The following is a 72089-nucleotide window of genomic DNA, read 5'->3' as shown; positions in this document are numbered from 1 at the left end:
CATACCTTAGCCCAATCTGACCCATTTAATTGTAATCTGGTCCGTTGAGACCGCCCCAACCCGACCTGACCCATCATCATACACTTGGGTTTAAGACCATGATCTTTAATCCCGAGTTTTGTGGCCCACCATGTGGATGGACCCTGCTTAAAGATGATTATCACCAACTGCCTATACGGTTGCGTGGCCAATTTAGAATCAATAGTTCAACTTATCTTGGCTGTCCATCTGTAAGCCCCGATTTGAACGGCTATGATTATCTGTTGCAGCCTATCCATGTGGCATCCCACCTGATTAGTGGTTGTGATTGTTGTAAATGGAAGGAAATTTGGTAATTTACTCGTTCCTTCACTCCTATGTCATAAACAACCGTCTGCAACCTGTATCTGGAGTAGGGTGGCCCACCTGGCTGGCCTTGGACCTAGTAGCTGGGCCGTGAGATGGGCTTGGGCTGGCACATCTACCCAATTAAATTTTGGGCTGGGCTAGGGCCCAAGTCATTTTAACCCGACCAAATCCAGCCGTGCATGTGCACAAGTTCGATCCTAACCATTCCAATAATAGGTAAGACAACACTTGCATCTTTCACGCTTTATTTCTTTATGCATCTACGGACCACTTGATGAACGGATGGATTAGGAACATTCACAAGGAAAATTACAATTTGATCAGTTTTTTGTGGAGCCCAGGCCCAACTATTTTCTGCGGGCTTTGGGCCTGTTATGCAAGGCCCACAAGCTCAGGCCTTGGGTGGACGGCCTGGCCGGGCCTACGCTGGCCCAGACGAAAACTAGCCCATGATCACCCATACAATCAAAATTAGAAAGATGGTCCTATCATGTTCCGATTGTAGGGTTTAGGGTTTAAGGTTTGGGCTTTAGGGTTTAGGGTGAACTGATCTGAGCCACCCGTTTTGTTAAAATTTTCATGGATGGGCTGTGTTTAAAAGTCACACATAACAGATGACCTATCCATCACTGCTATTCACTTTCCCACACTAACTTGACTACCGTCAATTTGAAGGCCACTTATCAGATGGCCAGGATAATTTGATGGAAATGTATTTCCAACCATTTGCAATCTCTAGTACGGAAAACTAGATGGACGGTCTGGATTGATGCTCCATCATACTACGTCCTGGGAAGAGGGCAGTGCCACATTCCATTTCCTCCGGTTCTATAATAAATACGTGGATTTTAGTTTATTTACATGAGAAAAAATTTTGATACTCCGGGAGAGTGTGTTGGATAATACGCAGGCAATTAGAATTTGCACACGTGGCATACAACTAAATCAAAACAAACTGTTCAATCCATGGATCCTAGAATAGATATATCATAACCCAAAATTTACCCTTATACGATTATCTGACTATCAGATTGGTGGATAAAATTGGACGGTTAACACGAAAAAATTCCAACGGTCGTGTCCAAGAATCAGAGGCCAGGAACCTTTAAACAACCTGATTTTAGGGCCACTACTTGGAAAAAGTGGTTTCCACAATTTAGTCGACTAAATTTGAGCTAACGTGTGTACGTCTGAGTGCCTGTGTATTAAGCATCATCCACAGCCAGAGTACCAAATAGCTCCCTATTTACGTACGTTTAAGGATGCGTTTGGTTGCAACAAATATCATTGGTGAATCTAATTTGTTGCAAAATTTTAAGATATTTTACAAAATTTGGTGCAACCAAACGCACCCATATAAAAAATCCCCAATTTAAGGGTGACACCCAAAACTTTTGTGGAGTCCTATGAATGATTGGCCCAGGGTATATGAATGATTGGGCTGGAAGGTTAGGTTGGTCCTATTCAAAACTTTCAATTTTCTAGCCCAGTCTCTAACCATTTACAATGTTTTAAAATAATGAGGAAATTGTTTGGTGGTTTGAAGGACAGCATACTACAATACACACTCCTCGCTCTAACCCTTTCATGTGTGTTGACATCCAAACTATCCAACAGGTTGGCCCCATCATGAGAACCCTTTCGCAAAACTCAACAACATATACTCATTGAGTGGACTACACTTGTCTTTTCTTTTTTATCAATGGTTGGATATTGTTTTATATTGTGTGGCCCACTAGATGAGTTGATATGGCTGACTTTTGTGCTAGGTGATTCTCATGGTGGGGATAACCTTTTGGAAAGGTTGGATGTCATATGCACTTAATAGGTCAGAATTTAAGATACCAAGTCAAGTCAAATAAAGATCTGGTTGAGTCTACAAGTTGTTTTTTTTTTTTTTTAAATTAAATTTTTTATTTTTTTTAAATTTTTTACAAACACGCACACACTCACACCGTATTGGGATTTCACCACCTATGGATGCTCGAACCCTTGACTGGGTGTTGGAACTCTGGAGAGTCTACCACCTGAGCAAGAGTAATGATCTAATTGTTCTGACAACCTCTAAGACACCATGTGAATTTTGAGTCTACAAGTTGCATGACCTGGTTAGGCATCGAGTGGGACATGCGCTTTCGCGTTTTTGAATTATGGTTTGATCTAGTTTAATCAAAGAAAATTTATTGAGCGTCTTCCATCTATTATGTCGCATCACATCTTATATATGGTTTGTTCCCTTAGAGAGGAACGATGTCACCATCTATGCCCAAAATGTCTTTTATTCTCGAGGGGAGAATTTTGCTAGGAGGAGAGAATTTAATAGAAGTGATATAAAAAAAATAAAAAAATAAGTCGAGCACACCGTTATGTGCTTATAAAATCCATAAATAATTCAAGATACTAGGTTGAAAAATGGCTTTTCCTTCTCACTCCACAAGGAGGGGATGAGTATCTCCTCAATCCCAGGATTGAGCCAGTTTTGGTAGGGGTTACGTGGGGCCCACCCTGAAGCATGTCCATCCATTTTCCCATATCATTTTAGGGGATGAGCCCAAAAACAAGGTAGATCCATGTCTCACGTGGACCACACTATAAGAAGCAACAGTGATAATGATGTCTATGTTGACACTTTCCCGGGGCCCACTATAATGTTTATTTGACCATAAGGTCAAATAGGCATGAACGAAGGGAAAACACAAATAACAAGTTTTTTTTTTTTTTTTTCACTTCATACCCTAAAATGAAAATGATGTAGAAAAATGGATGGATGGTATGGATAAAACACATACATCGTGGTTAGCACATGCAGAGTATTTGACGTCACCAAATTCTAAAGTGGTGAGTGACCGGCCTTTTTGTTGTATTGAAAAAAAAAAATGTTAAAATAACTTTGTTTCAAATTTTAAAGTTTTTTCTATTATATATATATATATATATATATATATATATATATATATATATATATATATATATAAGTGTATTGTTTTTAATGTATTTTTCTTATCACACATAGAAAATGATCATAGAAAAACTCAAATATATAAGAGGAGAGTTTTGCATGGGGCTTCACTCCCTTCTTAATGGCCATGTGAATTTGGTCCAATAGAGGATTATACCATTAGCTCGAACATATGTTATTGACTACACATGTGCACGTGTGTCAAGTCAGGTCTAAGTCTATGTGATGTCCAAGAGTACACTTGTATTGACAATTTTGTTTTGTACTTCGCAAGTATACTTGCACTTGTCAATTTTGTATGAATTTTCAAACTAGGGGTGCGTCTGTTCGGGCGGTCGCACCAATTTAGTTCAAATCCAACAGACCCAACCCATTTGAAATAGTGCTTGAAGCACATAATCATGGTCTATATATAGATCTACACCTTTTTCTGAATTTATTCATTTAAACTAATATTTTTTTTTTTTTAATTTTTTCAAAATTCATACCTGGTTCAGTGTTATTTTTCCAATTGAAGTTGTTGCCGAGTCAACTTAATTCGATTAAGTTCTACACGTGGGTTCGAGCCTTGTACAACAAGTGCATCGTTAGGACCAACTAATAGTCGTGGTCCAATTATCCAAGATTCTTGTTATACTTGAGATGTGGTCAAAGGAGAGCATATTTGGTTTCAAGCCAAGTGACCCAATTAAACATTAATTCAAATAAATAAGTTATCTTTTCTTATTTTATTTTATTGCTTAATTTTCTATCTTTCTGAATATTATATATTATTTTCAATGCATTATTTCCAACACTCTTCCCTTCCTTTCCCTATCTAAAAGGAGCGTAGCCAAGTCAGTTATTAATGACTTTTCCTTTCTGACTATCTAGCAAGTAGATAAAGTGGATGTGACCTTGATTGGGAGGATCCTTCCCCTTACTACTGACATGTCCATGTGAAATCCATTCGGCACCTGTCATTTTAAGTCTTGGGCCAAAAAATTAAACGAAAGATTAAACCGCCCGTGTGGAAGAAAAAAGTGGGATGAGATGCTCATCATAAAAGTCTTCTGTTGCCTACTTCAGTCTTTTCAAGGATGATATGATTCCCTTTATGAATGTGTTCGATGGAATCTTTCTTGGTGGGCCCTATGAAGACTTTTATGGTGGGGCCTTCCCCTTCCCATGGGCTCCTTTCATGTGACCACTTTTATTTTAAATTTGCCAGATTTTTAGGCTCAGGTTATAACATAACATGGTGTAAGTGAGTGTCTGGATGTGATATTATGTAATGCCCCGGATTTCATAGCATGAGTTTGGCACTCATGTACAAAAATTGGGATGTTAACTATGAAGAAAGAATTTCATCCAAGCGAATAGGAAAACATTTAAGAGTGGCATCACATTCAAAAATATGAAAACCATGCATATGAAAAATATGGAGTCCACATCCAAACACAATCAAGTAAAGGCCCATAGGGCTTATACAATGCAAATGAAAAACTAATAGGGAAATTATATCAGTTATATTCGTGAGTCTCCACCAAAGTAAAAGGTCCATCACGCCTGATCTTGGCTTATGCTTCATCAAGCAACTCTTGGGACTAATATGGCCATTTCTCTCTGATATCAGCTGTCGGTTCCTCATTCATGGGTGCTGCTTCTTCATCTACTATGACACCTACAGTTGGTGCAATCGCACAATAGTATACATGAGTGGCCATCTCAATGAGAAACACCCCCCAAGATTACAATCAAACATAGTAATTAGGATATTTCAAAGTAAACATTCAAGCAAAGCAACATTTTATAAGATGATCTTTTTAAAATGAATGGATGCATAAAATGCACCTCAGCCTGGGGATGCACATCCAGCTAACCATCGGATGAGCCTTTCAAACAGTTGGCTCATCCATGCAAAGAATGAGTTTTTCAAACAGTCGACCCATTCAAATGATAGTAGGGTCATTCGAACAGTACACTGGTCTTTCCAAACAGTTGACCAGGCACCCGATAACCCCCGTATGCAATGTATGCATGATTGCTTGTCCTTTATTAATCCGTTTCACAATCAAGCATTTATGTACATCCTTACAACTAGTGGCCACATTAATACTATAATTCTCAAGTAATCAATATATTCAAATCATTTCCATTAACCGCTAACATTAGTCCATATTCTCTTAAGAACACTAAGTCTACTCTTAGACACCATCTTCAAATCTAATTCAAATGTTCCTAAGATGGTAGATGTAATAATTCCAATTGATTCATAATGAGGCCAACAATTTAAGGAATATTCTTCATACATGTAATTTCATGATTCAAATATAATTCCTTTCATATTTTGATGTAATCAAACAATATTTTATAAATTGACTCACGAGACAAGTATTCTTGTATTTTTACACATCTTACAATCACGCCATAATACATGCATGCTATGCCACGCATTCATTCACATTCATACATTATAACACACACTAACACTCACTTGCATATACCAACTACAATCACACCACAATACATGCATGCTATGCCACACAATGGCATCCTCTTTTCTATTTACAACTCATATAAATGAACTATGCAAATGCCACATGATACTAAATTATCTCCAATTACAATTATAATTTATGTGTCTTCCACATTAATTTTCATTCCAAAAATCCCCACATTATAACATAATTGTAACAAAAACTACCTATAAGCATGAATACATTAGTTGTAGGAAATCATTCTACACTATAAGAATTAGACAAGAGAGTTCATGATACAAGGATAAGAGTACATGTATGTTCTATACAAACAGTTATTATTATCATTTTCAAGTACTAGATAAGGGATTATGTAATGATATTATTAAAATGAATATTCTAATAATATTATCATATTTGAAATAAACCTGAGCTACTATTGTGAAAGAAGCTTGAAGGGTAGATCTCACCTCAAGCTTGGATCTCCCTTACTAAGAGGTAAAAAAGAAGAAGAAATTGGTAAGGGCCCAAACTCCTACAACAAAGTAGACATACTAATTAACAAATTATTAAGTAAAGATCAACATTCTAGCTGAAATCTAAAAGGATAATAATGGCTCACCACAATCCAAGTTGATTTGGATCAAAATCAACTCAAGACCTACAAAGTCCCAAGATCTAGTTGAGGCTTGGTCCAACTCGGTGTTGTCACCAAAGCAAGAACCAAGAAGTACTCAGTTCACCAGGTGAAGTTTTCCTGAGATTTGGTTTTAGGAAGACATGCATTGATTAGTTTCAACACTACTATAATACAAATCACTGAGTCACCGAGTCAGTGACTCGGTGGAGTGCGTGGAACATCACTAGGTAACTCAGATCTTAACTGAGTTAGCTAACATATTAAAAATGAATCAGTGAGTTGAACTAAGATTTCTAAACCAAGCTAACTGCAACTGCAATTCAGCAGATCTAAACATGATAACTCAGTCATCAAGTGGGTTAACTCAGTTTAGGATAAATTGAGTCGAACCGCTGAGTCAGCCCTTATTTCACATGAGTTGAACCCAGTTTATGACTGAATTAGCACTAATTACCAAGGCAAACAATGGACTAGCACGAGTTGAAAACTCGGCAACAACCCCATTGGAACAACTTAAGTCGGTTGATTTTTGAGTTGAGGAAGAATGCTAAGATATACCTACCTCGAAAAGAGAATCTCACAGATAGACTTGCTTTCCACGACCAGCTGTACTAACGACACTTGAGCGAGTCGTGCGACACACCAACACTCCAGATTGAGTGCAATACCATCGAGTTAGTGTGACTCGTCAACACCACTCGCCTCCACAAGAACTTTCAGCTCTCATTCCCCTTCCATTGCTCCTCTTTCTTCAGACAACATTTCGACCATGGATAGACTCAGATTGATAATGAGAGTCGCCCGGGCTGAGTCGACTCGGTATAGTTCGACTCAGACTCACTAACTCGCCCCACTCTCACTCCCTCTCTTTCTGATTTTTCTTTGGATTGAAAAGGACTAGAGAAGAATAAAAATGGGGTATTTATAACCGCAGTCTGACTCTAGATGCTTCTGTAACTAATCCTATAATTAGTTGAGTTTTAAACTAAAACTCACTTAGACTCAGTTAACAAATAACATATTAGCATGGTCAGACATATTGTAGAAACATAATCAGAGTTTAGTGGTGTTTATCAAATGGTAAGACCCTTCAAATAGACGCACCTGATCAACAAATGGACCCCACATACGGATGGTGGGTTTTTCAACCCAACGGAGAAGATGACTTGGACGTTAATGGCAAACTTGTGGTTGATGGATCATCACACGATCTGACTCGACTGGACGGCTTAGATGGATGCTGGGATGCATGTGGGACCCACATTTTGGATGGAAACCCTCAACACGTTGATGGCTTTGAGTTTTTTTTCTTAAAGCGGCTAATGAAACTCAATGGCAACGGAAAAACCCTAATCCCTTCAAAGCGAAGTTTCTAGACTCGTAATAAATTTGAAATGCACGCTTGAGATTGCTCAGATGACAGACCTATGTCTCAGATCTTTTCTAGGGCATCTGTATTGCTAAATCTAGAAATATTCTTTCCACCTTTTGTTTGTTACGACTCCTTAACTGCAAGGATTTCTACGGTTTAGATGAACTGGGAATGGAGGGCTAGGAATAGATATTCATCTCACAAACGGATTGCCAACGTGGCAAAACAGAATTTCATTCCGTTCTCAGAATGTAGCACATACGTCTTTCTAACGCCATTGATTGTGCACTCACACACGTGTTCTAAGGTGTGAAAGTGGCTAGGGTTTGGTCGAAGGCGCCATCTGAACAATATCAACGGTTCAGATCTACCAACATCATAATGATGGGTGGGCCACCATCATTCAGCGGACGTCCGTCCGTTTGAATTTTCGTTTGAGCGGGAGAATGAAAGTGAGAGAAATTCTCTCCTGTTTTTTGTAAAGACGCGGGTCAACATCCCCTTTTACTGGGTGTTGGGTCCGGTGTACTTCATTTGCATGCACAACTATGTACATACACAAGAGAAACTGGGGCCCACAAAGACAGTAAGGGAAATCCATCCTGTTCATACTTTTCTAAATGCCCAATTACGAATCTGACAATAGTTGAGACAGGTCCAAAGATTTGGTGGGCCACGTCGTGTCAAAATATATATATATATATATATATATATATATATATATATATATATATAAATAATGGGTTGTTACATATTATGTAGGCATTGGAATAGTTTGGTTGAAATCAAATGAATTATGAAAATAGACAAGGAAAAAAGAAAATAAAGAAAATGAGATATGAGACTTGTAGATTCGAGTTAATTAACTTGAAATTGAATTTACTTCCTTAGCAACGAACTGAGTAAACAAGAGAGTTTTTTAAGAGGGGAGAAGAAGATATTGATTTTTACATCATGTAAAATGAAAGGAGAGGGAGAGTTCTTATATGGACTCCGAAGCTTAGTGCTTGCACCCACAGCCACACTCATAAATCCACAGCCACACTCATAACCTATTCTGTCATCGCATCGTGTGCGCATGCATTGTCTACGATAGATTAGAGCAGATGGACCGAATTCACGTGCCTGCAAGATTTTTTTTTTTTAATAAATCATTCTTATATACATAAATATTTATTTGGACAAATCCAACATGGGTCTAAACGTACGGTACAAAATCAACTCAAAATTTCGAATTTAAAAAGAAAACCAAATATTTCAAAAAAAAAAAAAAAAAAAACTCTTATTTTAAAACAAAAATACAGCAAGCATAGTGGTGTACCTCCCCCAACAACTTTACAGGTAAATCGCCCATACTGTGGGGCCGACCAGTTGTACATGTGAAATCCACTCCGTCCATCTAGTTCTAGGTCCTATGGATAAAAGTCAGCCAAATCTGCAACTCCGATGGGCCACACCATTGGAAACAATGGGGATATGATGCCTACCATAGGCTTGCATGTATATCTTTAATCAAAGTCATCGTGATGAAGCCGAAGATACAAAAAATCAACCTGATCTAAAATTCAGATGGACCACACGGATGAGGTTCAGGAGCTTTTTTTCATCGTTTTGATTGGTGTGCCCATGGAAATTGTTTATTTGGTAGATCTTTTGTACGAACAGCTCAGAACAGTTCTATTAAGGGTTTCCACGTGATGGATACATATACAACGTGGTGGGCCCCACAGAGCTTGGGTGTTTGATGCATCTACATAAAACGGTTGTTTCATACGGTTCTTGTCGATGCGGATTAGGTACTGAGTGCAGGCGGCGGTCAGAGATGGGGATTGCATTCTGACCCTGCCCTACGGACGCTAATACACGGTGCTCTGTGGGCCCCACCATGATGTATGTTTTTTTTTTTTTTCTATCAATGCCGTCCATTAATATTTCCAGCTTATTTTAGGGAATGAGCCCAAATTTGAGGCGGATTCAAATCTAAGGTGGATCACACCACAGAAAACAGTGGTGATTGAACGTCCACCATTAAAAACTTCATAGGTCCAGAAGAATTTTGGATCAAGCAGATATTTGTGTTTTCCCTTAATCCAGGTCTGTTTGACTAAATCAACGGGTTCGATGGAAAATAAACATAACAGTAGACCCTACAAAGTTTTTAATGGTGAGCTTTCATTCACCAGTGTTTTTCTGTGGTGTGGTCCACCTAATATTTGGATCTGCCTCATTTTTGGGCTCATGCCATTAAATAATGATCCAAAATGGATGAACAGCTGTGATAAAACTCATAAATCATTGTGGGGCCCACAGAGCAGAGTCCAGAAGCGACGTGGCTACTGGCAGTGTCAGCATGCAATCCTGCTTCGACTCCGGTTCGGCTCTGCCCGATGTTAGGCATAGCTTGTTGGTTGGCTGCAGCAGGATCCCCAGGAAGGGGTTGTTTGATACTCCGGCTGTATATGACTCTTACTCAAGCACTCAGAAAGATACACGTGGCACAAATTAGCTGGGCGCGGATTGGCTACGGACGACAAGGTCAGTAGCCAAATCACTACTGAAGTGACGTCACCAAGCTCTGTGGACCCCACCATGATACATGTGTTGTATCCATACCGTCTAACCATTTGTGGAGATCATTTTATGGCTTTACAAAGAGAATGAGATAGATCTAAATTTCAAGTGGACCCCCCACAGAGAACCGTGGGAGCCGTCACACCCACCGTTGAAACATTTACAGGGCCCATAGGGATGTAGTTTTGAGATCCATCATATTCATAAGTTAACATAGAGATAGATGAAGTGAAAATAAAAATATCAGCTTCATCGGAAACTACTGTGGCCCCTAAGAAGTTTTGAACGGTGGATGTCACTGTCCACACTATTTACTATGGTAGGGTCCACTTGAAATTTAATTTATCTCCTTCTTTTTGTAATGCTATAAAACTATCTCTAAAAATGGTTGAACGGTATGGATACAACACATGCATCATGGTGGGGTCCACAAAGCTTGGTGACGTCACTTCAGTAGCGATTGGGCTACTGACGTTGTCAGTATCCAATCCGCGCCCAAATTAACTCATATCAAACCGGCTAAATCGTGAAACTCACTGCATTCAATATACGATATAAAAATCAGATTCGTTTCACAGTCCTAACCTCTGATTCGTGGACACTTGTTTGTTAAAATAAGACCATTGGTAATTTCCATTATTAACCGTCCAATAAATGTTTATAAATCTAGTAGAAAAATAATCAAATAACTTAGTTTTTTTGTTTATATTACACCTAAACTTGTATAGATAAAATTTACGGTTTTGTTTTGAGTTTATTTCATGCCACGTATGCAATTTCAAAGTATTTTACAAGTGCCAGCGTATCATGTATCACACTCAGCCAGAGTATCAAACTCTTTCTTAACCAGAAAAGGTCACGGGCCGTCCGTGCTGCACAGCACAAGGCCTGATTGACTTTTAACGTTTTCTTTTTCCATGCGAACGGTGCGTTTGGTTGCACCAAAAATTCTGAAACCCGCATTAAAATAAAAGTTTCAGAATTTTTAGTGCAACCAAACACACCCAAAAGCAAAGCCATAGGATTGGACGGAACCTTTTTCACATTCACACATTTCTCTTCGGATTCGTAGTTTTGATTCTTCCGTACTCTGAACAGAGCTGAAAGCATCAAGAGCATTGGCACCTCAATCCAAACAGTTCAAATTGTGGGTCCCACTGCCAACGCCGCATAGACATCTCATTGAATGGGTGATGCTGACCGCTGGTAACATTTATTTGTCAATTTGGACCGTTGAGAAACTTTGAATTGAAACCGTCCGTTTCAATCGACACCAATCCAACGGCTAATAGCATTCCTCCAGTGTCACGATCGGGCTATTTACTGATCTACAGTGGAGCCCTGTTATACGCAGCTGGTTAAACATCCAACCTCTGTGGGGCCCATCCAAGCTCCAACCATCAAGTGCATCCTCCATGCGAGCAAAAACTCAGGTGGGCCATGACACAGGAAACAATGTAAACTCTCATCTAAATGATGCGCACTTGATGAATGTGTACAAATCATGATAGGTGCCCAGGCAATAAATCGGCTCAACGCTTATAGTTAATGTGGCGCACCGGATTAATTTGTATAAATAATGATGGATTCAATTATCGTTTCTTGTGTTGATTTTTCTTTCTTCCCATTTTGGCACTTTTACGGTTAGTTATAATACTTAAAAAGAAAAATGAACTTTAATTAAGTTACAATAGCATTATATGCAAGAGGAAGAGATACTTAGGCAAGAGTAACTAAAGAATACTCATCTTGCACGACAACACCCCACCAAAAAAAAAAAACAAAAGAGAGAAGATAAGTTCTAGGAGGACATACTGCTAACGATGGTGTAGAGTCAATGATTAAAATAAAGTAGTTTGACCCTATTACTTTTATGATTAGAAAAGTCACTTAAAGAAACAATGTCATGAATATAAAACTTACTCCAAGAAGAATATGAACAAAAATAAAGGTAAATATTTTTATATAATAATTTATCAGATTTTTAATGAATACACGTGTATCATAATGTGTATTAATTTTAGGCCGAGCAATCACATCTTGAATCATGTGCAGAGACACCTAAGGAGTAAGAGACCCAGTAACGTGGAGCGTTACATAATCAATGGGTGACTTTTTAGTAGGAGAATCGAGGCTGATGATTTTATATTTTTTTAAATGCATAAATTAATTTGCGTTTGAATTTTTTGAAAACTTTTCATTTATTTTATATTGATATGAAATACAAATAGTTTATTTGATTTTCTTTTAAATTTGAATATTGAATTAAAGCATCGATACTTTATTTGTGCATGGAATGTAGATGTAAATGAAGTCAACCTTGTTTATAGATAAGAATATTCATAAATGTCAATGCACTTATTTATGCACCTATTTATCAATCACGTTAATCCATATGTCAATGAGTCAGTTGAGCCCTTAGAAGCTGAAGATCGAAGATATAAAAGGACATGAAGCATGAATGATTGAAGAACATATAAATTGAGGTCCCGTGGTGACTCTAACTTTAGATCCAGAATAACCTTAACCTCTAGATGATCATTCTCAAAACAGGTAAACATTTATTTAATCATCCATTGGCCTTAAGATCCTTATTAAAATATGATTAGATAGGCTATATATGCTTAAAATTGTTGTAAACTAAACAGTCCAGAACAACAGTGTTCGAGTGAATCTTGATCCTATTGACAAGTCATTGATGAAACTTAATAAAATCGAAGACTAGATCAATGTGATCGAAGAAACATTTGAGCAACCAAATTATAAATTTCTAAATTTTCTCAGTAGAATCGTAGACTAATTCTATCTTATTGAAAGTTCGTTCGATCCTCTCAACAGAACCGTTAAATTGGGCATTCGGTTCTTGGGCATTTAGATGTATTTTGGTGTAATTAAAGCTTAAGTGATTCTCCACTCATATCCCTTATCATAAGCCTCTAAATATATAAAATTCAAGTAATCTTCTAGAGCTTTACCACTCTAATAAGGATTCCAACATCCATTAGGAAGATGAACTTGATTTCTACTATTTTCTAGATATTAGACATTAAACCTACAAGTATATTCTTGTTTAAATCATTTAGAACACTCATCTACCTGTTGAGGGTCTAATATTACAAATTAGACCTCAGTTATTACTTGTTTTTATGAACATGATACTGTTTAATGCCCTATTTTAATCGTGTTTGTGTTGCAAGGTAAATTAATGAGCGTGGACTGAAAAAGGGTACTAAAAGCGTGGATTTGACGCTTTGAAGTCACCAAGGTAAGGGACGGACCTCAGGGGACTGATATTGAAGAAATTACACTCCAGATATTCGAGAAAATTAAGCCACTCACGTTAAACGGGCCCGAAAATCGTTCAGAATGCAAGATCACAAAGTTCCCACCATCCGTTCGGCTTAAAACTTCATATATGGCCTGAGGACCATAAATTAACCATACAAATTAAATTTCAGTCATTGGATCCTTATAAAAGTGGCCCAATGGACAGATCAGCCCCTAAAATCCTGATTTGAGGCTCACCTGGTATCTGGATATACTTCAATTTTGGTTTCAAACCCTTATACTAGGTGAAAAAATGGATAGACAGAGCAGATTTCTCATAAACTTCACAGTGGACCCCACATAGGGGTGTGAGAGTGCACATTCGGTGCCACCCCACGCTGCACCGAACCTGAGGGAACGGTCAGCGGTCGCTAACCCAACCGAATACAGATATTTTCGTTTTCTTCACCAGCGTCCGCATGTCTAGACACTGGGACGAGTGGTGGGGCCACATCGTCCATCAAACCAACGATCAGGACCGTCCATTCGGTCCAACAGGTGTCCATGACCAAGGTTTCATTTAGGCCTCATACACATGTACACTCGTATATCGATGGAAAACGTAGGATGAACGATGAGGTGAGTTGATAAGTGGGCTGCACCAAAACTCGACTAAAGCCACTTTCTTCCAACTTAAATTGCATCAGGAATCCAATTAACAGGGTGGATTTGTCTAAAAACATCTCTGTGGGGCCCACCAAGCATCTCAGTGAACCCACATGCGCACGCCTGCGCGTCCGGATATCTGGCTTCCGTGGGCCATTGTACGATCAAGGGTAGGGTCGGATGCAAGATTTGAACCATCTTAAAGATAGAGAAGGTGGCCACGACCACAACCATGAAGTCAAAATAACGGTCAGGCCGTCCACTGTCCCATAAATACGTTCCAAACGCGGCTGTTTCCGCACTTTCGTTGCACAACGTGCAAAAGAGAGTGCGTAAACTCTCCACTGACTCCAGCTGTTCTAGTCGACCAACACACCTATAAAAAGAGATAGAACGGACGTGAGAGATATAGTGGGACATTTGGAAAGAGAGAGAGAGAGAAAGAAAGAGATAGAGAAAGAGACAGAGAGAGTTTAGAATTTTTCTTATTTTATTGTTTTTCTTATGAATTTTTAGAGAGTTAGGCTAATAATGTCAGGCTAAGGCTAAAAGGTGAAGCTTGTGGTATGATGGAAAAGACTTTACGACTTTAATTCATGTTTAGACTGAACTGATGTTGATTCTGATTTAATTATAAGGAATGCCTCTAGTTTTTAATGATTTGTTGTGACTGAAATTACAATAGATTTGTGATGTCTTTGAGTATTTCTTTTTCATTATTTTGATTGTGAAGTTAAGAAGCCCTGTTGTTCACCATTATCCTTTGGACATGGTTGGATGATGAAATCCTTCATAACATTCATACATCTTTCTGATTGGTTGTGGATTGGTTTAATTCTGCTGTTTACTTTGTCTCATAGGCATGATTTTGTGATGGAATCAACTCTAATTCTCATACCTCTCATCTCTTGAAAATTAGATCAAAGGAAGTTCCGATTGAATTTTAGTGATATATCTTCCAGATGGATGAAGATGGGACTCAAAGTCCAGTTGAGTTCATAAATCAAGCGTAGATCTCCCTAATCTTTACAAGTGAATCCTTAGCACCCTAGTTTACCACCTTTAAATTTTACAAGTTCTAATTTAATAAATTCACCATTATTCTCTTAATTTTACCTGATTTAGATTACATCTTTGTCTAGTTCTAATTCAAGTTACTTTCAGATTATGTACAAGGTTCAGTCTCTGTGGATTCGACCTCGGTCTTACCAAGATTATTACTGCATTGCAACTCTATACTTAGAGTGTGAACACTACATGAATCCTCATTGGAAATCAAATATCCATTGGTGTTAGGAGATTCTACCATCCTTTCATTACTTTGGTCACCTCATCAGATCATCAAATGCAAAGCAAAAGATCGTAAGAGCTGAAGCATTAGCATCAACGATCATCGGAGCAATTGAGAAGCTGATTAAAGCGTGTGAGAGCATCGATCAAGCATATCAAGTAAGGTGTAACAACGAGGCTCAATCTGACAAGTAAGTTGTCAATTGTAAAGTCCATTCACATTATTTTCTTGTGTAAGATTAAGTGTAGAGTTTATAACCCAAACTCGAATAGGTTTTTGTGTAAGACCTAGGTACTTGTGGAGGGTCAAATTTACCGAGCACGGATGCATACATGTTAGTTTTCATAAGGAGCATCTTTTTGAAGTGTATGTAGGGCCTTGGATTATGACCACATTCACCAAACACAGGTGTGTAAGTGTTAGTTTCTATAGGGAGCCTCTGGTGGGAGTGTATGTAGGGCCTTGGATTATGACCACTAATGGTTATTGGTTAGCCGATAGAAAACTAAGTCTCTACAAAATCCATCGACACTGATGGAAACGCGTTCCTCTGACATGAGAATGTACGTGTACGTTAAGGCTTAGCATAAGAGAAACCATTGTAAACATTAAAGGTAAACTTGATTTAAAACATTTGATAGTGAAATTCTGGTACATTTGAGGAGAGTGCGTCCGTCGGGGGTAGAGTAGGCAAGTAGTCAAACCACTATACATCCTTGTATTTGCGATTGATGATGTTTACAATATATTCATGCTTATCTTTTATTAGTTGAATTATATAAATGCTAAATTGGTTTGCATACTAGGCACGTAATGTATATACACATACAAGATCACTATCTCATATATAAATAAGTTGCTTATAACGTTGCATCTTTTGTAGTCTATGTGATTGGATCCACTTTGGCTTAGAAGCCTAAGTGATATTTGTCTTATTAATTTAAATTGGTAAAATAGTTAATTATGCAATATATATATATATATATATATATATATATATATATAAGTGGACCCCATCTAAGACTTATTTATAATTCTAAGCTCCGTCAAGCTTCCATGTATTACGGTAGATAATGCACACAATTTTAATAAATATGTTCGATTCTTAAGAGTGATGTACACAAAGATTTCTAGTCTAGACAGATAGTATTATCACTTTGAGATGGATGTACCTATAATGACATTCAAGACATTAAGTTAGAAATATATGATAAGAGTTTTGACTTGAGAACGATAAGAGACATCTGTCTTTAATTTAAGAAAATCATGATATATGTGACCTGAGATTCTCTCCCAAAATACATATGCCCTTTAATAATTTGATCAGTGAGGGAACAGTGGAAGTTAATCTCAAGTGATATGATAGTTTAAAGACTTGCTTTCAGCTTAAAAGACACCTTAGTAATCCTTATTATGGGAAAAAATATGAGTATACAAGATCCATAAATTAAGTGAATAAAGAAAGGTATAAAGGTGTTCATCTCATATATAGTAACACTAGTCGTATAAAACTAATAAAATGAATAAGTTTGGATTGCATGAGTGTCTCATCAATGGGAGGTATAGTTTCAGGTTTTGTTTTATGCTGTAAATATTGTTGTTGCGACACGATGCATTGGAAACGAATTTTAACGTCTATTAGAAAGTGAAATGTTAAAAGTTGCGGTATTATAGTTATCTGAATTAAGACAGGTAAGGTGATTTATAATCGTCAAGCGTTTGCAAACCTCAACTTATAATTGCATTATTGGGTGCTTATGGGGAGTGGGAGTACAAACATCAAAGAAGCGTATGCATTCCAAACAATTAAGACTAATTGACAATTCAAGTTTTGATTTATGTTCATTAAAGTATACTCATTGTGCATATATAAGGTGAAATGAATAGTTATGGATTATTATAATTGAGGCTAAGGTATCTCTTGATAGAGACGGTTGGACCACTTGGAAGTTTGCACGCGGCATACATTTAATATGAGATTTTTGTATTTTGAATTCATATTTTCAATATCCACATTGTTGGGAATGCTAGCATTGTGATTACGCCTAGTCCTACTTCAATAAATGAGGTGATGACTATTATGGTTCAATGTTGGTAGTTCTAATGAACTGGATAATTAAATGTACTTTGTAAGGTCCATTACAATATCTAGTAAAGTTATAAGCTCATTAAGGAAGTACTAAATGATACATTACATATTAAATACTTCCATAAATGTCTTAAATGAGAGAATGTTGGAATTGTGGGACGTATGGCATTACTCCATTTGATAATGCAATGATATTCAATGCCTATGGGTCTTGTTGGATCAGATGGGTTCAGCCAGAGTCAAAACCGTTTACTAAACAGGCTAAGAATTCTATCCCAAGCCCGATTCACTTCCCCATGGCCCAACCCAACCTGGTTAGGTTATCAAGACCAAGAATGACTTGACCCAACAGGCTCGACTGAACAGACCCGACCCTCCCCAACCTCCTCAGGTATAAGAATGGAAAATTATATTAAGGATAATTCCTCACTCAACCCAATTAGGAAATGGAAACATACATCTGAATTTTCAGGTCAGGTTGAATGGGGTCATCGAGCCTAACCTCCTGCAATCTTGACTGTTGATTTTAGCATAAGAGCCAATGAAAATTTCTCTTCAGAGGTTGACATTTCACTATACATATTGATGGTCAGATCATCCATTTAGTCTATAGGTTTCTTACTGTAGCACCATATACAATAGCAAGCATCCAATCAATGGGCCATCTCAACATGTGGGCTAGAATGGGCGAGACATGTTGGTGATCCTGAGTAGCACTCTCTATAGGAAATGTTAATAGAGGTATGACAAAATGCCCGCACAGAGAGAATGTACAGCATCGGGCTTTTAATTAGTTGCTACAAGTGGGGCCCATGGTCCAGTAATCCTAAATCCGTCCGTTGAAGAGATCCTATCTCTACCGTATTTCACTTACAAAGATTTGTCGATTAAGCTTAACCTACAACACGATGTGCGAGGCCCACCATAATGTATCTATAAAATTTCATCCACCATTCACATGTGGCCCCTTATGTTTTCGTTGGCATCCAAAACTTAGGTGAGCAACATGTAAAACCATGCATAAAACCTTAATATAAGGTGGTACGGCCAACACGAATTTAAAATGACCTAACTTTTTAAGTGTCCATACATCCTAGTAAAGAGCATCTTGTAATGGTTTGGAAGACAAATTAGCATAAAACCTTAAAATAAGGCGGTACGGCCAACATGAATTTAAAATGACCTAACGTTTTAGGTATCCATACATCCTATTAAAGAGCATCTTGTAATGGATTGGAAGACAAATTAGCATAAAACCTTAAAATAAGGTGGTACGGCCAACATGAATTTAAAATGACCTAACGTTTTAGGTATCCATACATCCTATTAAAGAGCATCTTGTAATGGATTGGAAGACAAATTAAAAATATCTTAGATCCCACACACAATTTAGAATTTTCTCAAGGACAGATGTCCCCGTTCCAACTATTCCCCTATAGTGTAGTTAACTTGAGTTTTGAATTTTCTTGATTTTTGTGGCCGAAGGAGAATTCGGGGAGCGCACTTGTGAAGCTAGAGGATGAGAAGTAGAGCTGGGCATGGGACAACTCAACTTGGCAAACTCGGAGTCGATCATAATCGAGTTGACTTTGTCCAATTCGAATTGAGTTGAGTTTGAGTCACCTACTAACTCGACTCGACTAGACCCGAAATCTAATTTGAAAACAAAAAAGATCCAATATATATATATATATATATATATATATATATATATATATATATATATATATATATATATATATATATATATATAGGGAAAAGGTACTATGTGCTCAAGCTGATGGGACCGTCCCATGAGGTCGAGTTGTGTGGGCCCCACCATGATGCGTTTCGAACATCGACCCCATCAGTCAGATGCACCATTCCATCGTGTGCCTAGGTCTCAAAAATCAAGTCAATCCGTGACTTGTGTGGGGCCACACCACATACAGAAGTGGGGAGGGGCCGTGCACCATTAAAACATTCATAATCATTTTTTGGGCCCACCGAGATGTGGTTTGCAAATTCAGTCCATCCATTATGTGTGTCCCACTTGGATGAGGGTTCAGACCAAGTTTCAGCAGCATTCAAAACTCAGGTGGGCCCCACCAAGTGCTTTTATGTGTTTTTGGCATGTCTTCACATGATTTTAGATGGTATGGGCCACCTGAGTTCCGTATATGGCTGATTTTTGGGATATCCCATAATTTAGAGGGGACTCATCAAATGCACGGTGTTGATGGTCGACACGCATCACGGTGGGGCCCACACAGCTCGACCTCACGGGAGCTTATTGTGAGGTCGAGCGCTTAGTACCTTTTCCTGTATGTATATATATATATATATATATATATATATATATATTAAAAAGGCTCAAATATGACGTTTCATATTTGAGATGCCATGTAGTTAATAGAGAGGATGCAATTTTGGCAAGTGAATCTAGGCTTTGAGTGGTGATTTCATCCTTTGAATACCTGCTGCACTTGACTCGACTCAGTGTCAACTCGATCTGACTCGGTATTTGTAACCGGGTCGAACTTGGATCGGGTCAGGCACGCTAGAGATACTGAGTCAGTTTGAGTTCAGGTCAGAGCCTATTTCAAAACTAGATTAGTCAAACCTAACTTGGTCTGACTCGACTAGATGACTAACTTTAATGAGAGGTTAATGAGAAGTGACAAAGGAGTGCAGAGGATTTTCATGCGGAAGCTATGGTATGTCTATTTGGATACATTAGTCTATGAAGTGTGTGTGTGCGTGAGTAAATGCTTTACCAGATGATGTTGTATTTTTGGTTTAAAAATTGCCTTTTATGTTGTCTTGTAGTGCATTTATGACTTGTCTACTTTTACTAAAAGAATAGTTCACGTTGAAAAGATAGGAAGACAAGAATAAACTTATATAAGATCTTTTTTCATATTGCACTTTGTGTAATATGCTAAGATATGCCCAAGTCCATATATGCACACGAGCCCGATCTGGTGAGAAAAACTGGTCCGAAAACCTTAAACAAGCTAAGAATTTTAACCCAAGTCTAATTCACCACCCTATGGCCCAACCCAACCCAACCCAACCCAACCCAATTAGGTTATCAAGCCTAAACATGACCTCACCTGATAGGCTCGACTAAACAAACACGGCCCTCCACAACCCACTCAAAGTAAAAGATTAATGAATAATTCCCAACTCAGCCCTCTTGAGAAAGAAAAACATACATATGAATTTTCAGGTTACCCCAACCCATTGAGATCCTATATGGGTGTGATTTGCCACATTTACTTAAATGTGCCACATCTTAGCTTGAGTCCCACCTACTACAAATTTACCTTGGCCCTATGGTTGATTGCTATGGAGAAAATAAATAAATAAATAAAATTAGCCATCATAACTTGTGACGTATTTTAGCAAGCCACAATAATAAATATTTTATAGATGTTGGCCATCAGCCGTGTAGTCCTGACCATTGTCACTCCTGCAATCTTCACTGTAGATTTTAGTATAAGAGCCCATGAAAATTTCTTTTCAGAGGTTGACATTTCGCTGTATATGTTGATGGTCAGGTCATCCATTTCATCTAAGCACCATTTAGGATAGCAAGTAGTATATGTATGGTTCCAATCAGTAGACCTTGTAGAACCTCTATAGGTAATGTTAATAGGGGCAAGACAAAATGCCCGCGTAGAGAGATTGTACAGTGTCAGGCTTTTAGTTTCAACCAGTGGGCCCCATGGTTTTAGTGGTCTTAAATCTCTCTGACTAAGAGATCATAGCTCTAACATATTTCGCTTTGAGGCCGGTTTATTAAGCTTAATGCGCAACGCAATGTGTTGGACCCACCATGATGTGTGCATAAAATTCAATCCAAGCCCCTCATATTCTCCTTGGCACCCAAAAATTTTAAAAAAAATCAGGCCAATAAAAAATTTAGGTGGGCAACAATATTTAAATTCATGCCTAAAATCTTTAAAATCAGGTGATGTGGACAACATGAGTACATGAATTTTGAATGACCTAGTTTTTTAGGTGTCCATTTATCCCAGTGGACAGCATTTCTAGAATGGATTAGACGGAAAATTTAAAATACCTTGGGCCCCACTCACAATTTGGAATTTTCTCAATGACAGGTGTCCACATTCGAACTGTGACAAGTGACTTCTTTGTGAGGGTAGAGGATTTGCATGTGGAAATAAGGGTATGTATATTTAGCTACATTATTGTTATTACTATTATTATTTTCTGTTAGCTTGTTAGTACACCCCACTGTCAGTTCACATATCACTGTCAGCCACCCCCACTAGGGATAGGGATCGATGCCAAGACGTCAGTGTTGAAAAGAGTTATCTTTCACTCAGCCTACCACTTGAGCTATGGATCAGGGTTTATTTGTTATGAGATGGGTTCCAACAGATGGCTTGATGGTAGACATGGTGTGATTCAATAATGAGGTCGTGGGTTTATGTGGGCATGTGATGTGTATAATGCAAACCTTAAATGTAGAATTGAAATGATTTGATTCGTGCATTGAATATAGAGATTTGAATAACTGAATTTAGATTATACCTATTTGAGAAGCCATTGCTGAATGGAGTTTATCGAAGTCTTTTGCACCTTACATCCCTTGGGAAACTATTAGATGGGAGGGAGTTTCAAACGTGTGTAGAGACCTAATATTTAAGTATTTGCTTGGATTCTAAGTACAATGGAACATTATGCGTGAATTACAATCGAAGCATACTACCTTTTACATAAATTTTAGACCGATCACAACTTTAGTGGGCCCCACTGATATGCCTGATTACATTATCCAATTGTTAGGTAGTTCTAGACCATTGACCAATTAAACCCACTCTTATATGTAAAATAAATAAATAAATAAATAAATAAAAGTTCTGTTTTACAAGATGATGTGTTCCACTAAAGGCCGGTTTGGGGGCATGGAATTGGAACCCTCTCGATTTGAAACCCCATAGATTTGAAATCCTTCAGTTGTATTTGGCACCTTGGATTTAGAATCTCTTATATATAATCCAAAAGTAACTATATATAATATATTTACAAGGGTTTGAATTTAATTACTAAATCAACTTTAATATCTTTAATTATTGTATATATGTAATGTTTGACACAATGTTTGTAATAAGCCCATTGAAATATATACTTCGCCAGAAAATGATGAAATTCCAAGTCTCGAATGGGCCACAAGCACTAGATAACATCCGAGTCACTTACAACTGATTTTTATCAGTTCATTTACATGGAAAATGTTTAGACTACATAGATTTTTGTATTATAATGATGCAATTGATAATCTAATTATTTTGGGATATCATCAGTGGGCCATGTGCCCAATAGAATAATAACCTAGCGACAAACGGGTTACATATGCAACTCTTGAAAAGATTTTAGATGTAAACCAAGCTTTCACCTTGGATTTGGAGGTCCCCACCCTGGAAATGAAAAAAGAAAAAAATCCGTAGTACCAAATGATCCCTAAGAATACATTTGCATATGTAATGTTTTCTCATGTATATAAGCCATTTCTTCCATTTGTATTTTTGCTCCAGGTTTTTCCATGCTAATCAGTTTTCTACAATTGTTTACACTGTTATATAGAGGGATGAAATTCGTTCTCATAATCATCATCATCATCATCATCATCATTGTCTCAACTACTCATCATCATCATCATCATCATCATTGTCTCAACTACTCACAGCACGGTTACACAAAATCCTAACCCACCATTATGCTCTTTTCTATCAAAATGTTAGATTGTCAAAATTCATAATGATTATTGAATGGAAGCATTGCATCAATTTCTTTCTTAAATGTTTCTTAAAAAGTGTAAGTACAGCCATCCACTGTGAGGCCCATGAGAACTATGATTGATGATGGGTCCCGCTGCTAATTCTCTCTCTATCTATCATATTAGATAGATGATGGAAGTGTAAACTCAATGCCGTGTAATCATGTTTGAGATGTTCCCCTGCCATTTCTTAGTTTGTTTGTATCCAACGACCCGAAGATACGCACCCCTATCCTCAAACATCCAGTTTATATATATGGGACCCATATCTCATTGACCCATAACGCTTATCCGAATGTGGACAGGGAATTCCCCATAAATCTCCAAATTGGACGACTGTATCTCCTCTATATTTTTCCTTTTTTTAGTTGATTGTGGTCCATACTTACTGGATATTTCCCTTAAACATCCCATTGCAGGATGCTGATCCAAGGAAAATTTTCCAGGGGATCATTCATCTGCAGTTGGGCCCACTGGATCATTGGTACCGATTTCCAATTAATGGGCCCTACTTTTACAAATCGAAGGCTCTACGATAGTGTTGTGAATATCCTTGAATCGTGAATCTTTGTATTACTTTCCACAAAAAGGGAAAAAAAAGATTCGGGTTTGATTTCCTCTCAACCCTTTACGGAAGAGCATACGCAGCCACATCATGTTTTCCACTGGAATATGACATGTGTGGCCCACCATTCCCTCTTATTTTAATCAAGGATCTGATTTTCAACGCACCCAAAATGTACAGATGAAATGGTCCAATGGAGAAGTGAATCTGGACTGGAATGGTCTACAGCACGTAAGCTCTATGGGCCCACCACGTTGTATATGCAACATCCACACCATTTATCAAGTTCTATGTACAAGGGAAAAATCGGCCAGATGCACGACCGATGTGGGCCACACCACAGGAAATAATGCAGATGGAATGCCAATTACATATGCTTGAGCGGATGGCCACCAGGTATGTATATTTCGACAAACTGGATGTGCTTTTATCATACTAAGTAAACTCTGTTGGGCCCACTGTGAATGTATGTGGTTTATCCATACCGTCCATCTATTTTTTTCAGCTCATTTTAGGTGTTGAGCTCAAAATTGTAGCACATCTAAAGCACAAGGGAACCACACCACTAAAAACAGCGGGAATAATTATTTCTACCGTTGAAACCTTCCTAGGGCCCACAACGTTGTTTATCTATCATACAACCTGCTCATAAGATCACACATGCATGAATGAAGGGAAAAACACAAATATAATCTTGATCTGAAACTTCTTCGGCATCCAAGTATTTTTCAATGGTAGACATTCAATTCACAAGGTTTCCTGTGGTGTGGTCCACTTTAGATTTTGATATGCTTCATTTTTAGGCTCAAGCCCTAAAATTATCTAGTAAGATAGATGGATGGAGTGGATAAAATACATAAATCACAATGGACCCCACAGAGTTTACTCAATGCGCTTAGCATACTGAGTTACTCAATACGCAATCAAATCGGTTAATTAGGTATAAGTGATCAGGCTAAAGTGAAAATAAGGAAGGATTAAAAAAAAAAAACAATACTCTGCCCCAAAACTCAGGCAGGTCACAGTATATGAAGTTTGAGATATCATGAGCAATTTTACATTGTTTGAGTTAGCATAGCACTCCCATCTTTTCTATGGGGCTAATCTTTTGAATATATAGTTCAAATGAGAGTTCTAACCTGATGAAAGAAGTGAACTCACCCATATAACAGGGTGAGCTCCATGGGGCTGAGAGGTTTTTTATACATTACGTAAATTAAGTGTTGTGAGCCATCCTACCTAGTCAGGTAAATCTAGGTGTCTGTGACTGACATTTCCCTGTTAAAATGTTTTTGTCCTTGTCGATTGATTCACTTAGACAATGATGCTTTAGTACCATGAATCATGCAGGTAAAACGTCTACCTACCATGCATATGTACTTAATGAGCTACTTTTTCTAAGATGGTAAAATTAACTAATGTGCATGAAATTCACCCCATCCATTGGGAAGTCCACCTCTTGCCCAGCCTTGTGGAGAAAACTAGCTTATACAATTAGGTAGGACACCTCATAAAAATGTTGCCTGAAACCTCTAAATTCCCATTGCATGGCCTTTAGTTCAGAAACTCGACTTAATTTGATGTCTAGCTAGGTTGGGTTGACTCGATATTTGATTATTACATTAATATGAATATTTAAATAATAATAGATATTCATTATGTATGATATAAAAATGAACCTAAATCCTTTGCTCGCTACAAATAAGAAAAACTTATTTTCTTCATTGTGATTGGTCTACATTATTACTTACATTAAATGCAACTTGTGATGTTGTAGTGCAATTAAATTACAACAAATATGATTTTTTCTTTTTGTGGCAAGTAGATGATCCAAATTCTACAAAAATTAATATACGTTGCATAGAGGAAATATGTCTAGTGGCTCCATGGTAGATAGAGTGCGCATTTCAACATTGAGGTCATTGGTTCAAGTGCCTATGTAAGATGTGTGGGTGTGTTAGAAAAAAAAAAAAAGTTGACTTTTTATTTTTCTTAAAAGAAATCACATGGACCGAGCAACTTAGTTTAAAGCATGCGGAGTCAATTCAAGTTGACTGAGTCAGCTCACTAAATCACCGAGTCTGAACGAGCCTTGACCGAGTTAAGTTGCTAGCAAGTTTTTTAGTGACTCAGATCAAAATCTTGTCAACCCAAGTTGACCTGTTTATGTTTCTAGTCAAGTAAGCAAGTTTAAGAGCTATGGTATGGTCCACTTGAGATTTAGAATTTGTGATTTTTCGGTAAATTTTTCATCTTCACAAGACATGTGAATGGATTGGATAGCATACAAACACCACCATGGACCCTACACAAAACTAATGATCGTCATTCAAACCTAACCATTTTTATCGTTTCGTCCACTCAGATTATTGGATCCTCAAAAATTTTGGGTTTCTTAATAAACATGATGCAACCTAACTAATGGACCATGTGGATCTTATGAAAGATCTATTCAAGTGGCTCTACAGTGACCTAGTGAACACCGTAACCAGAGGTACACTAGCACTTCTTTGGAAGCCAACCTCGCTCAGTGAGACAGTGTCCATTTGAATAAGGCTGTCCAAAAAAAACAAAAATCTTAATTAAGCTGCCAAAGGAGAGAGGTCCGATTCAGCTGTAAAAGACAAGGGTGTTCAAAAAATAAAAGCTGTCTACTCCACATTTGTACTTGCAACCATACAGTACACAAGCAACACAACCATATATATATATATAAAGAACAAAGATTGCGTACTGAAGGCTTGACGTGGCAAAAATTTATTGGTGCTCTATGAGCCCTACCATGATGTATGTATTTTATCAGATTCGTCCATCCATTTTTTCATATTATTTTACGGTACGTTCTCAAAAATAAGGCAGATCCAAATGTCATGTGGACCACACCACAGGAAGCAGTGGTGGTTGAACTTCCACCGTTACAAACTTCTTAACGGCTACAGAAGTTTTGGATGAAATTTGTATTTGCCTTTTCACTTCATTCAGGTCTATATTTGTCTTTTCACTTCATCCAGGTCTACGTGACCTAATTAACTGGTTAGATGGCAAATAAATATTATAGTGGGCTTAGGAAATTTTTAATGGTAGGCGTCCGATCACCACTATTTTCTTGTAATGTGGTTCACTCGAGATTTGAGGTTTTTTTTTGGTAAATTCATTTTTGAGCTCATGTCATGAATGTTAGCGTAAAATTATAGATTTATAATTTTTATAAAATAATAAAAGAAATTGAAATGTTAAAGATAGGTTAAAGCACATGTAATCACGTTGTCCTTAAATCGTTATTCACTCATTCTCAAAGTGATTAAAACTGCTAATAAGTTGCAAGCAAATAGCTTCTAGGATATAATAAAGCCTGTATGTGATTCTACGTTAAGCAAGCACGAAAAACCACCAATGGAACTTTGTGTACACAATTTTGTCTAGCGGATAAAATCAAATAAAATCTCAAACCATAGAGAATATTAGAAAAATTATAGCTAGTTGAGACCATTGCTCTAGTCTATTTCTTTAGGATTGTTGACTAATTAAGGTTTGTATTGAACTTTGTTGACTTGATCAGAAATCATTAGAGTTTTTCTCATTGGGTTGTATGTGAGAGTGATTTGAGTGATTAGTAATGGTCCAATGAACTACCCAAGCACTGTTTATATAGACCAGGATTGCTAGACGTTTTGGTTCAGGGTCATAACTCCATCTAACCATTTATAACTATTTGTGAGAAATTAGTTATTATTTATTTATTTATTTTTTACCGTTATGCATGTGGGATAACCAACTGTTACATGCTAGCCATTTAGACTCATTGGCTAGCCATTTTATGACATTGGGCTACCCACATGTGGCAGTTTCTATATGGTCTGGTTTAATATTATATGTGCAGCGGCTAGTTTTCAGCCTCTATAAAAAACGGTTTGGTCTCATTAAGTGTGTTGAGGATGAAATATTGCATATTAGACCCTAGTTATTACCTGTATTTATGAACATGGTACTGTTTAATGGCCAATTTAACCGTGTTTGTGTTGCAAGGTGTATTTACCAGCTTGGACTGAAATAAGATGCTAAAAGCATGGATTTAATATCCAGAATTCACCATGGCAAGGGACGGACCCTAGGGGACCAAGATCGATGGATTTCCATGCCAGAGATCTGAGAAAATTGAGAAACTGAAGCTCAAATGGCTTGAATGACGTCCAGAATGTAAGATCATAGGGTTCCCGCCATCTGTTCAACTCAAAACTCCATACATGGCCTGAGGACCATAAATGAACCGTACATGTCGAATTTCATCCCGCGGATCCCTGTAGAAGTGTTCCAACGGATAGATTAGACCATGAATCTTTGATTCGGCACCCACTCGAGATCTGGATATGCTTCAAAATTGTTCTCGACAACGTAATTGAGACGAGAACACGGATAGACGGAGAAGATTTCTCAGAACCATCTCAGTTGGTCCCATATGGAGAGGTGCGTGCACACCGTGCACGTACTCTTGAGGTGCACTGAACCAAGGGAGTTGGTCAGCTTACGCTGAACCGACTCCCATTCAAAAACGGAAACTTCCGTTTCCGTGCTGACGTGAAACCGGACGCTGATTTGAATAGTGGACCCCACTTATCGTCTGGTTAGATGATCCAAGCAGTTCATTTGATCCGGGAGGTGGCCAAGACCTTCGCTTAGGTGGCGAAATTGTGAAAGACAGTAGATATCAGATTTTAACCGTCCAAACGTAGGATGAACGGTAGAAGCACAAGTCCTATGGGCCACACCGAATTTGAGCCAAAATAGACCATACTTGACTGGTTTTTCGAGGGGAATTCAATGAACGGCCTTGATTCATTGAAAACCAAGGCATGTGGGCCCTATAGCTAACGCCACGCCAATTTTTAAGGGAAGGGATTTACGCAGGCGTCCGTCCAGAGAAAACCAAACTTTCCGGGTTGTTATGCATCCATCAGGAGGATCGGATGGCCAATCTGAACCGTCCAAGTGAAGCCCCGGCCAGGGTTGACCCTAGCCATGCAGAAAAATCCGATTCTTTGACGCTCCTTTTGGGCGAAAACAGGATCCCAACGTAAGACAATTTGCGTTTCTCTCCTGTGCATGAGAACGCTGTTCCACAGCCGACTGGTTTCTACCACCTCTGTTAAGCACGTCACTGACTCTCCTTAGCTATAAAGAGAGAGAGAGAGAGAGAGAGAGAGAACACAAGAGAGGGGGCATCCTTGAATCCATCCTTTGGACATGGACTGAGCAGTCGTGGAGGCGGGGAGCGGGCTGGCAACGAGAGTTTTCTTCCTTCTCCTTTTCCTTTTGATTTTCTTTTAGCTTTGGTGTTTTTTTCTAGCTTCATCATGTCTGTGATGGGTTAAACCTCTTAACTAGGGCTAAGAGGTGAAGCTTGTAGCATGATGGGAGAACTATTTACTTTATGTCTTTGATTTAATTTTAATTTGTGAACTAAACTTGATATTAGTTTGATTATTAAAGGAATTTTTTAGTTTTTAATAGTTTGTTGTGACTAAAATTACAATGGGTCTGTGATAGCTTTGAGCATATTCCTTGCCTTTTTCTGTTTATGAAGTCAGGAAGCCCTGTTGTTCACCATCGTCTCCTAGGCATGGTCAGATGACGGTACCCTTCCTAACCTTTATACATTGTTGATTGGTTGGTAATTAGTTTAATTTTATTGTTTACTTTGTCTCCTTGGCATGGTTTGGTGATGGAATCCATTCTAATTCATATACCTTTTCATTTCTTGAAAACTATATCAAAGGAAGTTCAGTTATGATTTCCATGGTTACACTCTTCAACTGGATGAAGATGAGACTCTAAGTCCAGTTGAGTTCTTGAAGCAGGCATAAGATCTCCCTAATCTCTACAAGTAGATCTTTTGAATCCCTAGTTTCCTTCCCCTGAATTCTTTAAGTTTTAGATAATTATTTTATCATTATTCCTCAAAATACAGTCGATTTAGATTTCATCTTAGTCTAGTTCTAGTTCTACTTAGTTTCATATTACGTATAGGTATCAGTCTTTTGGGATTCGACCTCGGTCTCACCGAGTTATTACTACATCACAACCCTATACTTGGAGAGTGAACAAGTTTTTGGCATCGTTGCCGAGGACTGACAGTTACGATTCTCTGAAATTAATTGGTTTTAGGATTAGTTTAAGATTAGGATTTTTTTAATTTTAGGTTAGAATTTTTTTGGTTTGATTTCCAGAAACTAACTTGTTTTCCTGTTTTGTAGGATCCTCACATAAACTTCTACTTTGGTAATCCCATTCTAATTTCTCTACTTTTTCCATTTTTAGGATTAAAATTTCTATTTTAGAAACTTTAACTTTAGACTTTCTATTTTAGGAACTAACTTGGTTTGTTTTGTTTTGCAGGATCTTAACTTAGGACTTTAAATTCGGTAACTTCTTTCCATCTTTCTTCTTTATTTCTAGAATTCCTTTCTTCCTTTCTATTGTTTCTCTTAGGTCTAGGTTTAGAATCTAAATTGAGGGTTGCGAGTGGTTCATGCCTAAGTAGGTTCGTGATAACACTCGACGTCTCTTGACTGAATGAGGATTAGTTGAGGGGCTGATTGTCCATCGTAAGACTAGACACCGCTCGAGATCCCCAGAGTTAGTTGAAGTAATGGCCACAAATCAGGATGAGAATGAGGTGCATCAAGTACCCCCGCCTCGTACTTTATGAGATTATTTACAACCGGTGGGGGTGAGTACGCCCACATGCATGATTTTTCCTGAAAATATAGGATGTGTGAACATCAAGCCAGGGGTTATCCAACTTCTTCCTAAATTCCATGGGCTTGAATCAGAAAGTCCATACTTACATCTGAAAGAGTTCGATGAGATAATAGTCATTTTATACTTTCCTAATGTATCTGAGGATACAGTCAGGCTGAAACTCTTTTCCTTTTTCTTGAAGGAGAAGGCTAAGACATGGTTACATTCACTGTGTTTTAGATCCATTGGCAAATGGAATGATATGCAGAAAGAATTCATAAAGAAATTTTTTCCACGTTATAAAACAATTACCCTTAGAAAAGAAATCATGAACTTCGCCTAAAAGGAGGATGAAACATTCTTCCAATGTTGGGAAAGGTTTAAGAATCTTGTCAGTTCATGCCCATTACACGGCTTTGAAACGTGACACATTACAAGTTTTTTCTATGATGGATTGACATCTTTCATGCGTCAATTAGTCGAGATAATGTGCAATGGAGAATTATGAATAAAGATGTCGATGAGGTATGAGATTACCTCGATAGACTTGCTGAAAAAACACAAGTATGAGACCATTACCCAAATTCGAACACCATGTCTAGGCTGACTCAATCTAAGGAGAAAGGTGAGGATGATCTCAATTATAAAGTGACTAATCTCATAAGAAAATTCGAGGCCATGGAAGGAAAGAAGGATAAGGTTAATAAAATTGTTTGCGGCATTTGTGATTGTAACATTCACACAACTGAAAATTGTCCCACAATACCTGCCTTTCGAGGAGTGTTGAATGAACAAGCCAATGCCGTAAATAATTATCAAAGACCTTTCAATGGACCTGCCTCTAATACATACCATCCTGGTTGGAAAAATCATCCAAATTTTAGTTGGAGAAATGGACAAATTGTTACCCCTTAACGTTTCTTTAATCAGACTTCACCACAACAACAAGAGAAACCTCAAGAGGATCTGATTTTAAAACATTTTGAAAAGCAAGATTATTTCAATCAAGGTATGCTACAAGTCTTGCAAGACCTTAATAAAACATTACAAGGACTTAAGGCTGAAAACACGATTGAAAATAAGGGGAGCCTCCCAGCTCAACCTCTTCCCAATCCAAAGCTGCAATATGAAGTTGGCAACCCAAGCTCTTCAAATCAAATGGAGCACGCTAAATCTCCCACCACTCTTATGAGTGGGAAGATTATTGATAAAACCCTTCCGGTTAGGCCTGGAAAGCCTCAAGAATCAGAAGAGGACAACAATGATGGATCTAGTGATGCCCCACAAAAATTAGAACCGGAACTTTTAGAGAAGTTAGTTGCTCCATTTCCCCAACGGTTGGTTTCACCAAAACATTTATCTAACTCTCAGGATATTCTAGAGGTGTTGAAACAAGTGAAAGTCAACATTCCTCTACTTGATGCCGTAAAACAAATACCTATATATGCTAAATTCCTGAAAGACTTATGCACGACCAAACGATGGCAGAGTATTCAAAAGAAGATCTTCTTGACTGAGAAAGTGAGTGCCATCTTGAAGCAATACGTGCTGCAGAAATTAAAAGATCCTGGTAGCCCAACCATATCATATGTAATCGGGGATTATTGAATTGATCACGCACTTCTTAACTTAGGAGCGAGCGTCAATCTGATTCCCTACTTGGTATACAAACAGTTAACTTTGGGTGAATTAAAACCCACCCTAACCACACTACAACTTGCTGATTGCTCTGTTCGTGTACCAAGAGGGATAATTGAGAATGTGTTGGTCCAGGTCGATAGATTTTATTACCCTGTAGACTTTATCATCCTGGACACCAAACCCATCAATAACATAAGCACTCAAATTCCAGTCATTCTTGGTCGCCCATTCCTTGCCACTTCAAATGCAATTATCAATTGCAGGAATGGTGTCATGACTATGTCTTTCGGGAATATGACATTGCAGTCAAACATCTTTTTAATAACGGCAAAAACTCAGAGGATGATGACGATTTCTACGACATTAACATGATTGATTCTTTCGTGGAAGATAGAACGCCTCTAACCTTATCCTCTAACCCTTTAGGACATGTCTAGCACACTCCCATGACTTGGATGATGACATGATTAGGAAGAGATGTGTCTTGCTTAATAATGCGCCGGTACTTGAAGCTAACTAATGCAGGCCACAATTTGAAGAATTGCCCCAAACTGATGTCATGCCTTTATCATCTAACAACAAGCCACCAAAGCTTGACCTAAAACCTTTACCCTCTGATTTAGAATATGCTCATTTAGGTCAAGAAGAGACATACCCAGTGGTGATTTCATCTCACCTTGAGAACAAATAAGAGAGTATGTTCATTTCTACTCTCGAAGAAGATAAAGGAGTTATTGGACGTATCATCACAGATCTCGATAGGATGAATGAACTCCTTTCAAGTAAATGTTTCGACTCTTTGTATGATTGCTTGGCATACTTTACGGATTCAAATGATCCCACGTCAGAAGACATAGTGGATACCTTACAAGACAACATCTCGGTAGTCATCATTGACCGATAGAACCCTTATTCTGAAGCCTCTTCTTCCCCTAATCCTAAATATCTACCATTAAAGGAGGAGGAGCTGACAATGGAACCGAAGTCTAATACTTCGGAATGTGTTGAGACTACATCACTTCTTGTGAAGTTTTCTGAACTTTATTTACTTGTAGTCTCTGATTCACCATGGGATACTAACGTTGAAACTTTTTCTGCCACAGGTGAATTGTATATACTTTGGATGCCTCAAGAAATTTAACGAAAATTTTCTTATGAGGTACATAAGTTTCTCCGGAAAGTCATGCTCTAGGGCGTCCAAGCCTATTATAAAAAGGGCTTTTGGATGATCCTGTTGAGGAACTTACTGAGAAACTTATCAAGATACTGACCAGAAAAGGAATCTTACAGCATAATCGAGTAGTTTTTCCTTGCTTTCATAGGACTAGGATAGTTTGCTTTATGCTGTTCTAGGATAGACGGCTTTATACCATTAGGTTAGTTTGCTTCCTGCATTGTTTTAGGATGTTTGAGTTAGTTGTTTTCACTCTCATGCTAACCCACTTTCATGCTGCGATCTCTTGCAAAGTCTCTCTCGATTCGTCATTCAGATACTATTGTCCCATTATGTTTCACTTACTTTCGTTGTCCCATGTACATTGCATGCTCATATCTTTTATATTAAAGACAATGTAGATTTTTGGTTGGGGTGGGAAATTAGGTACCTAATCAATATTTTCTTGGTCTTGAGAAAAAAATTGTGAAAATTTTTAAATTTTTCTGAAAATTTCTTATGAATTCGAAGTGATTTTGAAGGATATCCTTAATTTAGAATTTCAAGATACGTGATGTTAGTAATTTATAACTCTTGAATTCAGTTATCTAGTAGATTTCACAATTAGGTCTGAATTGTTAATTCATGATTAGAAGTTTTAAACATTGAATGAGTCACAATTTCACATGTCACATCTCGCTTACACATTAAGGTTTCAGTTCAATATTGAAGGATTGACTTGGTAATCATTAAGCATGAAAGGAACCAGCCTGGAAAAGTTGCCGATCATGATCAATAGAAAAAAAAAGAATTGAAGAAAAAGAAAATACCCAGGGTTGGGCGAATGGTCTTCACCATAAGTTTGCTCCCTATAAGTGAAAGTTCGATTCCCCACAATTAACAGTCGAAAAGGGCTAGGCGAATGGTCTTTATCATAGGTTTGCTCCCTATAGGTGAGGATTTAATTCCCTTCCTTGGCATTACTTTTAAGAGAAAAATCAAAAGTTGAAATTTATGAGGCAGGCTTTGGTTGTCATGAATCCTCTTATTGGTTACCAATGATGTCAAGAAATAGAGAAGTAAATCTTAAAGTTGCTAAGTCGAGATTAGACTATACACCCATGGAACTCAATGTTTAGAATTGTTCTAATTGATGGATCAATACTTTGAACATGATTATGAAGTTTACCATGCGCTTAAGTCCAGGAGAAAGTAATACCCAACATTCATGAATCTTAGAATTCTCGTATCTGGATTATTTTGCAAAAATCACTCGAGTTTATAGAAATTGTTCTTTAATTCTCAACTTACTTTTCGTATACTTTGCTCGGGACTAGCAAATGCTGGTTGGGGGTTGTGTTGAGGGTGAAAAATTGCATATTAGACCCTAGTTATTACCTGTATTTACGAACATGGTACTGTTTAATGGCCAATTTAACCGTGTTTGTGCTGCAAGGTGTATTTACGAGCTTGAACTGAAATAGGATTCTAAAAGCATGGATTTAACATCTAGAATTTACCAAGGCAAGGGACAGACCCTAGGGGACCAAGATCGATGGATTTCTACGAGATCCGAGAAAATTGATAAACTGAAGCTCAAATGGCCTGAATGACGTCCAGAATGCAAGATCATAGGGTTCCCGCCATCCATTCAGCTCAAAACTCCATACATGGCCTGAAGACCATAAATGAACCGTACATGTCGAATTTCATCTCGCGGATCCCTGTAGAAGTGTTCCAACGGACAGATCAGATCATGAATCTTTGATTCGGGACCCACTCGAGATCTGGATATGCTTCAAAATTGTTCTCGACAGCGTAATTGAGACGAGAACACGGATAGACGGAGAAGATTTCTCAGAACCATCTCAGTTGGTCCCATATGGAGAGGTGCGTGCACACCGTGCACGTACTCTTGAGGTGCACTGAACCAAGGGAGTCGGTAGCTTACGCTGACCCGACTCCCATTCAAAAATGGAAACTTTCGTTTCCGCGTTGACGTGAAACATGACGCTGATTTGAATAGTGGACCTCACTTATCGTCTGGTTAGATGATCCAAGCCGTTCATTTGATCCGGGAGGTGACCAAGACCTTCGCCTAGGTGGCGAAATTACGAAAGACAGTAGATATCGGATTTTAACCGTCCAAACGTAGGACGAACGGTAGAAGCACAAGTCCTATGGGCCACACCAAATCTGAGCCAAAATAGACCATACTTGACTAGTTTTTCGAGGGGAATTCAATGAACAGCCTTGATTCATTGAAAACCAAGGCATGTGGGCCCCATAGCTAACGCAACGCCGATTTTTAAGGGATTTACGCAGGAGTCCGTCCGGAGAAAACCAGACTTTCTGGGTTATTATGCATCCATCAGGAGGATCGGATGGCCAATCCGAACTGTCCAAGTGAAGCCCCAGCAGGGTTGACCCTAGCCATGCAGAAAAATCTGATTCTTTGACACTCCTTTTAGGCAAAAACAGGATCCCAACGCAAGACAATTTGCGTTTCTCTCCTGCCCATGTGCACACTGTTCCACAGCCGACTGGTTTCTATCGCCTCTGTTAAGCACGTCACCGACTCTCCTTAGCTATAAAGAGAGAGAGAGAGAACGCACGAGAGAGGGGGCATCCTTGAATCCATCTTTTGGACATGGACTGAGCAGCCGTGGAGGCGGGGAGCGGGATGGCAACGAGAGTTTTCTTCCTTCTCCTTTTCCTTTTAATTTTCTTTTAGCTTTAATGTTTTTTTCTAGCTTCATCATGTCTGTGATGGGCTAAACCTCTTAGCTAGGGCTAAGAGGTGAAGCTTGTAGCATGATGGGAGAACTATTTACTTTATGTCTTTGATTTAATTTTAATTTGTGAACTAAACTTGATATTAGCTTGATTATTAAGGGAAAGTTTTTAGTTTTTAATGGTCTATTGTGACTAAAATCACAATGGGTCTGCGATAGCTTTGAGCATGTTCCTTGCCTTTTTCTGTTTATGAAGTCAGGAAGCCCTGTTGTTCACCATCGTCTCCAAGGCATGGTCGGATGACGGTACTCTTCCTAACCTTCATACATTGTTGATTGGTTGGTAATTAGTTTAATTTTATTATTTACTTTGTCTCCTTGGCATGGTTTGGTGATGGAATCCATTCTAATTCATATACTTTTTCATTTCTTGAAAACTATATCAAAGGAAGTTCAGTCATGATTTCCACGGTTACACTCTTCAACTGAATAAAGATGGGACTCTAAGTCCAGTTGAATTCTTGAAGCAGGCATAAGATCTCCCTAATCTCTATAAGTGGATCCTCTGAATTCCTAGTTTCCTTTCCCTGAATTCTTTAAGTTTTAGATAATTATTTTATTATTATTCCTTACAGTCGATTTAGATTTCATCTTAGTCTAGTTCTAGTTCTACTTAGTTTCAGATTACGTACAGGTATCAGTCCTTTGGAATTTGACCTCGGTCTCACGGAGTTATTACTACATCACAACCCTATATATACTTAGGGAGTGAACATAAGACCACTTGCCAACAACACTCCAGCCACCTGACATATAGCCTCTGTCACACCGCAACTTGTACTCGTCTCGCACCGGTCACGAGAGAGTGACCCATCTGTGCACATGCGAAGTGCAAAGTGCACTACTAACGCATCTACAGCCACACCGCCTCACATGGTCACGCCCTTGCACTGAACCCATGCGCGTGACCTATAGCCTTGATCACACTTGTCTCACACTGATTTGCGAGGGAGTGACTCATCTGCGACATGATGTGCATGTGCGAAGTGCACTACTAACGCATCTACAGCTACACTGCATCACATGCCCACATCTATAATCACACTCCCTCACATGCCTACACTCTTGCACCAAGCCCAAGCCTGAAACTGTGCCTGAGTCTAAGATCATGGCGTGTGTTCCAGTGTGAAACACACAAGTCTTGATACTCCACAAATCCATCAAGGAAATAATAAGATAATCCACACCCCATATATAAACGTAATATTTTCTTCTCTTCTTTTTCGATACTAGACTATTACCAAAACACTAAAAAACTTTTTAAAAAAATTCAAACAAACACTTTTTATATACATATATTTTTATTTAAAATATTATTTGTTTAACTATTTTTCACAAAAATGAAATGATCTGAAAAATAAGTGAACAACATAGATAAAACACATATATGAAATTGGGGCTCATATAGCAGTTTCAATTGCCACCTCACTCCTGGCAACGCCAGGAGGCAATCCAGGTCCATACATGAAACCTATTTCACGAAAGTGCATCTCGCTTTTTAAAATAAACTAATTGTAAGTTACTGGCTCACGCAAGTGCACCATATTAATATACATGGCACCAGCTCATTCGTTCAATAAACGAACGTGCCATGCAATGTTTAGGAAAAGGCTGTTGGAAGGTTACTCCAGACACAAAACGATAAAATTCATGGGCAACCGTCCAAACCTTATTAATGAAGAAATAGACACTCAGCCTATCAGAATAGCCCAAGGTCTTAAAGTATGGTCTAAAATTATACGTACATATGTGTTGGTCTTCGATTTTGATTCGGTCTGTGAGCCCCACCATGATGTATATGTTTTATCCACACCATCCATCCATTTTGAAAACACATTTTAGGGCATCAGTACAAAAATTAGGAAGATCCAGACCTCAAGTGGACCACACCATAGGAAAGAGTTGGGATTGTGTGCCTACCGATGAAAACTTCTTGTGGGACACAGAAGTTTTAGATCAAGCTGATTTTTGTTTTCTCCTTTCATCCAGGTTCACGTGACTTTATGAAATGGTTGGATAGCAAATAAATGACGTGGTGGACACCAGGAAGGCTTCAACGGTGGGTTTCACTATCCCCACTGCTTCCTGTGGTGTGGTCCACTTGAGCATTGGATCTGACTCCTTTCCAATCTCATATTTTAAAATGAGCTCATAAAATGAATGGACGGCATGGATAAAGCACATACATTATAGTGGAGCCCACTGAGCTTTTTCTCTACCGGCACTTGAGGGGTCACTACCGGACCCGAGTCCATTGATATCTTACCCATGAAAGATCTGCACCTATAGATTAGTATTAAAAATAAAACATTAAAAACCGAAAATAATGCGATAACCGATGCACTGATTTAAAAACCTTGGAACCGCCCCGAGGAAAAGTGCAGCCTTTTCGTTTTAAATGCCTGGCCTTCCAGCCGTTGGGAATCCTTTCAATTTCCAACAACACTCAGGACATGAATGCTTAAAGTCAAAATCCTGAAACATGAATAAGAGAACAAGGTTTCCTACAAAAGTTCAGACCCATTTTTGTAGGATATTATAGGAATCTAATTGTTGGATTTAAGGGGCTGTTTGTTTTTTAATTCATTATGATAAATATTTGAAAATAGGTATATATTAAATATTTTTAACTAGAATTACAAAACGTTTTGCTTTTTGAACTATTAAAATTGAGGTAGAATGTGAATTTCATGTGAGGCTCCAATGTGGACGACCAAACAGCCGTTATGATTGTAAATTCATGTACATGTCTTTGAAATAAAAAAGTTGAGTTCGGAAACTATCTGTCCAGGTTGGCTACGGTGTGCCACGTGGCATTGTTACATGATACATTGGGACTACGTAATTAGTCAGATATGCAGTCCTGTCCGTTGATCCAAACTGTTCATGTGATGAGTCACATAGCTGATGATGGTCAAACATCTTTAAAATGGGAATATTATAAAATTTTGATCAATGGCTTAGAAACCTACCTATGATGTATATGGCTTATCTAGGTTGTCCCTTCATTGTGATAGCTGATTGTAGCATATGAGCCCAAAAATGAAGCAGATCTAAAGTTCATGAGAACCACATCACATGAAATAGTGGGAATTGAAGGTTTACTGTTAAAAACATATTAAAGGCCCTGTAAGTTTTGTATCAAACCAATATTCGAGTTTTCCTATTATCGACGTCTTTGTGACCTTGTTAATAAGTTAGATGGCAAATAAACCCTCTTCAAAACTTTAGGCATGGGCCACTTGAGCTTCTGCCTCATTTTTTTGCTTATACCCTGGTAAAATAAATGAATGGCACAGATGTCTCATGTATATCATGGTGCGGCCCACGATTTAATTAAGTCCTTTTAGAATGATTTTCGAAATAATAATGAGTCATTTAGCATGCATTTTCAGTGAAGATAAAAAAATCAAACAGCTCCTAAGTCACGTTTCAATCATCCAAACCCTTTTCATGAATGGATGAGACCCAAAAAAGAATCTCTTGGTTTAGAGTATTTCAACTTCTCCATAGTTTAATATTTTTTAATCATTGATTTCTAAGCCATTGATCAAAATTTTATAATATTCCCATTTTAAAGATGTTTGAGGTGCATGACCATCATCAGCTATGTGACTCATCACATGAACAGTTTGGATCAACGGACAGGACTGCATATATCTGACTAATTACGTAGTCCCAATGTATCATGTAACAATGCCACGTGGCACACCGTAGCCAACCTGGACAGATAGTTTCCGAACACAACTTTTTATTTCAAAGACATGTACATGAATTTACAATCATAACGGCTGTTTGGTCGTCCACATTGGAAACTATGAAATTTCTTCGTACTGGAAAGGCTACCGCACTACACGTGATTCCGTGTAATTTTGGAACATGGTAGTAAAAAGAAGACTGGCAATCTAATTTCAACCATTTAAATTACTCCTTTCGTGATTATTGACCGTGGTAACTCCATTGAATCCCGCATGTGATAATGCCCATCTTCTCAGTGAACGTGGCAGAGTTATGAATCAATCAGGTCCATCTTTCGGTGGGACCACGGCAGGAATGGCTCATGTTTTAAAAATATTCAAACCTTCTAGAAAATCGATCATGTACATCACTATTCTTAAATTTAATCTTATAATCATCATAATCTTAGTTTTACCTAAAGTTGTTAAGAACCGAGGTTAAAATTTGAGGCAATAAGGCTAAAATTTGAATTTAATCTCAGTTGTTCCGTAATCGAGGCTAAAATTTGAATTTAATCTCGATTGGGAACAACTGAAGCTAAAATTTTATAGAGCTATACATAAGTTGAACCGAGTTGAGCTTAGCACAGCTAAGCATGGCTCAGTCCTCAAGCCTTACTAGTCAGCTCAGCTCAACTCGGGCCAGTTTGAGTCAAGTTCGAACCTGTGTGACATTTTCTCAAATATATATAACGCATTTTCAATATTCTCACAGAATGTAAAACAGTAATAGCAGTTTACAAGTATTTCATCAAACACTCAGTATGCAGCATCCTAAATCAAGATTTGTGGGCAATTTTATAGTGTAAAGTTTTTTTTTTTATAGTGATTTGTTTTGTATCCATTCCTTCCTCGCCACCAGTTGATCCCGTAGGGAATGTATGCACCCGAAACAACACTTCGTTAAGTCATTTCATCAAACACTCGATGAGTAGCTTTAATATCAAAATAACCGAGTCACTAAGCTGATTCCATCCAAATCGATTCAAGTTGAGGTTCGATTTTAGTCGAGTCAAGCTCGGCCAAGCTCGAACTCGGCTCAAAATTTTTTTCAAGCTCCGAAAACCATCTCAACTCAGTTCGATTCCAATTTCGAGCCGAGGTGAGTTGAGCAAGCTGACCAAGCTAACTCAACTCGTGTACAGCTCTAAAAACTTAATTCAGCTTCGGTTTGAGCCAACCAAGGCTAAATGTTTCTTTTAACCTTGATTGCCATGGGGGTTACAATATCGGTTTAGATAATCAAGGTAAAACCAAGGGTAAAGGCTTTAGCCTTGGTTTTTAAGGTTTCAATCACAGTATTGAATGAGTCTAAAGACTTGTTTTCTTATAGTGAATCAAACTTACTAGAAAATCCATTACATGACCATTCTTCAATTTACTCTTATGATCATCATCATCATAATCTGAGCCTTATCTCAATTAATTGAGGTCGGCTCAATTTAACCTTATGATTCATAACTTTTTTTTAATATATCTTTTCTATGTCTCTTTGATGAGGGATGGAAGCCTTGTAAGTGATTTTTGAAACATAAGCCATCCAAGTAAAGGCCCGGTAGTTGGATGGACCCTCGATACATCATCCTTCCACATGTCCGGGTCCTTCCGATTCTACCACATTATTCCTAATTTAAATCCCTAAAATACCTAATGTTTTCTTATATCTAGCTAACAAGAACTAATTAAATTCAAGAAAATTTGGATAATATGAAATTTGTTGTAGAAATACCCAATAATACAAGTTCCATCAAGATTGTGGTACAGAATGCCTCAAGAGGACACCTCAAATATTTGTGTCCCACTCGACGAATCGCACAGTATGAAGACAAACAAACTCATCGCGTGCCGATATACTTCCATCTATGTGAGAGTATTGAGCACCCCACGTGGCCGTTGGGTCCCCATGCCGGGTGCTGAGGATGCAGGAATCACCAAAATGAGATGACTATTGAATTTAACTGAATTATCCAAGAAAAGAAAAGAAAAAGAAAAAAAAAAAAAAGGCAGAGAAAATGACAGCGCTTCGCTCAGGATTATAGGCCTCAATGTGGTCTTTTGATCTTCTTTCCACCACACAAAAACAGCCTATTAAATAACACGGCGGGCCGCAAGTAGCCCATTAGCTAACTGCATAACCTAAATTATCAAGATTGAAATTTAAGTACCGTATATATGTACGTACGTAGATACATACATACATATATATACATACATGAACACAGTATAAGTACTTGTGTTGAGCAGGAAGATAGCAAACCAAACGAAAGGTTGATGCATTGAGCATTTATCAGCAGAGAAGTTTATGATACATGGAAAGAGTAGTGCAATTTCAAAACTCTCACTTGTTTTAAATTATAAAATCTCATTAAAGAAAGGGTCTTCGAGAAAGAGGTCAGACCAAAAGGGAGTAGCACATCCTCCATAGTTAGAATTGCTACAAGCATCACCACCATTATTTCTGATTGAATTCTCCACAAGGGGAGGAAGAGAAGGCGGCAATGGAGATTTGGGTGTTGTATCTCCTTGACTGAAAACTGCATAGTTTGGATTTTGATTTATTTCATTGTTCATGGGTTGATGAAAATCACATGAAAATTGGAGGTCTGGCGAAGGAGGGAAGGTCTCCTGGTCGATCAGCGGCGGCAGTTGAGATGACTCCATTTCGAAAGAAGACCTGATGGCATTTTCTAGTGGGCAAGGGCTGGACAATGCAGCCTCTTTCGGTGATGGGATTGAATTCAACATACTGACGGCATCAATGTCTGCTGCATTGTTTAAGCCATTGGAGGTTGCTGCAACTGCTACTGCAGATTGAAGAAGGTATTGCATGTATTGGAGCTTGGCTAACTGAACAGCCTCTTGTAATCTGGCTGCCTGTCCTTCCCATGGATTATGCCCCATCACCTCCCTCATGTTGGCAAGTGCAATCAATTGAGGTAAGCTGGCAAACAGGTCCGTCCGCGGGCGGTGGGTCATCGGATCATATCCCATCTGGATCAGCTTCTTCTTTAAATGGGTGTTCCAGAAGTTCTTGATCTCGTTGTCCGTCCGTCCCGGCAGGTGGGTCGCAATCGCCGACCATCTGTAAACAAACAAAACACATATAAGTTTTTTTTTTAAAAAAAAAAAAATTAAAAAACCCACAAATTATTAGTATTCCAAGTAGTAACAGATTGCTGAAATTTGGAGAATTACTTGTTTCCAAGGAAGGAATGGAGGTTGAGAATGGTTTCTTCTTCTTCTTTGGAGAATTTCCCTCTCTTTATATCAGGCCTTAGGTAATTAGTCCATCTTAGCCTGCAACTCTTCCCACATCTATTCAGGCCTGCAAAAGCAATGACAACACCCTTAAAATTTCACATATATGCATACAAGACAAACATATATACATGCCTATACACATGTGGAAATGCATGCATGGAGATGGAGATATGGAGGTAAGAGAAAGTTGGCATGTTTCCTTTCTCTACCTGCAAGCTTAGGAAGAGCCCTCCAACTTCCATGGCCATGTTTTGTGATGTGTTGGACCAGCTTCTTGTCTTCTTCAGGGGTCCAGGGACCCTTTTTGAGACCATTCTCATCACAGCAAGGAGATCTTCCCATTGTTTTCTTTTGCTTTTGATTCCTCTTTTGCTTCCTTGCTTTTGATTCCCCCCACAAGCTTCTTATTTATACACATCCTTGCCTTTGTTTCTCTTTCATTTAATATTCCTACACTATGTACAATTCCAATGATACCCCTCATATATTCTTTTATTGACAGTTACAGCATTGATGTGGAACCCTTTTTTATATGATACTCAGGCTGGTATCAGGCTTGATACGCAGGCACTTCTAAATTTTATAAGCTTCACATGTTAACTTTGTGGAATCCATTATCACTATTTCAGTCCCAATATCATTGGGGAACCCATGGTTGCTAATTCACACTCCCAAGAACATATTTGTTGAGCAATCCTAGCCTTTGATTCGTGTACGCTTGATAATGGAAACAGGAACACTGGATTATTATTTTTTTCCATTTTTAACCATGCATTAACTGTCCCCCAGATTACCAGATGATCAGATCAGTGTACTTTTTGGTTCATGATACATCTAAGCTAGGAACCGTAAATTGGACAGCTTAATTGAATAACTTGTATCCAAGTATGTGATTTTTATGTAATGTCTATTTCACTGAGTATCATCTATCATACTCTGCCGGAGTATCGAAGTCTCTCTCTCTCTCTCTCTCTCTCTCTCTCTCTCTCTCTCTCTCTCTCTATATATATATATATATATACACACACACACACACACACACAAAGTAGGCTGCGTTATCCAGGGTCTCCAGCTAGTTAGTTTTGCTGGTTAAAAAAGAAAAAGAGTAGGCGGTCTAACTAAATTTTTTAGAGAAAATTCCTCTGTTAAATCTTTCATGCGCAATGAAATATAGGATCCCCACATACAGATGCATGGAATTTCGGTGCTTTCAGATTTTATACCATAAACATGGCACGTGTATAATGATCCAAACCATTCGTTCTTCTGGCCCATCTTTTTGATAGGCTCATGACCAAAATCTTTTCCGATAGACCATTTTAACCTATAAAAGATGGAGATTTTCTTACTGAATGTTAACCAATTTGCTGAATTTTCTCTCTTGGAAGGAGCTCTTGTAGTAGCCGTTTACATTATCTCAAATAATTAAAACATGATGGCGGGAATCCAGAAAGCAATTCAAATTCGAAATTTCAAAAGCCCAATTTGGAGATAATGCATGTTAAGATTCCCACCCGCCTATACTAGAGACAGCAGGAGATACGTGCACACTGACTCCCGTGCGCACCAAAACCCTGGTAGGGTTTCCTGAAGTTGCAGACTTGTAGAAAAAAAATAAAATTATTTACGGATAGGAAAGCGTGGTTTCTTCCACCACAAGGACGGCACCTCTTTCCTCCGAGTTTAAAATATCAAGGGTCGTTTGGATGCCTATAAAGTCAACGAGTTGTAAAGGAATTATAGGTAATCTAATTATAAGGGCTGTTTGAATACATGTATTTGCCTGTAAAAACTGCTGTTTAAATGCATGTATTTGCCTATAAAAACTTCATAGGCAATAAACGTATTATAGCTTTTTGTCTGGAACTTGGTAAAAAGTCATATTTTATATTACAATTAAAGTGTTTACAGCTAAAAAGTCATTAAACATAATTAACCATGATGGTTAATATACACTCATGATATGTGACGCCCAATGTAATGTGCATAGTGTGTCCAACCTATCCATCATGTACTTTCCTTGATGCTCCCCTGTGGCCTAAAAATAAATAATTCATCAATTATCAAATGGACCACACGAGGGAAGGATGGAACGTCCCACTGTAATAGATGGAAGACATACAATTCATTTAGCGTGTGCATGCTTTATTGCTTTTTTGGCGCCCTAAGAAAAAATCAATTCTTTCTTATATGATTTGCATGTTTTAGAAAGTTCACCGCCTAAGGTTTTCGGTATGAATACTTTATTCATTGTAAATAATTTACAGGCTAGCCAAACACACAATTTATTTACTCGTAAACAGATTACCACTTAAAAGCTAAATAGAATAGCATGTAAACTGATTACACATGAAACTCTTTTTAAGTGTAATGTGTTTAAATAAAATATTTTCCATAACAAGATTATCTGGCCCATTCATTGGTGTGTCTTCCTGATCAGCAAATTTCATTCTTAACCATCTATTTGGAGGCCTTTAATCAGACGGACAGGAGCAGATGTGTCAATCAAATAGTTGATCATGCATTTCAGATCCCACTAAATGGATGGTCCGAACCATCTGTCCATGTATCCATGTGCTCCTCATGATGGTGGGCCATAAGGCCAGTTTGTCATATTCGTCGGCCGGACATCTATTACCATTTGTCACAAAAGCTATGGTTAAATTGAGGAATGCCCACCTGCGTACTTCTTATGTGAGCACCTGTGGGCACCTTTGCACAGGTGTATTAGGTATAAAATCTGAACGGTCAATGTGATGCGGCACCTCTTGAAACTCTACAATCTCAATTTTCAACCCGATCCAAAACTCTATTGGGCCACAGTAAAGAGAAATGCAAATCAAGAGAAGAAATTATTTTCATTTACCATGGCCCACCGAAGTTTTGTATAGGCTGAAAGTTGGACTTATGATGTTTCAAAGGGTGCCGCATCAGGTTAACCATTCAGATTTTGTGCCTAAGACACGTGTACAAAGGTGCGCATGGGTGTACACGTAAGAAGGTGCGCATGTGAGCATTCATCAGCTTAAATTACCATTTCTAAACGGTACCAACCATTCACAAGACGCACAACACCACGTCGGCCTCACAAGTCACCACGCGCATCACGCGACGTGGACCGTAATCAAACGGTAACAGGACAATTTCGGTTCGTTGCGCTGAACAGGTCGTATGCATTGCAAGTCAGGACTGTTTCTGTGAATCTATTACATAGTGCTAAGTCCATGCAGCCGATCCTACCATGACAGGTCGAGTGTGAAAATAAAAAATAAAAAAAACCGTGAGGATCATACGATATCAGCCGTCCAATTTATTTCGTTGATCGCCATTTGCCCTTTAGGCCAAAAACTGGATGGCTGGGATTGATCATTTGCGGTGGTTTTTCTACGAGCTAAACGATCTAGCTTGACCTCAAATGAAACCACGTGTACAGTGGTGATTGGTGAGCAGCGTTGAACCAATCAAAGTCCGTGACAACAAACAGTGGACAGCCTAAAATATTAATCCATGCACGTACGCAATTTTGTCACCCTTGTAATTCGACGTCGTGTTTGACTGCATGGCTATCACTAACTCACGTAGTAATCGGCAGCCCTTGAATGGTACGCAGTACGTACACCCATTGCACTGCACCGAAACCCTGGTTCTTACCATACACCGGAAAAAAGGACGCAAATTCCCCGCGGTTTTGCATTGACGTTTGGTGGCCGGTTCCTCTACAGCGTTTGCAGAATAACTTATTCGACCAGGTTGTGTGGGCCCACCCTGATATGTGAAGGACATCCACTCTTTCCATCATGTTCGACCCCTCGTGCTCTCCTTGGACCGATCCAAAACTTAGGTGGGCCAATTCAGTTTTAGAATGGTCTGATTTTTGGAGTGTCCATTCTTCCATGTTGGGCCCCTCTTGTGGATGGATTGGATGACCTATAAAAATATACGGTGGGCCCCTTACAAAATCTGAAAGTTTTAACGGTGGGAATCGTTGTCCCAATTGTATCCAGTGGTGTGGCCCACCAGGAATTTGGATGGTACTAATTTATGAAATAGCAGGTGATCTTAGAGGGGTGCACCTTACGGTCCGAGTGGATGTGAGTGCTACATCATGGTGGGCCACACACAAGACATTGCAAAATAACTTTATTTTAGAGGAACCCGTCTCGTACTTGAATCCTGTTATTTTCTCGATACAGGGGAGAATAAAATTATATATATACATAGGAGAGAGAAACGTCAAATACTCTGTACAGTTGCCAATATGTAAGAGATCTGAACCGTTCATCTGTTGAGCCCTACTGTGAATCGGTTAAAATCCAAAATTGGAATACTCAAGATTAATGGCTAGGATCATGGGCAGGTTAGATCTAGCCATCGGTTTTGTCCCATCATTTGTCGATTCTTGTCAGCAATCTATTTCTAATAATCAAATGTCATTAATGGCTAGGATCATGGGCAGGTTAGATCTTTTAGGTATGACCCAACCACGAGAGGGCCCATAACATGTGCATTGCGGCCTCTAAGCATGTCGACAGGGCGCTGTAAACGGGCCGGGCTTGGGGTAGTTTTTGGCCCGGATTTTGAACTATTTTCGGCCGAAGGTCGGGTCAGCCTTTCTAAAATACTGATGTAGGCCCGAGCCCGGCCCATTGACAACCTATTGACAAAGAAAGCAGCTCGATGGCACCATATGCCGGACGCCTATTGTGTAGTGAGGCGCTCACCACCCTCTACTGTGGTGTGAGGACTCTGTAGGACCCACTGTAATGTTTTGATTTATCTACACTGTCCACCCATTTTTTCACCTCATTTTAGTAAAAGAAAAAAAAAATAATGTATATCCAAAGCTCAAGTGGACCACACCATAGGAAACTGTGGGAATTGAACACTTATCGTTAAAAACTTCTTTGGGCCACAAAAGTTTTAGATCAAGCCAATAATTGTTTTTTTAGCCCTTCATCCAGGTCCGTGTGACCTTAGGAACATGTTTTAAAGACAAATACACGCCAATGTGAGCCATAGGAAGATTTCAACGGTGGATGTCATTATCCTTATTGTTGTCTGTGGTGTGGTCCACTTGATATTTGAATATGATTCAATTTTGGGTTCCTGACCTAAATTTAACTCAAAACAAGGATTGAAGGCATGGATAAACCACATGCATCACAGTGGACCCCACGGAGCCTTCACACCACCGTAAAGGGTGGTGAACGCCTCACTACACAATCTGGGTACCCACGTGCTTTTCCTCCTGATTTTGGGTCGGATCTTTTCAAAGATACACGTGACATTGGACAGAAATTTCGGACAACACACGTTGCAGGAACCCGCGCAACAAGAGTCACGGTCGGGGATTGGGGACACCCATCATGGAAACGTTGTTGGCCCAACGTGATGTTTCTATGCCATCCAACCCATTGATAAGTTGAGTCCCATCAGGATGAATGGAAAACACAATCATCAGCCTGATCCAAAACTTTGGTGGGCCTAATGTAGGTTTCGGGCATGTTGTTTTCTGTGGTGTGGCCCACCTGACTTTTGAAATAGACATGACTCGATCTCGACCCGACTCGATACTGAGTCCGGCATGCCTGACCTAATTCGAGTCCGGGTGGTCTGGCCTTGACTAATTTGGATCAAGTCGGACTAATTCGGCTCAGGTTTGACCCGATCACAAATACCAAGCCAGGTCGAGTTGGCACTGAGCCTGGTCATGTGTAATAGGTATTCACATGTTGAAATCACAACTCAAGACCTACGTGCACTTGCAAAAATTGTAGCCTCTCTATCAGCTGCATAACATTTCAGATCTGAAAGGCCAAATTTGAAATTTGAGTTTATATATATATGTATAGACACAAAAGTCAAGTTTTGAATTGAGTTGAACTTCGGGTCAAGTTGAGTTGAGTTATTAGGTGACCTGAACTCCCGACTCAGTTTGAGTCCGGTTCGTCTTACCCACTCAATTCAAATCAAGTTAGATTTGAACGAGTTAAACCAGCCGAGTTGTCCCATGCCCAACTCTAGACTCAAGAGGTGAGTTGGCAAACAAGTAAAGAATCTTGCCTGTTCAAATGCTATGACCCAATATAACCTATCATGGCCCAAGAATCATGGCAGTCCACAGGTTGGGTGGAATGTACAAAACGTGGTAGGCCCCAAATAGGAAATGATTTATAAGTATATAAGCAAGTGGGGGTGGATTGCACATTGAGTAAACTTTATGGCCCATCATGATTTATGTATTTTATCCATTCTGTTCATATATTTTACCAGGTAATTTTAAGACTGGGTCCAAAACTAAAGCATATCCAAAAATTAAGTAGACCACACTATGGAAAACAGTGTGAATTAGACATTTACTTTGAAAAGTTCTGGCAAGCCATAAAGATTCTGGAACGAGCTGATATTTTTGTTTTCCCTTCGTCTATGCCTACATAATCTTACAAATAGGTTGGATGACAAATGAACATCACTGTATGACATAAGAAGGTTTCAACGACAGAAATCATTATTCTCACTGTTTCCTTTGGTGTGGTCCACTTGGTCTTTAGATATGCCTTAATTTTGGAGCTTTACAACTAAAATGAGCTTGGATGGACAGTAGGGATAAACCACATACATTTACAGTGGGCCTAACAGAATTTACTCCATACTATAAACTGGAGATTAAGATTATCACACAATGATAAGCACTTATAGAGAAACCGGCACCATATATTGTCATATTAAATATTATTTTCCACGTGGCTGTGATGGGTTTCCCACCCTAACCAACAGCAACCCTCACAGTTGAAATTTCACGAATTTATTTTTCCTGTCGAATAAAATATATACACACACACTGTAGAATCTCAGTGGGCCATAGAAAAGGGAAAAGTACTCACCTTATATCTCTAAAATCAAACTGATCAAGCAATCCTGGCCATCAAATTAATTGCTATCAAATGAAGGGTTAAAATTAAATAGTGAGTGGTCCAATTCGAATGGAAAGATCAATGGCTAGTATCATCTTCTGAGTTCAATTTTCGGCCATGCTCCATCCAGAACCTGGACAGCTCTACTTTAGGGTTGAAGTCTCAACTTCTTTTAAATGGTAGCAAAAATAACCTTTTGTATGGACTAAGACAATACAAGGGCCCATGGTATGATAGTCGATCCAATGCAAGGACGTACAAGACCCTCGTGACACTCATCACGGATTAAATCCATACCACCCATTTTAGATATTCAAACATCTAATTATGATATGAAGCGAGCTTTGTTACGTGGAATGCATCCAGGCCATTCATTGCAGCCTTGTCTTCTTCCCTTTTCCCTTATACTAGGTGGGGAGTAGGTAACATCTATGGGGCAAGGATCCTATGTTAGTTTTGGACAACTTGAAAGTTTGTGGTGACTCATCCTCCTCACATGTGACACTGATTTACAACAATCCATACCATGCATCCAAATTGTAGGAACCATTATGGATGGAGCGTATCTATGAAATCACACTGTTCAAGCAATCCTAACCATCCAATTAATGGATTTTAAATGGATGGTTAAAAGTAAATTAGTAAGTGTTCTAAATTCGAAGATAGTATCAGATGATTTCTCCATCCACCGTTGGGTAGGATATATGGATAGACTGGATTACGGTACAACTATGCCACGTGTATAGTTGAACTCTCTCCACCTCTTTCTTAAATTATGTTAAACTCGCATAGCAGTCCGAACCGTTTGCATTATATAACACGCCGGCCAAAAGGCTGTACCATAGTAAGCGGTTTGCGTCCTGAGTAAACTCAGTGGGGCCCACCTTCTAAGTATGTGTCTTATCCACGCCGTCCATCCATTTTTTAAGATCATTTCAAGGAACGAACCCAAATTTTAATCATATTAAAATCTAACGTGGACCACACCACAGGAAAAAGTGGGGATAGTGACGTCCACCGTTGAAACCTTCCTACGGTCCAAAATGATGTTTATTTGTCATCCAACCAATTCATAAGATCATAAGGATCTGGATGAAGGGAAATTTTAAATATCAGATTGATCCAAAACTTCTGTTGCCTCCAAGAAGTTTCAACGGTAAGAATATAATTCACAACTTTTTCCCTGTGGTGTGGTCCACTTGAGATTTAAATATAATTTATTTTTTTTACATCAAATAAAACTAGCTTCTAAAACACATGGACGGCTTGGATAATACATATACGTGACGATAGGCCCCACGTAATTTACTGCGGTCCGCTTCCACCGACCTAACGTTCGGATATTCGCGTTGTACAAGCGAGCCCATGGTCCAGTGATCCAAACCGTTGGCTTGAGATTTACGGTGCATGAAACGTCGTCATTTGCGCCATAACATTGACTGTTGGGATCAGAGAAGCATGGCCCACCTGCCCCACTGGCACAAACTTGAAAAAACTCAGTTGTACCATACAAATTTTTGGCCCCAAGAATTGTATAGCAATTTTTTGCTGAACGGTGTGATTTCGTCCTATGCCTAATCCATGGATAGAGCTAAGAATGAACGGTCCAGATCTCATAGATGTGTGCCATGTGTGATGAAATTGTGTAATGCTAGCATTTAGCAATTAGCACCTGATAATTTCACTTCAATCATTAATGCCTGAAAATCATCCCACCCATCAGATTATAAAATTCAACAATTTATTCCCAAAATGCCCTCTCAGAGCGAGTGGACGTAACAGATGCTGCATGGTGGGCCCCACCGAGCTTCGAGCTTCAGCAATTCCCCGCAGCCTCCGTTTCTAGACAATCCGCGTCCGTAAATCACACCCGGAATTTCTACATATGGTAAAGCAGTTTTACAAACGGGACGGTTAGATGAGACTTTCGTGCAACCGTCTGCATGTGGGGCCCACCGCTGTGTGTGCGATATCCAAACTGTCCAGAAGGGTTTTCCTACTGATAAAATGGTATTGAGAAAAAAATTATTATGATCCAATCATCAAGTGGGCCACATTATAGAAAAACGATGAACAACCATTTAAAAACTTTCAAATTCATGCAGCGCCCCAACCTGATGACTAGATCGGCCTGATTTTATTTTTTATTTTTTTTGGAAGCCACATTTTCATGTTGAGGAGATCCAGATGGGTGGATTGGATGCCATGCACGAACCACGATGGGCCCCACTCGCAGCTGGGTTCACGAAATTCTCCTCTTTAAGGAGTTGTTGAGAAACCAGCGTCCTTCGCCAATCGCCACAGGTCTCAGCCTCACAGGTTAGCATATCTTCCTTGGGACTTAAACACGGTGAGAGTTCACCACCATCACAAATATCTGATTTTGCATGCCGAATATGTATAACCGACCAATTTTCTGACAGTTCATTTGATCGCCACCAATTTGAATGATTAGGATCTTTCCATCCTTGTGATTTTCAGGCTGTGAATGGGCCCCACCAGTCACATGACTTGGATGATCTAGACTGACATGCAAATAATGCATGTGTAGACTGTACGAATCACCGCCATTTTAAAGAGTAGTGATGAAGCATCATCACGTTGCTATCCTTTCCACCAGGATATTTGGGACTCTACAATGAAATGTGGACCCTCCATTCTTTACTCGCAGAAACTCTTCCTGGTTGGATGATCTAACCATGAGGACTTTCAAGAACCCCAAAATGGACGGTTAAGGAATAGATCAACGATCCACAGTCAACGGACAAAAACTCATGCGGTTGGACCCACCCAAAAGAAATTTGTACACGTGTACCACGTTTACCAAACCAACAGTAGTTCATATCAGCATTGGATCCTTTCCACTTTTTAATCATATAATACAGACAAGGGAAGCTTGCTTCCTCGACCAAGGTTCTTTGTCGGGGTGGGCCCCACATGAAATGAAAGAAAATGCATGGATCAATAGATATCGATCTTCTGCACCTTTTTTTAAGTGTCAGCTGAACAGCAGACTGCCTTGCAACCGTGGGTTACTACCAAAATCATTTAAAACTGGAATTTTCCTACCAACTTTATGAGATGCGGATGGGCCCCATCTCATGTCTTGCCATTCCCATGCAAGATAAATAATACATAAGAAGACATGCCCGTGCATGCAATCAAACGCACTGGAATGGTCTACACTACCTATTTCAAAGCACCCTAATTTCTATGGGCCCACCATGCTTTCCATGTAAATCCACTCCGTCCATTAAGTGAGAATCATCATTTGAAACCTAACCAACAAAAGATCAGCCTGATAATTACTCTGATGGGCCACACTAATGTAAACAATGTAAAAACTGCTCCTTAAACCGATAAGTTCACATGATGTGGACTGATATCTGTGTTCCCAATTCATCATGGTGACTTACACCTGATTAACCGGTTGGATCAACTATACATGCCATGTAGCCATACCCATAAACCTTTGAGAGGTCAGTTCCTCACCGGCCGGGGCCACCGCAGTCCGTGTATGACAATCCAATCCATCCATTAAAGTCATACATGCTAAAAAGTAGATTTAACTATCATCTGAGATACTACGTGAATTTAGAGATTATTAAATAGTAATCCATTAGTTTCTATGGTATTGCCTAATGGTTGATGGGCTTATTTTTTGGGCATAAAAGTTCACTTTAATACAAGGGTTGGACGTGATAGATACAACAGGGTGGGCCCCACATAGGTGATAGGGTGTATGCAAGTGCGTGTTGATATAATAGGCAGGTGAATGACCTTTTACACGCAGGTGAATAAATCGCACGTGGAATGAGTTACTCTAGTTTACAAGGACTAGTGGACCGGACAAATCAAGGAATGTACGAATGTGTGTGAAAAGATTGTAGTTTCACGGAGAGATGGTGCGCGTACATCTCCCACCATCAAACGGCCGAGGATGGACATCTGAGCACACGCTTTTAAAAGATTACACCCATTTTTTCAACGATCTAAGCCAGTGGACAGCAGATGGCCCATTTGAAAATTCTCCCCAGATTCAAATATCCTATCTGTCCAGTAGTCGACCCTTTTTCTCTTGATGAATATGAACGGTCGCTGTACTTTTCTTTCTTAATCGTATATCGTCTGAGGACACCAATTGAAGAGTAAGGACATTCCAGCCGAGGGAATTTTAGTTCAAATACAATCAAGTGTATGGACAATAATATAAACGGCTTGGATCAGAGATCCATGACTGGATCAGTTAAGATTTATAGATGATCCACTTTAACTGCCTGGAATCTCTTCATCCCATGTTTCAAGCACAGATACAACAATAATCAGCCAGCAAAAAAGCTACGTGGGCCATCTGTGGGATATCCATTCCTTCCATCAGGTGTTTCCCTAGATTCTAGTGCCTGGTGCCAGAAATCAACCAGCACCACAACTCAGGTAGGCCACACCACAGGGAGCAATGGCTAAGGGACACTGACCATTAGCTTTTACATTCATCAAACCCGTCAGTCATGTGTAAATCACAAGAAGGAAGGGAAACTACAAATATCAGCTTGATACAAAACTTATTCAGGCCACACACGTAAACTTAGAGGTTGTACGTGCCATTTTACTGTGTGGCCCATATGAGTTTTGTACCCGTCTGATCTTCTGGATTTACGTTGAATAAAGGTTCTCACCTGAGGGACGGAGTGGATGCGACAGATACAACAATGCAGGCCCCATAGAACTTGGGTGTTGTATACCATTCGGGTCAGTCACCGCATGCATTTCCATCTGATAATTTCACATGCCCATCAAATCCTCTAGATGATGACCATTCCATTGCACAACGGTCATATCCATCCAAGGGGGTGCGGATGGAAGCGGATTGGCTGGTGTACCCCACACCACCGATCTGGCTGCTGTGTTGACGTCACCAAGTTAGGCGGATCCTGTAATGAGGCATGTGCTATATCCAAACCATCCATCCATTTGGTGAGCTCGTAGTAAGGCATGAGCCAAAAAATTAAGATAGATCCAAATGTCAAGTGGATCACACTGTAAAAAGCAGCAGGGGATTAAACGTCTACCACTGAAATCCTTTTGGGGGCCACGGTAGTTTTGGATCAATATTATATTTGTTTTTACTCTTCATCTAAGCCTGTGTGACCTATAAGCAGATTGGATGGAAAATAAACATTTTGTAGGCCTTATGAATGTTTTAGCAGTGAGAATCATTGTCCCGCTTTTATTTTTGGTGTGGTAAACTTGAGGATATGTATCATTTTGGGCTCATGCTCCAAAATGATGTTCGAAGATAAATAAATCATTGTGGGGCCATGTTACTTTGATTAGGGGTGCAAACGATGCCGTTCGGTTCAGTTCGATTCAGTTCTAGGTAGAAATTAGAACCGAATCGTTCCTTACGGTTCCAGGATTTTCGGAACCGGAACCGGACCGTGAAAACCGGTTCGGTTCCGGATCGGTTCCACGGCTCTGGGCCTGTTATAATCCGGTCCAATTGCGTGTTCTATTTTATAATTTAGCCCATGTTCATTTATGTTGTGATCTACTTGATGAATGGCCTAGATATTATATATGGTGTGAAAAAATACATTTATGAAAACAAGCAAAGGGTGTATTGTAAACCATAAATCATGAGTCAAATATACAACTAAAAAATATTGTAAACTCACGGTTCCAAGTTTAGTTCCACGGTTCGATTCCAAGTTCAGTTCCATGGATCAGATTCATCGTTCGGATTCATGGTTCGGATCTGCGGTTCGGATCACTGTTTGGTTTGGTTCTACATACCCCCAAATCGGAACCGAATCGAACTAAATAGTTCTTTAATTTTTGGAACTGGAACCAGTGCACTCTAGAACCGGACCGTTTGACCGGTTTCGGTTCGGTTCCATGGTTCTACCGGTTCGATGTGCACCCCTAACTTTGATCTCCTTTAAACGGTTCCTACAACTAAGAGCTTGAGGAGCGTTAGTCTCATCTTCACACGACACGTACTCACACCAGCTAGGTTGGTGGTGTGTGGTATACTAGCCAATTCACTTATGCTGTCGGATGGACATGGACCTTGGTTGTGTGTTGATGTGGCAAGGTTACGTTGGCACCACCATATGCCATCGTCCACCCATTTACAGTTATAATGAGTATATCCAAAGTTCAAGTGTGCCACACAGACCAAGCAGCGGACAATGACACACACATTTGAAACCTTACTTAGGCCTATGTTGATGTTTATTCTCCATATGACCAGATTACATGGACTTGAATGCAAAAAATAAAAATAAAAAAACACACACACCAATTATAAGCTTGATCAAAAACTTCTATAACCCCCAACAAATTGAAAAGTGAGCATCATTATCCCCACCGCTTCGCATGGTGTATTCATCTTGATCTTTGTATCTACTTTATTTATAGGCTCGTGGTCTAATATGATCTTGCAAAATGGATGAAATAGGGGTATATAGCACATGCACCATGGTGAGGCATATAGAACTTGCCACATCAACACACCACTAAGGTTGCTGCCCCACCATGCAATCTACATTTATGGGGCCATCCAGAAATGGGCGACGGATTAGGTGCGCCCTTATCGTGGGCTATCCTTGATGTATGTATTTTATATCCCCTCCATCGTAGCCATCAATTTTGAAAGATTATTTTAGAGCATAAGCCCAAAAGTGAAGAAGATCCAAATTTTAGGTGGACCATATTACAAGAAACAGTGGTGATTGAATGCACTATGACTTGAAAAGCTTTCTAAGGCACACTATAATGTTTTATTAATGTTTATTTGTCATCCAACCTATTGATAAGCTTACGTAAACCTTGATGTAGGGAGAAAAAACCAAAAAACAAATATCAGCTTGATACCCAACTTCTGTGACCCATTAATGGTCAATAACCACTATTTCCTATGGTATGTTCCACTTGAGAATTGGATTTACTTCATTTTTTTGGGGGATTATGTTCAAAAAAATGATATGGAAAAGCAAATGGACGCCGTGGATATAGAATACATGCATTTTCTTGGGAAAGTACATATGCCGACTTGGTTTAGGCAGGGACATCGCCTAGTTCGCTCCTACGGGCAAAAGCCTCCGAGAAATTTTGACAAAAAGTTAGGTGGGGGCATCGTGATTTTTGTGAGATGATATGTTTTGCCAAATCATACTAGGATATGGACAAAAAATAAAGCAAATCCATAACTCATGATTTTTGTGAGACGATATGTTTTGCCAAATCATACTAAGGATATGGACAAAAATAAAGTAAATCCATAACTTAAAACTCAAGTGGGCAGTACGGAAGGACACATTGGGGATTGAATGTCCACCATTGAAACATTAGGTTAACGCTTTTGTGTAGTCATTTAGTCCCATATTAGGATGGACCTGATGAATGGTATAGATGGTACAAGAGGTTATCTCCCTATTGACTATTTTCTGTCACATGGCCTACTCAAATTTTACATCTCACTCAATTTTTGCCTATGTCCTAACATAATCTTAGGAGGCGGTTGGTGCATGGTATTAGATGGGATTAGGTGGGATGGAATTGCATTTGGTTTGGAGCCAATTCCACTCAATGTTTAGGAAGAATAGCAAAGCTTAGAATTAGATTGGATGGAATTGCATTGGGTCTTGCTAATTCCACTCAATGTTAGCAAGTTGTGTAGGTCTCACCAAGATGTGTGGGCTATATCTACACCATCTACCCATTTTTTAAGATCATTTTAGAGCATGGGCCAAAAAATCAAGTACAACCAAAGCTCAAGTGGACTCCACCATAGAAAGTAGCAGGGATTGAATACCTACCATTGAAAACTTCTTTGGGGCCACATAAGTTTTTGATCTGCCTCATTTTTAAGCCCATGTCATAAAATGAGGTTACAAAACAGATGAACGATTTGGACATAACACGTGTTATTCTCAATAATTTCAAAAGATGGTGGGTATATTCATTCAATGTACCACCGTATTACAAATATAACATGTAATTAAGCTTATCCTTTCCCCCCTATGTAATAACTAAGTTTTTTAAATCCAATCCCACATAATTCCTCCCAATACCATGCTCTAAACACCTCCTTAGTAGGGCTATACACGAGCCAAGCTAGCTCGAAAAGCTCGCTCGACTTGGCTCGATCTAGCTCGACTTGACTCGACTTGAACGATAAATCAAGGCGAGCAAAGCTTTATATGACCCAGCTCGTTTTGAAAACAAGCCAATTTCAAACATAGTGGAGTTTGACACGACTCGACTCGACTCAAACTTGGCTTGGATCAAAGCTCGAGGTCGGCCCGACTTGAATATATTATTATATATATTAATGTATATTATATTATATTTAAAAATTAAAAAAATTAAAACATAAACGTTATTGTATCCATCCGTTCCTCTCATACCATTTCCCTTCCTTAATCTACCGCGCTCGAGCTTCTCTCTCTCTCTCTCTCTCTCTCTCTCTCTCTCTCTCTCTCTCTCTCTCTCGCTTGACTCAACGTCTACTCGGCTTGTCTTAGCCGTACGACCTACACTCACATGAGCTCTCTCTCCTCTCTCTCTCTCTCTCTCTCTCTCTCAATATCAACAGCAAAGTATCATCTATGGTTTTATCTAATATTATATATGTGTGTGTGTATTATTAATTAAATATTTGATTAGGGGGTTGGGTTAGTTGGGTCGGGTTGTTGGGTTAAGTTAGATGCGGCTTGCCAGTTGGATCAGGTTGGGAGCAAGCTCAACTTGACTCGATGTAAGCTCGCATCGACTCGATCCATTAGCTCGACTTGAAAGTTTTGGCCAACAAGTTAAGCTCCAATAGTAAGCTCGAGACAAAGCTTGAGAAGAGCATGGACAAGCCAAGCCAAGATTGGCCCACCTCGACTCCACTCGGCTCTATGTACAGCCTTACTCCTCCTTGGGAAACAGAATTTCTTAGGAACATCCAGGTGGTCCCCACGTAGCTTCCACCACCGTGAAGTTCCTGTGAGGCGTTTGCAGGCCATGCTTGTCCCTAGGAATACATGCTTTGAATTTCCGATTATTGTGGATTTTAAGTCATACCCAATCGTGTGGTAGTTTATTAATTGAATGGTCCAATCCAATTAATTGAATGGTCGGATCAAGGATATCAGCACTAATGGGACGTTTTGCGTGTTTATACACTGAGTTTTCGGGAAGCGGATTGGCTGGTGTACCACACACCAGCTATATAGCTTGTGGATTGACGTTAGCAAGTTTTGTGGGTCCCATCATGAGATATGTGTTATATTCAAACCGTCCATCCATTTTGAGAGCTCATATTAAGGCTTGATCAGAAAAATAAGACAGATCTAAAGATCAAGTAGACCACACTGAAAAAGCAATTGGGGATTGAACGTCTGCCATTGAAACCCTTTTGGGGTCACAAAAGTTTCAGATCAATATGAAATTTGTTTTTCCTCTTCGTCCAAGTATTTGTGACCTTATTAACAAATTGGATGAAAAATAAACGTTACTGTGGGTCCTACGAAATTTTTAACTGGGAATATCATTATCCTCGCTGCAATTTTTAGTGTGGTCCATTTGAACTTTGGATATGAATCATTTTTTGTCTAATACTCTAAAATGATCTCGAAAATAGATGAAGGGTGTGGATATAATAAATACATCATTGTGGGGGCATGTAACTTCGATCTCCTTTGAACCGTTCGTACAGCTTGGAGCTCGAGGAGCGTCGGCGCTCGTCTTCTCACGACGCGTATATAACTGATGTGGGCTACACCAGCCTTCGGACGCGGATTTCCTGCTAAAGCCTTTCGCAAGAAGTTCCTGCGCAAGGATGCTGGGTGGGGCCACCGGTATGTTTGCGAGAAATCCATCCCGTCCGTCCGTTTTGAGAGATCATTTTAGGATGTGTATCTAAAATTGAGGTGGATACAAAACTCAAGTGGGTCACACGAAAGGGAAAATTGGGGAAAGAAATTCCCACCGTTGAAATCTTCCTGAGCTCCACCTTGATGTTTATATGCTATCCAAACCTTTCATAAGGTCATTCTCAATGGGATGAAGTGAAAATACCAAAAACGATAGCCTGATAAAAAACTTTCGTAACCATGAGAATGCTTCAACGGTTCTCACTGAATTGCCACTATTTCCTCTCCTGTGTCCCATTTGAGTGTTGTATCCACCTCACTTTTAGACACATGTCCTAAAATGATCTCTCAATACGGACAGACGATGTGGATTTCTTACAAACATCCAGGAGGGACCCACCCAGCATCATTGCGCAGGAACTTCTTTAGCAGGAAATCCGCATGGGACCCACCATGATGTTTGTGATAAATCCATTCATAAATCTGTTTTTTCACCTCTTGTTAGTAAAGATCTAAAAAAAAAATATAGTCAAATTCAAAACCCAAGTGGATCACACTACAGGAACCGTTGAAACTTTCTTAGGGTATACAGCGATTTTTATATTGCATCCGGAACGTCCTTAAGGTCATTCCCACCTGGATGAACTACAAACACTATAATATTAGGCCCCACAAATGTTTCAACAGCTAACGTTCAATCCCACTGTTTTCTATGGTGTAGCCTACTTGAGTCTGCTTAAATTTTGGGCTTATGCCCCAATATCAGCTGTAAAAAGGGATAAACAGGGTGGATTTACCGCAGACATCATAGTGGGCCCCACCTAGGTTCCAACCGCAACCATAAGGTAGTGTGGATTCTCCATCATGTCTAGCTTGATATTTATGTTTTATATGCACTGCACATCTATTTTTACAGCTCTTTCTAGGGCATCTCAAAATTAAAGCATATGCAAAGCTCAGGTAAACCCCACCCTCAGGAAAAAGTGGAAATATTTATGTCCATCAATGAAACTTTCCTGGGGCTGGCAGTAACGCTGATTTGATTTATTTGATATTCATTCTTTGTCCAATGCTTTAAAATTATCTCAAAAAATGGATGATCAATATGGATATAATAAAGACATCATTATGGGCCCATGTAACTTTGATCTCCTTTGAACTACAATTCGGAGCTCGAGGAGCATTGCGTTCATCTTCGCATGATACCTATCTACATCAGCTATATAGCTAGTGTGATACACCAGCTAATCCACTTCCAACATGATGAGTAGAGCTGGGCATCGGTCCTGATCGGATCGGATTAGGTTCAACTCGACTTAATCCGAAATTCTACAGGCTTGACCCGAATCCGATCCGATCCGTGCCCAGATATGGGTCACATGATTCTGACAGATCCGATGCATGGTTTTCGTGACTCGAACAGTGTCCGACTCGGGTTGGAAAATCAAGTCGGATCGGGTTGGTAGAATTCGGATATATAAATTTAATTAAATTGTTTCATGTGATGTGGTCTACTTTAACCTTTAATATACATACTTATTGTACTCAATGGCTAAAATAATATGTAAAAATTGATGAACGGCTTAGATAAAACATACACATCAAGGTGGGCCTCACATGGTATGAAAGAACTTCCTATCTAACGTATACAGCATTTTTAACTTTTTATTAAATCTTTGACATGCACTGCACGAAAATCAAATTACTTGCCTTTCTCCATAGCTGTACAGGTGATTTCTTAATCCAAGTGAGAAAGGTCTGTAGATCTAATCATAGGGTATGTGTTATATCGAAACCGTTCATCCATTTTCCAAGCTTGTCTTAAGGCTTGAGATGAAAAATAAGACAGATTTAACTATCGAGTGGACCACATGAATGGTTTAACAGTAAAAATCATTCTCTATTAGTATTTGTGGTGTGGGCCACATGATCTTTGGATATTATTTATTTTTGTGTATAATACTTTATAATTATCTCTAAAAGTATATGAACGGTGTAGATATGATAAATACATCACCGTGGGGCCCATAACTTTGATCTCCTTTGAACCGTCCATACAACATGGAGCTCGAGGAGCGCCTGCAGCTCGAGGCGGCCAGACGTATTACAGTTGGAAACGGACTGGCTACTCCCCTGGCCACTGGACGTCTGTGTTCTGTGGGCCCCATCATGATGTATGTGTTTCATCCATGCCCTCCATCTATTTTTATAGATCTTTTTAAGTCATTAGAAAAAAAAAAAAAACTAGGTATATTGAAATCTCAAGTGGACCACATTATAGAAAACAGTGTTGAATGAATTTTGACCATTAAAAATGTTATGTAGGCCATAAAAATTTTCGATCAAGCTGATATTTATTTTTTCCCTTCATCTGGGTCCTCATGACTTGATCAACATATTTTATGCAATATATATGTTTTATCCACATCGTCCATCCATTTTTAGGAAAATTAGGGTAAAAAATATATTTCATACTACCTGCTCGCCTATCGGTTCGGGTCTGTTCGGTGCGGTTCGGGTCCCATCGGTTCGGGTATCCGGGTTGAGTCGGTCCGGACAGAGGTCTCTCCGGACCTGATCCAAAAAAAAATCGGATCTAGAAACCACAACCTAATCGGCCCGATCTTGGTCGTCGGTTCTGTTCAGAACGGGCCGGATCGGGTTGGATCCGCCGAATCGGGTCACAAATGCACACCTCTAATGATGAGCCCCTCGGTGCACAATCTTCGTCATATTAGTTCCCACTGACGAGTCATTTGTGTATTACATTCTCGTGAAGGCTACCTAGGATGAAAACCATGAAAGACCCGTTCGCCAGTTGAAATAAATGCAAAGCTATATCGTCTTGATTGAACCTATGCGTGTGGCCCACCTGATCAATATATTCAAATATTTAACATATGTTGAAGGGGTTTTAGCTTCCTATTTGGTTTTAGGTGTGTGCACGTGTGTTAAAATTGATCGTGTGGTGTGTGTACGTGTGTCAAAATTGATTGTACAACTCGATTCAAACTAAACAATTGACCTAAGCACCAAGATAGGTCATTTAATCAGTCACTCGTGATATGGTGGTAAGATAATCAAGTTAGATTATTGAAGAGTAGGGTTCTTCCTTCAAAGATGGATTTACCTCCCGTATGAAAGAACTTTTTCAAACGAAAATAGTCAAATAAAAAAATACTTACGCTCAATCATAAAGGACAATAATAAAATGCTTTTTTTGAAAGATTAAGTGATTATATTGATATCGAAAATAGTCAATCACAAGAATATAAACTTGGATTATAGCTAAAGATTATGGATACTGGATTATGACTAAGGATTAGCACTACTCTTTGGATAGAGTTAAGACATGATAATGAAAGATAATTTGATTTGTTTAATTGGTTTGATGTGAGATGATTTGTTTTATTGAACTTGTTATTTATAGGTATCTGTGGCAGCTTCTCTCTAGGTGTTTCTCTTCTTTATCTCAACGGTTATGGCAGCCGAATCGTTGTCATATCGGTATTCTAGATCTTTTTGTTTCTTCATGTCCTTCTAATCGTTCTTTTCTACTCGACCGCTTTCGTCTTTTGAACTTTTCAGTATATTATTCAACTCAACATTAGTTGTACTTTCATAAAAAGCATTCCAAATATCTCTAAAGATTTTTCACACACTATATATTTTTGTGCAAAGAAACGTATCATTTCTTCGGTAACTATTTAAGGAACAATAATAAATAAAGTACCACAAGGGGATGAATTTGAATGAGTATATGTAACCTTACAATCAACACTAAATAAATATATGAATATGCATGTAATTTTACCACCACGATTGTGGTAATAACTGTTAAAAAGGGGCCACAACAAGGGTGTAGAGATATCTTACCCATCATCAGGTGGGCCTGCACACCACGGGGAAAAGTTAGGGGGACTCCCACGGTAGAGCATGGGGACCACCAAGGTGCCTATATGTTTTCCAACCCATGCAACAGGTGTCGCACATTACAATAATGGGAAAAAAAAATAGCCCAACCCTACCCTCAGGTGGGCCTCACCACTTAGAATTTGTGAGATAGTAGTGCTTTTTCACATTGTTCTCTATGGCATGGCACCCACTGTGCCTCGGAAAAATCAGCCCAATCAAATGATCAAGTGGTTCCCATCACTTGAATTTGTAAGTTTTCACGTTGTTCTCTATGGATTGAATGTCTTACCATTGAAAGCCTTTTGGGGGTCACAAAAGTTTTGGATCAACATGATATTTGTTTTTCCTCTTCAACCAAATATGTGTGACCTTATGAATGGATTGGATGGAAAATAAACATTATGGTGGGCCCTATAAATGTTTTAATGGTGAAAATCATTCTCCCCACTGCTATTGTGGTGTCTCCACTTGAGCTTTTGATATGAATCATTTTTTTATCATGCTTTAGGGGGGTGTTTGTTTGGTGATAAATAGGTAATAATCATCATTTCATCCCGTTTGAAAAAGAGTAAATCCTCCATCCAATAGCACCTCGATTTTTGGGTTGCCTTTTTAAAAAACTGACAAGTGTGCGTGAATTAGATTCATGGGTCCCATCTTGATGTAGTATCTAATCCACACCATTCATCCATTTTATCATATCATTTAAGGGTAAGAACTAAAAAATTTAGGTACATTATACGTTTAAATAGACCACACAATAGGAAATGGAGGGAGGGCAAAGACATCCACCGTTGAAAGGGAGACCACCCATGGGTCTAGCAGTGATATGTATCTATGATCCAACCTGTTAATATGGTTACACAAACATGGATGGAGGGAGAACACAAATATCTGCTTGATCCTAATCTTCTATTGCCCGCAGGAAGTTTTCAATGGTAGCCATTTAACTTCCTATGTTTATCGTGATGTGGTCCACTTGCACTTTTGATGTACCTCAATTTTAAGCTCATGCGCTAAAATGAGCCATCACAACGGATGGACGGCATGGATTAGACATACGCATCATGGTGGGCCCATCTTTTTAAAAAAAAAAAATGTACACCTCATATCATGGCGAAGCCCACCAAGTGTGAATGCCACGAGGGCAACGGGCTATATTTCATGATGTAAATAATGATAATTTATTTTTATATATTTATCTCTATTTATGTGAGTAAATAGTAAACCAACCACCCCCTGCAATGATATCACCGAATGGATTATCGGTGTGGATACGATAAATACATCATTATCAGGCTCATATAATTTCGATCTCCTTTGAGCCGATCGTATAGCTCGGAGCTCGAGGAGCATCCGCGCTCGTCTTCGCACATATACACACCAGCTAGGTCGGTGGTGTCTGGTACATCAGCCGGTCCACTTCCTGTTGTCACGTGATTATGTACAACGTTAACACTTGCGGCATCACTACCATTAATATTAGGGTTGCAGGCATTGTTTTCATTGGTCGCGGTTTGGCCAGCGACGCTACCACTAGCAACGTGGCTAATGGTCGGTGTCGGTAGGCCCCACCATGATATATGTGTTTAATCCACGCCATTCATCCATTTTTTCAGATCATTTCAGAACTTGATCCAAAAAATAGGCTGATCTAAATCTCAGGTGGACCGCACCACAGAAAAGCATTGGTGATTGAGCGCCACTGTAATTTTTATTTGACATCCAATCCGTTGAATAGGTCATACAGACATGGATGAAGAGAAAAACAAATATCAGCTTGATCTAAGACTTTTGTGGCCCTTAAGAAGTTTTTAATGGTGGGTGTTTTATCATCATTGTTTCCTGTGATTTGGTCCACTTGAGATTCATACCCACCTCATTTTTATGCTCATACCATAAAATGATTTAGAAAATTAAGTGAATCATTTTTGTGCTCATACCATAAAATGATTTAGAAATTGAATTGACAGCGTTGATTAAAGCTAGGGGCCAGTAGCAGGGTCACTGGCCAAAACCTCGTCCATTATAAAGGCCAATATGACCTTTCAGAAAATCTTTGATTACCACCAATAAATTAATGATTTTTGGTATATACATCGCTTTCTTCTGACCCCTCATATACAGTCATCCACATCATCCAAATTGTCCATTGCACTGTGGACATGTCTCTAAATCAAATTATCAAGGAATCCTACCCTTTCAGCCCCATGCCTATCAAATGGTCCAAACATTTATGGGTCAATTGCCATCAGCTCTGTGGGGCCCACCTGACCTATATATTTTATCCAACACTATCCATCTATCTTGACAGATCATTCCAATAATGAGCTCAAAAAGGAGGCAAATCTATAGCTCAAGTGGACCAAAAATAGGATTTAACTTCTACCATTGAAAACTTCCTATAGCCTACCATAATGTTTATTTAGCATCTAATCTCTTCATAAGATCATATGGATCAAGAAGAAGAGTTAACATAAATATTTGCTTGATCCAAAACTCTTATTACCGTATTAACTTTTCAACAATAGGCTTTCAATTCCTGTTGCCTTAAAATAATACTTCAGAATAATTAGATATATGAATAAAATATATACATCACAGTGGGCCCCACAGACAAAGACTGGTCCAGCTAGAGACAAACAGTCCAGTCCTACCTATAAGAGGACCTAGCTAGCGAACGACGGTCCGTGGAGCCCAACGGAATTTATATATTTTAATCACCTTGTTTATTTTTTTTGACAGATCATTTTAGAGCATGAAAAAAAAAAAAAAAAGTTTAAATTGAAGGCTCTGTGAGGAATAATATGGACAATTCAGTCACTTTACATGTAATCTATCCATCCATCAGTGGCCAGAAATATGATGGTGCTATAAATCACTAGGATTATGCCAGGTGTAAGGTAAGAGAATCACCACCAGTTTTAAGATGATGCTGAAGAATGATACCCGTGCGACAGGTAAAAGAGAAAGAACAGCAAACTAAGTTTGCCCTTTTGTCTTACGTGCTTTAAATTTTATATCGACGTGACAAAGAAGGCTCGATACTTTAGTGCGGTGATGATTCTCTCTCAAGACAGCGATGACTCATACATTGCGCACATGGTAAACATGTAACACGATCAGGACCGTCGAAATTATAGGCCTCATTGCAGATGAAATACAGGCTGAAAATTGCATATAAGGGGCCATCTTCACCATGCCATTTTGATCGTTTGAGTTGGACAGTATGCCTACTTTTCTTTTAACCTTCCATTCATTACTCATTAATTGGACCGTTTGGATAGTTCATCCAGTGTGGATTTTCTGGTAACCCGCCATCCACAACAGCAACCCCGATTTGGGCGGCCCAGATATACATACACGTGAGCACACGTACGGTGGATGAGCTATGGAAATATTGCCATACTTGCATGGAAAGGTTCTGTTATTTTGTCATCATCTATCGTTGCAATGAGTGATGAAGACCATTTTGTTTTAGTCGTCACAAGATGTGACCAAAAACAGGGACCCTATCTGCTTTGTAGGTGCTTACATCCAACGGCTGTCAACGAAAGTAGGGAATAAATAGTGATTGTGCAAACATTACATTGTATTTATTGCCATATATCAGAAGCTACTGTTCCTTTTGCTGCTTCCACTGACCCACCTCGTATGAAAATCCGCCTGGGGTTACAGCATGTCTCACCTGTGCACCTACGCACCCGTGTACCTATGCACATATGTCATAGGCGTCTAATCTGAACGGTACATGTGATGCGGAATCCCAGGAAACCTTAGGTGACAAATTTTTACCTCGATCTAAAATTCTGGTGGCAAAGAGAAATGAAAATCAAAGGAGGAAACTGTTTTCATTTTTCATGGCCCGTTAAAGTTTTAGAACAAAGTGAAAATGTTCCCAAGGCGTTTCATGAGGTGTTGTTTCACATGGACCGTTCAGATTTTAGAGTCACATAGTGTGTGTGTATATATATATATACACAGGTAAAGGTACTATCCGCTCGACCTCACAATAAGCTCCCGTGAGGTCGAGCTGTGTGGGTCCCACCATGATGCTTGTCGACCATCAACATTGTGCATTTGATGGGTCCCCTCTAAATTATGGGATATCCCAAAAATCAGACGTATACGGAACTCAGGTGGGCCATACCGTCTAAAATCATGTGAAGACATGCTAAAAACATATAAAATCACTTGGTGGGGCCCACCTGAGTTTTGAATGTTGTTGAAACTTGGTCTGAACCCTCATCCAAGTGGGACACACATAATGGATGGTCTGAATTTGCAAACCACATCTCAGTGGGCCCAAAAAATGATTATGAATGTTTTAATGGTGCACCACCCCTCCCTACTTCTGTAGGTGGTGTGGCCCACACAAGCCACGGATTGACTTGATTTTTGAGAGCTAGGCCCACGACGGAATGGTGCATCTGACTGATGGGGTAGATGTTCGAAACGCATCATGGAGGGGCCCACACAACTCGACCTCATGGGACGGTCCCATCAGCTCCAGCTCGTAGTACCTTTTCCTATATATCTCTGCTCACCTGCGCACGAGGTCGGACAGAACTGGTGTGAACTTTTTTGAGAACCCATCGTAAGTAATATATAGATTCAAAATATATATAAGGTACTATGCGCTTGACCAGAAAATACCTTTCCATGAGGTCCAGTACATACAGAAGGTATTATGCGTGCTTGACCGTATGGTACCTTTGCATGAGGTCGAGTACTAGCAACACATTTGGGGTCGGATGTTGAAAATTAAAAATTCCATACCAGCTGTGAGATTACGGAGGATGAGTAGAAAAGCAAAACCAATGAAACCCCTTATTAAAATACGATTCCCAGTGTTTCCTGCAATAGCCTTTAAGCATGAAGTATTGCTATAGAAACGTATGTGGGTTTATCATATGATTTTTTTGAAAAATCCACTCCATCCATATGTTTTTTTCATATAATCTAAGGGATAGAGTTAAAATTTGACCAAATGCAAGTCTCAAGTTGATCATATAACGGAAAAGAGTGGGAATAATGATTTCAACCATTGAAATCTTGCTAGGCCACATAGTAATGTTATTTGTCATCCAATCTATTCAATAGATCATACAGACATGGATGAAGAGAAAAAACAAATATAAGCTTGATCCAAAACTGTCGTGGCCCACAAGAATTTTTCAACAGTAGACTTTCAATTCAACTGTCTCATGTGGTGGGGCCCACTTGAAATTTTGATGGATCTTAAATTTGGTCTGACCCCTCATCCAAGTGGGACACACATAATGAATGGGCCGGATTTGTGAACCACATCTCAGTGGGCCCAACAAATGATTATGAATGTTTTAATGGAGGGTAACCCCTCTCCACTTTTTTACATGGTGTGGCCCACACAAGTCAAGGATTGACTTGATTTTTAAGCCCAAGGCTCACCATGGAGTGGTGCATCTGAATGATGGGGTAGATGTTCAATATGCATTATAGTAAGCCTAAACAACTCAACATCATGGGAAGTTCTCATGAGCTCTACGGCATAAAACCTTTTCATCGAGCTCATGAGAACTCCCCATGAGGTCGAGCTATGTGGGCCCCACCATGATGCGTATCGAACATCAACACCATGCATTTGATGGGTCCCCTTTAAGTTATAAAATATGTCAAAAATTATCCGTATACGGAACAAGTGGGTCATACCATCTAAAATCATGTGAAGACATACATAAAACATATAAAAGCACTCGGTGGGATCTACCTGAAATTTGGATGCATTTGAAACTTGGTCTGACCCCTCATTTAAGTGGGACACACATAATGGATGGGCTGGATTTGTGAACCACATCTCGGTGGGCCCAACAAACGATTATGAATGTTTTAATGGAGGGTAACCCCTCTCAACTTCTGTATGTGGTGTGGTCCGCACAGGTCACGGATTGACTTGCTTTTTAAGCCCCAGGTCCACCATGGAATGATGCATCTGACTGATGGGGTAGATGTTCGAAATGCATCACGGTGGGGCCCACACAACTCAACTTTATGGGAAGTTCCCATGAGCTCGATCGCATAGAACATTTTCCCCATGTGTGTGTGTGTGTGTGTGTATAAGGAAAAGGTACTATGCGCTCGAGCTCATGATAACGTCCCATGAGGTCGAGCTGTGTGGGCCCCACCATGATGCGTGTTGACCATTAACACAGTGTATTTGATGGGTCCCCTTTAAATTATGGGATATCCCAAAAACCAGTCGTATACGGAACTCAGGTGGGCCATACCATCTAAAATCATGTGAAGACATGCCAAAAACATATAAAAGCACTTGGTGGGGCCCACTTGAGTTTTGAATGCTGCTGAAACTTGGTCTGAACCCTCATCCAAGTGGGACATACATAATGGATGGGCTGGATTTGCAAACCACATCTTGGTGGGCCCAAAAAATGATTATGAATGTTTTAATGGTGCACGGCCCCTCTCAACTTCCGTATGTGGTGTGGCCCATACAAGTCACGGCTTGACTTGATTTTTGAGACCTAGGCCCACGATGAAATGGTGCATCTGACTGATGGGGTATATATATAGACAATGATAGAGATAGGTGGCATTAGATGTATGTGGGAACATGAAATCTATGAAAATTTGGGTCGTATCTTACCCATTAATTTCAACGATAATGACTGAGTTAAAAGGTTTTGTTTTCTTCTCCAGGCATCGAGCAATGACCGTCCATCGGAGTCACTCAATATTGTGTGGAGCCGTTGATTACAAGATACGACGTCCATTGATGAGTGCTGGCACGGCTTGGTTATTCAAGGGATTTGAACGCAAGGAAGTATCATGAAACCAGTGTGCAAGAAGTTGCATTTGGACGCTGTACGGTCCAATCATCCATCTGGACCGTCCATTTTGATCATCATCCATTCCGAGGTCCACTTGGATGGCTTATGGAACCAAAGAATCCTATCTGTAGCTTTGATGGATGGTTATATAATAAGAAGGCCGATTTCAGATTGTTAACATCATCAGATCCTTGGACTTTCTGCATGGTGAGGTACCAAGAGAGGGATGGACGAAATGGACGGCCGAGATTGGTGATTGGACCATGAAAGTGTCCATAGAAAGCTGGCTTTACCTGTCTGTCGTGGTACTAGTTGCATGCAATAATTGCAGGTCTAGGTTGGTTCCGGACGACCCTTCTGATCGAACGTTTTTTTGTAACATGGACCAGGAATTTCTCTGGAGATTTTTGAATTTTGAGGTTTTTCTTGATATGACAAATGTAAAAGTTTACTAATGCATAAAATTTAAAAATATATATTTTTTAATTTAATAAATAATTCTAGATATTGAAATATATAATTATATAATTAATTAGTCAGAATTTTAAATAAATTCGCTTTTACTTAATTTTTCATGATAATACCACAAATTCTCATATCTTAGCTACATTTGTCACATTGTTGCTAGGTGGGCCTCACTTGTTCAAATTCAATCTATGGCTCTGGCACAAAGAAATCATATGATCCCACCATACAATTTTCAAAGCTATAAATAATAAGGTAAGTTTCAAAAAATTTCATGAGTAATTTTCAAAATGGTCCATGCACGGTACACATTCAGGTGAAGGTTTTCATTTGTACTATTAATTTCATAAATTAGATATTAGAGTTTTCCTCTCTTCTATAATTTATAATAAAAATAATAACAAAATAGTTTGATAGTTTGACAGACCACACACGATGATGCACACTTCTAACTTTAACACTCCTTAAATTAGAGCATAAACGCCATGCATGCCTAACCTAAAAAGAAATAATTGTAACCACATGACCCCACTAATGGCATGTTTTATGGACTAATACTCTATCTCTATGAAGAACAATCAAAAACCGATAACCTTTTACTTTTTCAAGAAACTAAATTAATACTACGAACGTTTAAAAACCTGTAATGGATTGCTTGTCTTTGATAGAACTTGTCCAATGAACATCATAATAAGCACATACTTGCAAATTTCTATAGTCGGTATAAAAAAGTTCTTTTTCTTGAAGCTGATTTCACATAACGAA

General features: G+C 39.1%; 1 protein-coding gene across 1 annotated transcript; it reads right to left on the bottom strand.

The window, feature by feature from the left end:
* Positions 1 to 42328: 42328 nt before the first annotated feature.
* On the bottom strand, positions 42329 to 43695 carry LOC131242288 (transcription factor MYB93-like). The gene is made up of 3 exons (XM_058240842.1): positions 43550 to 43695; positions 43275 to 43404; positions 42329 to 43161 (listed from the first exon to the last, which is right to left on the bottom strand). Exons 1-3 carry the CDS (start codon positions 43680 to 43682, stop codon positions 42432 to 42434), a joined length of 993 nt encoding a protein of 330 aa, XP_058096825.1. The 5' UTR covers positions 43683 to 43695; the 3' UTR covers positions 42329 to 42431.
* Positions 43696 to 72089: the final 28394 nt, after the last annotated feature.

This window comes from Magnolia sinica, chromosome 4, assembly GCF_029962835.1.
Source record: "Magnolia sinica isolate HGM2019 chromosome 4, MsV1, whole genome shotgun sequence".
NCBI classification, from domain to species: domain Eukaryota; kingdom Viridiplantae; phylum Streptophyta; class Magnoliopsida; order Magnoliales; family Magnoliaceae; genus Magnolia; species Magnolia sinica.
This window is presented reverse-complemented; position numbering and strand designations above follow the sequence as displayed.

What these genes read in the sequence shown, in the direction of transcription:
- LOC131242288 (XM_058240842.1), bottom strand. Translation starts at nt 43,682, where the DNA reads ATGGGAAGATCTCCTTGCTGTGATGAGAATGGTCTCAAAAAGGGTCCC. An exon ending in GGCTCTTCCTAAGCTTGCAG is followed by an intron (nt 43,405 to 43,549) that starts GTAGAGAAAGGA and finishes TTGCTTTTGCAG; the next exon opens with GCCTGAATAGATGTGGGAAG. An exon ending in CATTCCTTCCTTGGAAACAA is followed by an intron (nt 43,162 to 43,274) that starts GTAATTCTCCAA and finishes GTTTGTTTACAG; the next exon opens with ATGGTCGGCGATTGCGACCC.